General features: G+C 37.6%; 1 long non-coding RNA gene across 1 annotated transcript; it reads right to left on the reverse strand.

Moving 5' to 3' along the window:
- Positions 1 to 15,683: 15,683 nt before the first annotated feature.
- On the reverse strand, positions 15,684 to 51,116 carry LOC131737449 (uncharacterized). The gene is made up of 3 exons (XR_009329055.1): positions 51,016 to 51,116; positions 18,562 to 18,728; positions 15,684 to 17,521 (listed from the first exon to the last, which is right to left on the reverse strand). It is a non-coding gene; the product is annotated as an uncharacterized LOC131737449 (long non-coding RNA).
- Positions 51,117 to 60,948: the final 9,832 nt, after the last annotated feature.

Here is a 60,948-nt window from a genome sequence, read left to right on the forward strand (position 1 = left end):
GGACAGAGGAGAGAGAGGCAGCTCGGGCTAAGTTTAGTGAGTTGGTGACAGACAGGAGGGCAGTTTCAGTGGAGTGAGCAGAGCGGAAGCCAGATTGGAGAGGGTCGAGCAGAGAGCTGGCGGTGTACAGCCCGCTTGAGGGTTTTGGAGAGGAAGGGTAGGAGGAAGACAGGACGGTAGCTCTGGAGGGAGGTGGGGTCGAGGTAGGTTTTTTGAGGAGGGGAGTGATAGAGGCTTGTTTGAAGGCAGAGGGAAAGAGACCAGAAAGGAGAGAGGTGTTGAGAAGGGAGGAGATGAAGGTAAGTAGAGCAGGAGCAGCTGCTTGAAAGAGGTGAGTGGGGAGGGGGTCCAGGGCACACGTGGTGGGTTTATGACCCTGGAGCAGGGAGGAGAGGTCAGAGTCTGAGAGGGGAGAGAAGGTGGAGAAGGAGGGTGAGTTAGTAGGGGATGCAGTGGGTGTAGGGGTAGGAGCAGGAGGGGGTGCGGGGGAGGGACAATATAACGGGTCATTTTTGTAAAAATATATTATTTGGCCTAAGAGTCAGGAATGTAACCCCAATTTATAACATTGTTCCTATGGGAGAATGTGCTTCGACTTACGACGCTTCGACTTACAACAAGACTTTCAGGAACCAATTGTGTTGTAAGTGCGAGGACTGGCTATATATATATATATATATATATATATATATATATATAGTGAGGAAGCTGCTCTAACTCACATCCGTTTGCCCTTTAGAAAACAGACAGAAATGGAGTTGAGCACTTATTGGCACTTTTAAGAATAAAAAAAATGAAAATAAACAAACAAAAACCTAGCTCTTTTCGACCACAAACTAAACAAAACAGGAACAGCCCTGTCTAGCCCGGGACAGCTAAGCTGTTTGCCCGACACAAAACAAAACACACAGTTAATACCATCGTATACACAGTACCTTCTGCTTGACTGCTCGGTAACCCTCTCCCTGCTCTGTTACTATATATATATATATATATATATATATATATATATATATATATATATATATATATATATATGCACCGTATTTACTCAAATTTAAGTTGCACTTTTGTGGCCAAAATAAAAATTAAAATTTGGGGGGAGCGACTTGGATTCTAGATTTTTAGTTAGGGTACCAATTTACATTTGCGCATGTCAATTATTCTAGTGCGCTTGAACAAGACCAACTGTACACAGTACTGCCCACTACAGTAATTACTCTTGGTACAGTACTGGTATATTAAAATGGCTGCAGAGTGAACTTCATGAACATTTGTTAATGCAGCTTTTAAAAGAAAAGTAATTTTGTTTGCTGAAGAAAAGAGAAACTGCGGCATCTGAGATGTGTCAGAAGAAGGAGACGCAATCGAAAGGCTATGTAATACTATAATATTACCAGTATAGTAGAAATGATCAACTTGGCTCCGGCTTCAATATGAACAATCATTTATTTATATATCTTTCTTTCTCTATCTGGAGGAGCACAAGAAACAGGAACACTATATATATATATATATATATATATATATATATATATATATATATATATATACACACACACACACACACACACACACACACACATTAGGCTCAAAATGATTGATTGCTCAAAGTACATGTTGATCACAAATTTAAAAAAAATAGGTTTCACATTAAGCATGAAATACAATTAAAGCACTTGGAACAAACTACCTGTAGTCCGTATACATAGCATTAGTCAGTGTTATATACATAACCAACCTGTTGGTTCATCAATAAAACTCATCAATAATAACCCTGGATGGTGTAAGTGGTGGATACTGTATATGGACCATATGTTTAATATATAGTTCCTTTTAAATAAAAACTCTGGCAATTTCAAATAGCTTGATTAATGTCGGTTTGGTTCTAGGATGTTCCATCTGAAATCCTGTATTCTTTAGTTATTGCCCCTTATCTAACCAAACCCTAAGTGGTTGAACTTGCCTCACCTTCTCTAGCTCTGATATAAAGCATTTCATTTTGATGTGGAAACAGCTGCAGCTTTGCAAGTCTTTGATAACCCATTATCTGTGAGTGGCTTACATATTAAAGTAATTGTTTTAGTTTTTTTTTTCTTTTTTCCTTTTTGTTCTTTTCTAAAATTGAGGTTTTATTTTATCTGGTTTTGTGCTTAAAGTCTGAAAGTCCATTTCTTTCAAAGTAGTAAAAATGTGATTAATTGAACAATTACAGCATACAAAAATATACTGAAACCTTTTAACATTCATTTTGATTAGCTGTTAAAGGTATAGAACTCCTTCAGCCCATTTCAAATGTGAAAAGGCAATCACTTTATCATGGTTTGATGGGTTATGTGTTGATTTGTGTTGTTTTGTGTTATTGTTATTATTTAAATGTATTTTTGTGTTAAAAAACAATGTATTATTATTTATTTTTGTTTTGTTTGGCATGGAAGGAGTTAAAAACCTTCCCTGTCAGAAATACGCTAATTGTTCGCCAATTTGAAGGCAGCCACATCAATGTAAACGGCAGCTGCATGCTGGTATAAGTGAGCGCATTGGCAACCCCACAGTACTTTGCCTGTGTGTCTTCCCGGTCTGACGTCACCCACCATGCCACACGTGATGTGGTAAGTGGGATACAGAAACAACACCTCCACGTACCTGGGCCAGGAGAGGTACTTCATGTATAATTTTTTGTAATTTTTATTTTTCCTGGAGAATTGAGATGAACATGTTAACCATCTTAGAGAAGTTCCTTGAGAACAAAGGGGAACCCGAGCGTTGGAGAGCCTGGGTGAAGTGACATAACCCGGCAACGCTGCAGGATGTGTTCAAGATGGTCCTCTGGTATTTGTATGCCAGCCTGGATGATCCAGTGTCCCCTATGCCAGAGGAGAATCCGAGGACATCCAAGCCAGCAAGAGGGGCTGGAGAAAAAACAGGAAGCTGTCTCCAGCGCTTCAGGGGGAAGCCAAGCTGTCTTCAGCGCCACTGGGACATTAACATTTACTGTGGTTTACAAAAGTCAATTATTTTAGACTGCGTCAAGCCTTTTTCAGGTTAAACAAATCGACCCGTTCCATCAAGGTAAGCCATTTGTTTTTATTCATTACAATGTCTCGAATTCTCCTTCGAGTAACAGTATATGCCTCACTTAGGTGAGAAAACATTTGCGATGTCTTGCTTTCTTATTTTCAGATGCATACATGCCGATTTTTTTCTTTTGCTCTGGTGGTAAATGTAGGGTCGACTCGCCATTTTGTACTTTCTGTTTTGCTTTGGGAGCGGGAGTGTTGATGACATTGGTATGGACGTTCAGTTAACAACGAATTAGGAAAGCGAGTCAAAGGTTAACTGCATAGCTTTGTTGTTTTATTTGGCCATGATTATTTCGCTGGCGCTACAATGAGGGAAACTACAATGCTTATATTTACGTTTGATTGGCGGGTGGTGGACAGCGGGGTGGTGATATAACGGGTACAGATAGTACTGTGTTTATATTGGTGATATTTGTTCAGAGAGAATAGCTGGTGGTATGCGAGGGTGGCATTATAAAGTGGGGGCGGTATAACGTGGGGCAATTGTATATATATATATATATATATATATATATATATATATATATATATATATATATATATATATATATTATCCTGGGCACAAAACAGCATTCCTTTGAGTAGTCTCTTGAGTTGTTTATTTTTCTTTAAATACATTTGTTAACTTTATACTGGATCAACAGTGGATTGATTTTAATTTATTTATTTATTTTGGTGCCTCAAGCTTATTACACCTCTCTTAATAACAAGCTATTACATTGTATTAGTTTTTTTTGGAAGAACAAATACCTGAACTGCATGGTTGAACTGAACAAAAAATGTAAACCGTTTAACACAACACTTGAAGAAAGGGGCAATTGAGGAAAAAGAAAATCAATCTGGGGAAACTTCTACGGGTACTAGAGTTTGGTTTCCATCCCTTCTGATGTAAGTTATGAATCCTTTCTGAATCCTTCTAGTGCTGAGTCATTTAACCAGTGGGTTCATCTTAATACTGTTAGACAGCTACAGTTCACCTGCCACCTCTGTTTTTCAGATTTGATCTTGAATTAGGAAGGTTACCTAGCTGAGTGGGAGGCAAAGCCACATATTTGATGCCTCCCACAGGGATGATGTCATGCGCTTCACCTCACATTCATGCCATATACATATATGTAAACTTTAGCAACTGTTTTGTCCTTTGGCCTTGCCTCTCTGAGTACTTTAGTGCTGCCTCATTTAGCATGCCAGCTTGTGTTAATTATTTGATATGGACAAGAGAACAGGCAAAGCAAAAATTCAACAGACACCCCGAAGGACAAGCCCTTGCATGCCATTGTTTTGTGTAAACAATTTGGGGGTAGATCTACAATGTCTGTTTTTTTGACATGTTTAAGGTAAACATTTAGGGTCTCATTTACTAAGCAGCAGTAATTTGGCCAGAATTGCGGGAAGAAAATTGAGATGACTGCACATGGTATTTCCCAAAGAGTCATGCCCTATTTACGAACTAATTAGAAACAAAAATATCGGTTGAAAAATTCTAATTAGCATATACATTGTGGGTGGCAACAGGTCTGAAATTGTGCATGGTATTTATTCTATTGACAACAGGTAAAGGAGCTTACTTATATGAGAGGCAGATAAAAGAAAATATCATGAAATAATTTAGTTTCAGTTTAAAATAATATTTTATTATCTATGCGTGCTACAACAATGTGAAGCCTACAACGCATCAGCATGGTTTGTTTTGTACTGTATTACATGTAGGATAAACAAAAAAAAAAGAAAAAAAAGCCTGCTAGGTATTCATTTGATTTTACTACTGTACTATTTAAGCCTATTGTACATATCTATATTTTTTATATACCCTCATATATATACATAGATTACTAAACAAACATAAATCGGTTGAAAACATACAAATACATATATTATACTTTAATTAATTAATTAATGTGTATATATATATATTATATACAGTATACAAATATATGAATAACTAACTAACTAACATACAGATAAATGCACTTGGGGTCAGCGAACGTAATGTAGAAACAATTAAAAAGTGTTGAAGCCAGAAAGAACCTACAGAAAAATGTACATTGTAACTATGTTTAGGTACAATTTTAGTAAATATGTTTAATTACAACTGCGATGAATCTTGTAACATTGTGTCAAACAGTTGACATTTGCTTCTAAAATTGTTTGATCTATAAAGGTATTTAAAGGTCGGTTTTTTATGTTTTTTCAATAGTATGTTATACTCACTTAGTTTCATTACGTGTATCATTTTCATCCCAAATGGAACTTCTCCACACTGCACACCTGTATAATGCTTAGCACTCAGGACTACAACGCCAGATACGAGTTCAGCCTTTTTTTTGTTTAGTTTGTTATTCATATATATATATATATGTGTGTGTGTGTGTGTGTATATATACAATATATATATATATATATATATATATATATATATATATATATATATATATATATATATATATATATATATATGGCAACACCATACCTCAATTCCGGCTGCGGTATTATTGGATTGAGTGTCTGTGCAGTTGTTGTTTAAATAGAAACTTAGTCTCTCGCATAATGGAGCATAGCACTAAAAATGAATGGGAGTTTCTTTTTTTTTTTTTTAAATGTTCTGATGGCTCACTGGACAGAAAGACGCTGACTTGTATACTGTCAAAGTGAGTTCCAGGATCACACATGAGTACTACAGTCTGTTGAATGCTGAACACGCCCTCACCTCTCAAAATACATGAGCAGTTCTTCTGCTTCAGACAATAACAATACAACAACAAATTAAACCGAGCAGTTTCAACAGAAATTAAGGATCGCTGCAAGCCCATGAATCAGGTATGTAAGTGAAAGAAAAACTATTTTATACAACTCAAAGGTTTTATTCAAGCACGTCATATCAAACATCTCCACATCTGAACAATTAAATATAAAAGGGTATATTTTATAACTTACCACATGTAAAGCACTACTTCAAAAAATGAAAAACTATAATAAAATAAACATTTCAAAAGAAACTAGTGTGTACATAGGTGTAAACAAGTATACGTACATACAAAACTGTAAAAACTAAATTATTTTTTAATTTAAAATGAAAGTAACATATGTTTTCTCTTGCGTGTGTCACTTAGTGCAGTACTGAATCCAAGTTGAGCTGCAGCAGCCTGCTGCTTTTCAGTTTCTGATCGAAATGTTTCTGCTGAAGCACTGTGGCTAGCTTCAAGATGAATGAAGATAAACAGTTTCTTCATAGATTTACCATTTTTACAATTTATATTTTAGTCATTACAGGTTTTACTTTTTGTCTTTTTTCAATACAAAAAAATGTGTGTCTAATAAAGCTCACATTTATAATGGATTAAACCATGGAACAACAGGCTTTGTAAAAATTACTCACTGTAGGGGTTGATTGACTGTAGCCAGTGCCAGTGGTGTAACTTTGTTTTCAAAAGTGTGGGGGGGGGGTTCTGTAGCTGGGGCATGCATGAAGATTATTCTATCTGAAATAATAAAATATGTTACGAACAAGTATAACAAAACATTGCTTCCCTTCTATGTCTAATTAAAAGACCCAAAGACATTCCTGCGACAGTCATTCAAAACAATAAACTGTTGACACAATGTTGTCATGAGTGATGAGTGTCGCAAATAGCTATATTATTCAGTCGCTTCTGAGTCATGCAATTACGAAGCCATAACTTTAACCTTCGAAAAGCAGTGAAGCTCCACTCAGATCGGAGCCAAGATCCAGGATCAGATTCCTGACAACTGGCCCCTGAGGCAGCGTTTAGCGCTAAAGCAAGTGTGGCATAATGCAGATTTAATGAGAGGGATGAGAATTGCCCTTGAAAAATATTTCTAGAAACATTGAGGTTTCCCCACAATTGAAATACTTAAGATAAATACAGTTTTGCTATTAAAACTATTCCATCCACTTAATATATGCAGATGTAGCTTGAACCTCAAACCTGTATCGTCTTTAATGTAAATAACACCAAGCTCCAGACAGTGAGTTTCAGACATTAATAGTGTTCCTGTTTACAGGTAAGGACTCAACTTTACTATGATGAATATGATAATGTTCATTATGGTAACTGTTTATTTATTAGTTTAAAAATGTTTAGTAAAATATGACCAAGAGTGAGTTTTTAGAACATTGATAGAGGTGCAAGAGTCTGTGCGATGCATTTAAACACGCAAAATAAGGCAGAGCTCTTGTCCTATCCACGTAGCATCTCAATGCCTGCACTGGGCAGAGGAAATTCAAAGACCCATAGTGGAACCTGCCCGGTTCCGGGTGCCAAAGAGTGACTCTCGTCTGGCTGAGGAGATCCATGCGAAGCGGGATCTCCCAGGGGTGGCCTTGTAAATGGAGCGGGGCATCACGCAGGACGGCGTCCATATACCCGCCGTGTTCGCCAGGCGGGTTACCTGTGCCTCCGCTGCGGATGCCCATTTAAGGTGCGTCTCCGTCACCCTGCATTGCGGGTTCGGACATGCAGGGTCTTTGGATAAGCCTCCCATCGGTGGGGCCTTGACCAAGGCCGCGGTGGTGGAGTCTACTGGGGGAAGCCCCGCTAGGCCCAGCTTGTCCACACCATCCAGGAAGGCAAGCTGTGCAGCCTGCTTCAGTATGCTTGGAGCTGAGGCCGGACGATCCCAGGAGAAGCTGACCTCACCCATGAAGTCCGGGAACATAAGAACATAAGAAAATTTACAAATGAGAGGAGGCCATTCAGCCCATACTGCTCATTTGGTTGTTAGTAGCTTATTGATCCCAGAATCTCATCAAGCAGCTTCTTGAGGGATCCCCGGGTGTCGGCTTCAACAACATTACTGGGGAGTTGGTTCCAGACCCTCACAATTCTCTGTGTAAAAAAGTGCCTCCTATTTTCTGTTCTGAATGCCCCTTTATTTAATTTCCATTTGTGACCCCTGGTCCTTGTTTCTTTTTTCAGGTCGAAAAGGTCCCCTGGGTCAACATTGTCAATACCTTTTAGAATTTTGAATCAGATCACTGCGTGAAGGTTGGGAACTTTTGAGCACGAGGGGCCATCGCCTGCATCCAAAAAACGGACCGGCGTTGCTCTGCCGCTGGTGTCCAGGGGACCTACAGAAATGCCGCAGCGCGCCCCATCAGCGCCAATGTCGAGTCCGACAGTGGTGGAGCGCTGGCTTCCGAGGCCACCTGGAAGCTAGGTTCCGCCTCAGCAAGGGGAATGAGCTCCCCTCCTACCTCCATGCTGGAGGAGAAGGAAGCTCTGTCCCAGTAGGGCGCTATTGTATTCTCTTGTGTCGGCTGGGGCACTTCTCCCTGTTCACCCTGATCTCCTCTGGGGGAGGGAGGGTACGGTACTTGGGGTAGGATTGGAGCTGGGGCTGCGGCTCGAGCTGCCGGTGCCTATCGAGACAGGAGCTCCAGGACCTAGGCCATTTGTGCCTTGAGGTCCATAATGTCCCTTGCGTCCCTGCTCTAGCGTTGTAGCACCATGTGCACTGTGTGTACCGAGCACCGTGTGCACCGTGTACCGTGAGGCACCGTGCACCAGTGCACTAGCGCTGTAGCGGTGGGTACCTAGCACCATGTGCACTGTGTGCAACGTATGCACCGTGTGCACAGGGTATCGCAGGCATTATGTGCACCATGTACCATGCGGCACCATGTCCGTGCACTGGTGCTGTAGCGCTGGGCACCATCTCATGATCCAGCTCCAGTGATCATGGATCCGATCCCATTTTTCTTCCCATTGACTTGTATACTGACTAGAGAGTATACCAATAGATTATCGTGAAATAAAAAGTTTTAGTGTTCCAGCAATGTGAGGGGGACATTTCCCCATCAGTAAATTATGCAGCACTTCACAGACAGAATAATAGACTGACAATAAGGTGCATCTTTTGTAAGCTTGACTTTTGTTATTTGCTGATTGACAATTGACAACGAAAGGGGAGTTGTCTGTCTGAACCACCATTTTCTTTATATGATCTGTTTTCCATTGATAATTCATAATAGTATTGTCTAGGAGTCACTTGGGAAAAATAAAAGAAGCTTATGTAGAATTGAAATTTTCCTCTTGTCAACCCACTCAATTGTAATAGAAAATGTGGTGCATTATCTTGTGTATTGCATGAGTGGCACACAATCAATCTATCTGATATTAAGACACATTTGAACTCAGATCTCTTCCACTGAAACTGGGTGATTAATGTATATCTATTTTTAGGTTTATAAAGTTTAGCAGGACATTTGACAGATTTGAAACAACTAGAATGTGGATAGGTTGAGTTGCTTCTGACTGTAAATTCCCCTGCGAGCTAATGCAACTTTTACAATAGCAATAGAGGGCATTACATAGCTAGTGGTGCATTACAGATGCAATTTCAAGAGCATGAAAGACCCATAACTCACATGCTGCACAGACAAGGATGAGTTATGCTTTCTTTCTCATGAGTGAAATAACACCATAATATACTGATATGCTATGCTGGGTATTGTGATATTGTTGTCCTTTCTAAATATACCATAGTTTTATATTTTAGCAGTAAACCAATTTGATATGTTCTATGCATTGTATTCATTTGTATTGTATTTCTGTCTATTTACCATTGTTTGTCCTGTATGCAAAATAGTAAAAAAAGCCATTACTTTATTAGTGTTTTCACATTGAAAACTTAAATAAAAACTTTAAAAAATACTTTTAATTATCCACTGTTGTTCTTTTACATTCTGAATTTATGAAGCATTGCAGTCATGATTTCACAATCACTCAATCATCAATTTAAATAAAAAATCTTACTCATTAGTTCAAGGAAACATTAGTCTTCTCAGTGACATAACTTAATGTAACCTAGAGCCTACCCCCAACATCCATGAAATCTCTTTTACATTGTCCTAACTAAAAAGACGTTGGAATTATGGCTTAATTCTACCTTTGGTTGTACATATTTCCATATTTAAAATGTGCAAAATATATGTCCATAGATAGTTGAGACATTATACTGAGACTGTCTTCCCAGAAAAGAAGCGTTGATCCTAATCAGATCAGACAAGAGTATAGTTTGACACGCCTGATGTTTATTAAACAAAAAATAACACAATAATCTATGCTGGTACTAATTCAAATTTGTTATTTCACACATCTAGCCCCGTTTTGTACTTTTATTTTTTTCTTACACTTTTTGATCCGATATCACTTAATAGAATTTAGTGAAATTTAGTAAATATATTGGAGAACAAACAAATATATTTGCTGTATTTTTTCAATTATTATTGTTGTTTTATCAACCATTTCATTGATATATAAGCGTTCTTTAATCAGAATTGGTAGCCATACACATTTCTAAATTACTAAGACATCTGCTTCTATACAACAGGAAAGAGAGCACATTAAAAGGCAATGTCACGCTATGATTCCTTTCCCAATGGACTTGCTACAACACATTGCTAGAACAATCCTTACAACTTACTGAGTTAATGTTGTGTACAGCTCAATACAACTAATATCTGTAACAAACCAGCACTATAAAACATGTATATATTACGCTGCACAAATGGCAGTACTGCCTCTTTTTAGTATTTTTAAAAACTATTGTTTCTAAATGTTTTAGTTTTCACACAGTTGGGCCATGATGGTGTCAAAAACTATCAAGTTATGCATTCGTTGGCAAATAATACTTGTAAATACTTAAAGCAGACACCCTGCTAAAACTTGCCGGCAAACCGTAAGCCTTTTTAGAGTGTTTGTGTTCCAAGTCTCGCTTAAACTCTTAACTTCTCAGTTCAGTTGCAAACGTAAAGTGTACCAAAGTGTCAATCAGACTCCTGGAAACGGGAGCGGTTGTTGTGCGGTAAATGATAGCAAAACAAAAATTGCAAACATGGCGAACAGGGGGATAGAGTCCTGCATCGGCTCGGGTGCCTGCGGGTGACCCGCAAAAGCGGATCGGGTTTGGGTCGGAATGTGAACTTTTTCACGGTTTGCGGTTCGGGTGAGGGTCAAAAAAATGTAATTTTCAGGTCTGAATTTGAATCACCAAAAATGTTTTCTGTCCTTTTAGCGTACTTGTCTGTAATCTTTCCCAAATAACGTATTAGGCTATAAATGTACCGGTATTTCCTGCGCTATCTAAAGCAGGAAGAGATTAGGGAGGAGTCAGCTATCTAAGCAATGTTCTTGCTTGTTTGATACGTGGCAAGATCCTTTTATCAATGCCTGCTTGGTGATTGTAAAAATGTTTGTGAACGAGGTGAAACGAAAGATAGTGGTGGGTTTATGGCAAGCCAAATGATCATTTAGAAATATCTCTAAATGCATTTCAAGATATCTTAAACTGAATTGCAGATATCTCAAACTAACTCGATTTCAAGATATCTCAAACTCATTTAGAGATATCTCAAATTCAATTCAAGATATCTCTAATTGAATTTGAGATATCTCAAAATTTATTTGAGATATCTCATATAAAGCTCCTTTTTGAGATATCTGTAATTGGAGCTTTAAATAAGATATCTCAAATGCATTTCGAGATATCTCAAATTCAATTGGAGACATTTCAAATTAACCCAATTTCAAGATATCTCAAATTCAAATCCAATTAAGAACAGTAATGAAAACATTGTTAATCATATTTCATTTGCATGAAAATAATGGCCTTAACTGCCGTTGAATCAATAAAGGTCAATACTGATATGACATTTAAGAATCAAAATGCTTTATTTTGCCAAGGTTTTTCAGAGCTTGAAGAAATACTTGAGGACGAAGTTGCAATTGAAGGGAGACCATCTTGAAAGACATGCAGAAGATTTACAGTACAGCAGCCCTCCTTAACAAGCGATTACATGTGAATTTAACTGGGGAAGTGGATGATTTTGGTGGGTTGAAGAAAGATCTGTTCTCTTGCCTTCACCAAGTGGTTTAAGGGTGAAGATGCTCTTGTCCCATGTATACCACTGAATCACTATCATAAAGCTCAAGACATCTTTACAGTTGTGGGTAGAGTATTATCGCACATGTGTCAACTAAATAGATGTGTACCCCCAAGGTTTTGCAGATCAACACTTCTTTCAGTTGTATTTAACACCTCCACAATTGACAGTGAAATACTTCTCGATGACTTCCTGCTTTATGTAACTGCTCCTGAGCGAACATTGCTGCAAAAAGCAATGAAAGATTTTGAGAGACTAGGAGATTCTGAGAATCTGTTAACATTTTTTCAGTGAATGGTATGCACAGCATTCCTTCATCTACAAACCTTAAAGAACAGTTGGTTCTCATGGCACAAAATGAGCTGGTCATTAAACCATTGTTCTTGAGTAATTTCATAAGACAGTCAATTCCAATTTCCCATTGACTGCTTTTTGGTCACAGTTAGATGTGGACTCCATTTCATACCTGTATTGGCAGGAGATGCACACTGCAGAACGAATCTTGAGTTGTTTTACAAATGAATCAGATCTGAGACCTGGGGAAGAATTTGCCTTTTATTATTTACGTGACTTTATTAAGTCAGTAGATCACGATGACATGTCCACATTTTTGCAGTTTGTTGCAGGTTCACCTTTGCTGCCAACTGATGGTATTAAAATTGTGGTAGCCAAAGGAGACCCATTGGACATACTTGCAGCAATACTCTTGAAATACGAGTCAGTTATGTATCAATACAAGATTTTAAAAGACAACTGAAAGCCATTCTCAGTAACGAATATGCATTCACAATGACTATGCTGTAATTTCTGCTACTCTACTGACCACCAGCTAGGGAGTCTGATTTGTGGCTAAAACAAAATCCAAACTGATTTTATTCATAGAAGTTTTTAATTTGCCACTTTTTTCATCTGTCAAAAGCAGATTTCATCATATACTGTATGTGTGCACATTTCCCAGGTTATTTTAATTCATACTGGTGTGTCAAATTGAAAACTTATTGCAAGCTATATTTGATCACAAAAAAGGTTATTGCAAGCTATTATAAGACATTTTAGTGTGATTTTCTTGGACATTTTTGTAATGGCCAAAAGGCTTCTTTGGTTTTTTGATTTTTAATTCTGGGAAATATACATAGCACTCATGGCTTTCTGAAAGAAAAAAATTACTTATGTGATTGATTGTAGTTCATTGATGGTAGTTCATGTTCAAATGACTTGCAACGGTTGCATTTAGCTCTAACTCTCCCATTAATTCAGCTGGTTTTGTTATTATCTGGACTCCCTCAAGCTGATATCTGCACAAGTCAACTAAAATATGAAAGTAAAATTATTCATATACACTAGGATTATAATTAGGAGCCTGCACTTTTCACAACTTGTTTTTTAAACCTGTATTTCAGTCCTCCAGCCCCAAGATGCCGATATAGCCTCCTCGTGAAGCCACCTATTGAGCAATCATTAACAATCATCCGGCACCAGCTTTGCATTCTTTAAATTGTCAGGATATTTTCATTGTATTGGACAGCATGTCTCTCCCCCATCTTTTGAAATAATTCACACACTACGTATGGTTGGCCAAACTTTTTTTGTTTACCACTCTGTAAATTAGAGCACAACTTATCTATTATTACCCGTATCTGTTGCTAGGATAATCATAACAGGTTGTTTTAATTAACAGAAGTGAGTGAAGCTAAGTAAATTGTACGGATAATCAAACAGGTGTTAATAACAATTACTGTACATTTCATAATGTATAGAATAATCTTACCATACACAAGTGCTTACTATACAGTTTCCAAATGATGATAAATAGCTAGTAAAAAAACAAAAGATGTACACCCAAGCCCCATGGCAGAGGTGCTGGCCAACGGAGCAAAGCCTCAGTCAAACAAGAGAAAAGAAAGCCGCACACTCAATTTACACGCCAAAACGTTTTCAATTTTATTCAAAGACCAACGTTTTGGCTAAAAGCCTTCATCAGGGTTTTTGGAGTGTAAATTGAGTGTGTGGCTTTCTTTTGTGTGAAATAACTAGTAAACTATTATATCGTATGCATGTTAAACTTTAATTTGTATTTTATTAAATTTAGAATAAGTGTTGATTATAGCAAATTGGTGTAAACCCTTGATGAATATAGGCCAGATTCTGCACTTTTCAGGCCTTTTCTCTGTTTCCTACTTCAAAAAAACAAACAAAAACAAGTCGTGAAAAACACAGTACCCTAATTATAGTGCCTAATTTAAACATGTTGCAAAATACACTGTTTTTTTTTTAAATATAAGCTTGATATAAATAGATTTATCTAGCATAATAGTACTATGATCAAAATTAAATAATGAGTAATTCCACAGTGTAAGATGTACATTTTGGACACTTTAAATATAGTGATGATGAGATTAGCTGCTTGCCCTTTTCATTAACCTCCTGCTTTAGGAAAAAATATTGGGTCAATTGCAACGAACAAAAAGTAGCGGATGATCCCGTGGTTAGTCCGCCAGAAGCATACTAAATTAGTTCCCTAGTTAGTCCCAACTGCAATGAACACAGGACCCCCAGATGTGTTTTTATGTTTTGATAATAATGTTTTTAGTAAGTATATTGTCCATGCCCGAGTCTCAAACTAATGTCTGCTCTGTGGCATTTTTGTTCACTGAGATTAAAGGAACATTTGCATAGCTGATCGCACCTTGCCAGTTTTACAGTATTTGAAAAACAAATCAATATAAATACTTTGTACAGGTATTTGAAGTACTACTTACACTGCATTTGATTTGTTGATCCAGTGTTTGTTTTTTTTGTACACATTCCAATACCAGCCAACCCTAACTAACCCTTGTGAAACATAATCCTTTGTTTTTGTTTTGCATGGGATGTTGCTTATTTTGTAGATTTGCAGATTTGCATTTATTGTAATCCTCACTGGTTTGGTTGCACAAGAGTGGTGTACTATGGATAAATGTATGTATGTGTTCATATACATATTGTTTAATGTTTAATTGTAAAGCATTATCATTTTGTTTTATGAAATGGCAACTGTGTGAATAAACTTCAATGAAATAATTACACTTCTGTTTTTATGTAATTTTTTTTAATATGTTATTAGATGTCGTTAGCAATGCAGACCAATGTAATTGCATAACTTAAATTAATTGCATAACAATACCAGTAAACTATGGGCCAGATTAAATAAAAACTTTGACCCACCCGCTAATCACAAATTACAAACCTGTACTTAATAGCGCTTTCCTTTTTCTGTAAGAAGCTTCCTTCTTCTACTCAACTGCCATCAAAATCTGAGTTGTAGTTTGTGATCAGCGGGTGGGTCACATTTTGTATTTAATCTGGGCCTCGTTCAATAGCTACTTTTATTTTCTTGATTGCTGGAACCTTTGAAGCTGAGAAATGAAAACGAACAAACGTGGGACCCAAAGCACTAATAAACTCAATTTCTCTAAATCTATGTATTTCATAATTGTGATCCTGCCTTTATTCTTAATATTAAAAACTAAAAAAAAAAGAATTAAAAATGAAGAATGTTTGCAGTCCTGGAGAATTTTGAATACTATAGGTAAACACATAAAATTTTACTTCCATGATTACCATGTAACCATGATCTACTTTGTAGACTTGAGATTTTAAGAAAAACACATTGTAAAACATTGATATCCACACAGTATGAAGACTTAACATGAGCTTTTATTTCACTTTTAGAGAACGGGTAAAAAACATTTAATGAGAAACCAATAATGTGCCATCATAAAATAAAGTAATCCAAATCAATTAATCAAAATAAGACTTTGTTATGGACTTTATTATGGAATATAATGACCTGTATTGCACGTAAGTCAATTATATATTTATACAATAGCAAACATGTTTCAAAGGTCACATTTTAAGTACCCAATAGCAAAACTAAAACTGAACATCTGTAGGGTAACCAGCAATCTTAACTCTAACCTTGTTTTGCAGACCTTAAATATCAATAACTAAATTAAGCAAGCTAGTGCTAATGAAAATGCCTCTTGTAAATGCTGAGGCTGTGACAATTTCCTTTCAATTTCTGTCAGCTATGTGCAGTTTTACATATAGAAATGACACTTACTCTTGGTCCTGGAGGGCTACAGTCTTGCAAGTTTTTAAAGATAATGTAAAATCCTAAATGGCTAAATCATGGATGTCTAATCATAAATTACAACCCTGTACTGAATAGGTTTATTTTTTTGTAAGAAACTTCTTTCTTCTACTCATAAAACCAACCACCATCAAATCCTGAGTTGTCATGTGTGATTAGTGGGTGGGTCAAAGTTTTGATTTAATTCCACCCTCAGTTCCTGGACGGCCACAATGTCTGCTGGTTTCTTTTCCAACTTTTGCTCTCTAATACTTAATTGATATGATTACTTACTCAATTTGACATTTAAAAAATAATTTAAAGGTATGTTGCAGTTGATGAGTTCAAATGTGCCCTTCATTCAAGGTGAATTTGCCTATAAAATATTTTATGGCCTGGAAAACAGTTAAATGTATCCAGCTCCCCCTCCCTCCCTGGGATGTCATGACCACAGTCAGGATGTGAGCAGCAGGCCCCTATGGGAGTTGGTGTTGCAGCAGCAAACTAAAATTCATGCACTCAACATGACATTTATGTTTGGGTACCAGATACCAAGAACTCAGTTGCTTTTTAAACATAGCGTAAGTATTTATCTTTTAAATCAGTACCAGGTTCAACTGATTCTACTAAAATTTGGAGTTGTTCAGTGGATTAAAAAACTCTTTGGTTTCTGTAAGAAGGAGGCTGTGTGGTCCAGTGGTTAAAGAAACAGGCTTGTAACCAGGAGGTTCCTGGTTCAAATCTCACCTCAGCCACTGACTCATTGTGTGACCCTGAGCAAGTCACTTAACCTCCTTGTACTCCGTCTTTCGGGTGAGACGTAATTGTAAGTGACTCTGCAGCTGATGCATTGTTCACACACCCTAGTCTCTGTAAGTCGCCTTGGAAAAAGGCGTCTGCTAAATAAACAAATAATAATAATAATGTAAGTTCATTATCTGTCATTTCAACACCAGTTCTTTGTAAATGTACAACTAAATTATGTGCAGTCTTGTGTGTTCACCTTAATTGTACCTGAATCATTAGATGTAGCTGAGAGACCATCAAACCAAATTTGTTAAGGTGTTCTATTACTTTCAGTTCTAATTTTATGTTTATTCCAACCTTTCCTGAAAAGTTCCAATCTTTCAGTAATTTCAGAATGGTAAACAAATACAGACATCCTTTGTGCAAATTATTCCATTCATCCATTACAACAATGTCCATATGATAAAATTCCCTGTAGAAGGGTCGAGAACCTGTTGGAAAACATCTCTCCACAGTCTTTCAATTATCTGATTGTGAACAGATGTTCCAGTTATGTGGCTGCCATGATGTAACCCCCTCAGTGCATTCATAAGCAGCTACCTGTACATTTTCTCCACCACGATCAGACCGAACCCTAGACGGTAATCCATATTGAACATCTGCTTTGGCGAAAACCTTTAGGATCGTGGATGAAGAATTGTTTGTAGCACAGCGCAAGTATGGTACAAGACGGGAGAACCCATCGATTGCACCATGGAAAAGGAAAGGAAAAAAGAAAGTTAAGAAAACATGGAAAAAACAAAACAACATAACACAATGTTTAGTTGCACTACACATTCTTGTTCAATGCTATTGTAATATAAAACTAATAATATTTAGAAGTGCTTCAACTGTTACAGGCATCAGTCAAATGAATAAATAATAATGGACTCAGTATATTGAAAATATAGACATATAATAATAATAAATATATGTTAGGCTGGAGTTACAAAATATATAGCCACATAAATTATATAAACTATATAGCCACATAAATTGATTCAGTATACTGGAAACATGCTGGAAGGTTGTTTTTATAATTTATTTTATTTATTTTAATTTTTTTAAATGTTTCTAAATTTAGTAGTCACCAATTATTTTTACCCTGTTTTTCTCCCAATTTGAAATGCCCAATTGTATTTAGGCTCAGCCCACCGCTACCACCCCTGCACTGACTTGAGAGTGGCGAAGACGAACACACGCTGTCCTCCAAAGCATGTGCTGTCAGCTGACCGCGTCTTTTCACTCTGCAGGCCCACCATGCAGCCAGCCCAGAGCTACAGCGTCGGAGGACAGCTCTGGTCAGCTTACAGGCAAGCCTGCAGGTGCCTGGTCAGTCTGCAGGGGTCGCTGGTGTGCGGTGAGCCGAGGACACCCTGGCTGACCTAAGCCCCCCCCCCCAGCAACGCTTGGCCAATTGTGCGCTGCCCCCTGGGAGCTCCTGTCCACGGTCGGCAGTGGAATAGCCTGGATTTGAACCGGCGACCTCCAGGCTATAGGGCGCATCCTGCACTCCACGCAGAGCACCTTTACCGGATGCGACCACTCGTGAGCCCCAAATTATTTTATTTTTTAAAGTAAATGTTCTGTCCAACTGCAAAACATTTTTTATGTTTTCTATAAAGAAAATAGATATTTATATATTTTTTACAGGAAGTCATGAACTCTAAAGTTACCTTATAAGCTTCATGTGACTGTCCATATGCCACATGCTGTTTGGTGAAGCAACATGGTATGACCTTCTCTGAATGGCTGTACCAATTGGGTCAACCCTTGTCAATGAGCTGCAAAGTCTGTTTCTTTGAATAAATATACCTCTTTCTCTTAGTAACCCAGATATCATCTGTTGAAAAAGCAGGTTAAAGTATTGTCAGTATAAAACTAATAGTACATCAATATCAATTACATACATATATAAGACTGGAAAATGAAAAATGGGTATTTGTTTTGTACACAAGGTTTAAATTATTGAAAAATAATTTGTTACATAACGTTTCTGACAAAAGTCTTCCTTCAGCTGTGTGAAATACCGCACTTTTTTTCAGACTTTTTTGTACATTTTTCTATGTTTATTTTCCTTTTAACGGTTTGCCTTTAAGTCTTAAGCCGCTACATCCGAATTATGAGAACATTCTGTTAAATTAGCGGGAAAGAACAACACAACATGAAACGGATACATTGGAAGCTACCAAGTTCCCAGGCAAGTGAAATGCAAGTTAAAGTAGCATCTGGGGGAAGTGATTAATGTCATTGCTTGTTCTTGTGTTCAAATAATGAAGAAGGTGAAACAGAATCAGCAAGTCAATCAAGACATCAAGGTAAAAAGAAGCGACTTTGTTTAGTAATTAACAGTTTAATTAAGATATTGAATCGGCTCAAAACATGGTCACGTGAACAAAAATAAAAACCTAAAACTTCAAGCCCTATTTCTTTCTGTTTCAAAATGCTGTATCTGCATCTTTCTAGTGCCGAATTTTAGCAGTTTTTCTGGCACTTACTGTCTTTACAAGTTTAATAACTTTAATTCTGTCATCTATGGAGGACCTTTTGTTTCTCCACATTTTCTCTCTTCCTTTACAAGGGAGTGCTGTTGTTTTATTAATTACGGATAAAGGCTAAAATGTTTACCGTATTCCTAAGAGTAGCCCTGTGTAAGGGTGCTTAATACAGGTTTGAGCCCATTGCTGGGTAAGAGAATTGTGGTCGTTGGTCACGTTAGACAGGTGGTCGCTTAATACAATTAAATAAAAGCACAAATATCATTGGGAGGAATTTAAAGTGGTCACTTAGACCAGGGGGTCGCTAAATAAAGGTGGTCGCATGAGCAGGGTTGACTATATAGTGTAACATGCATGGCCTTGGATTGGGTCCAAGGTATGCAGTTTGCTCCTTGGAGACCCTCAATCTTTAGATGTTTGTAGATATAAGATACTGAGCATCCTGTATGTTCTGCCATTCTCTTTCCTGTGTATCCTTGGGAAAGGAATACCTGCAGCTGATGTCAGGAGATTTCAATTTTTAGCAAACCAAACTGCCCTAATGGAAAAAAAATGAAATGGTAACAGAACAATATATCAAAGACAAGTATTTCACCTCCCACTTGAGCTATTCAAAATAAGGAACATGCACTATGGTTTTGAAGATCCTGATTTGCACTGCTCTTCGACATAAAATTAGGTAGTCAGATTACTGTCAATCAGGTTCTGTGAAACCAGCAGCCCATGGTGTAGTAAAGGTCAAAAGTCTTATATTGCATTTTAAATAGTTTCATATCAGTACTGTAAGAAAACAATGTAGCCTATTATTAAAAAATACTACTACGACTACTACTGGTCCGGTCCCGGGTTAATTTAGAGCACGCCCACACAGAGTCCGCTGGCGACATGACAGCTTTTGTCAACCAGTGGGCTCTAGGGGGCGTGCTCTGTACTACCACCCCTTTTACTCTTAACATTTAATTTACAGTCTTTTTGTCTGTTTTTTTCAGTTAAATTTAGTTAAGGTATGTCTTTTTTAGCACCCTCAAGGGTGCTAACTAGAATTTTTTTCCAGCTGTCTTTTTCCAGCTGGTGCAGTCCTCATACGTGCCTTAAATAGGACTACTACGACTACAATGAATTATTATTATTATTATTATTTGACAAAATTATTCACAGTTATCTCTACAAACAGTGACGTACATAGCAGGTCACTGACAAAAAGCACAAGCTATGCCATTAACTATTATACTAATAGTGAAACATATTTTTTAAATCAGAAAACAATAAGAAAGAACCAGCAAGAATAATAAGCAACAAGGCTAACAATTGCCGAAAAGACTATAAAATAAAAAAATTGAAGTCTAAAGGAACAAGAAAAGGAATATGTCTGTAGTAGTAAGTGAACAGGGCTACCCAGGATAACTTCCAGACCAATTTAATTTAAATCGGATGGAGACTCCAAGTGATTCAGAATTGTTTTAATTACCAGAAGTATTTGTGACCAAAATATTTGGTGAATCACACTCATCAGATCAATTTTGTTACAGAAATGTTGGCCACCTGTAGCACTGACAGTTCGATATTACTATTAGTAACTACTATTAATTACTATGTTATTACTATTTTATATTTGTGGGAAAAATGTTTGCATTTTTTTTTTTTAATCTGCAACAAACACATAATAAAAGGCTCGCAAATATTTCTGGAATTACAGTATTTAAGGTGTCTTTACTGTAGGGTTTCATAACCTTTTGTTCACACCACTAAATACATTAAATTACAATTAACTGTAAACCTGTGAATGTGCTTATCCAAAGAGGAGCATTTTATACAAACTCTTCAAGACTTACATCAACATCATTATTATATTATTATTATTTAGGGCTGTCACGAGTCCAGCTATTCTGATTAAATTTCCCTTAAGACTTTCTCTGAACCGTCACATTTCAATTGACCGCGGTGACACTCCTAAATTCTTCAATCGGGTTCTGCTGTGTATAATCTATAGATTGCTACCCATTCAAAAATAATTGTCGGGTTTTTACAAGCCAATTATCATCAGGTGTGATTAGCCATTTAATTGAAAAAGTTTCAACCCCAGCATCATTGTTTGAGAATGTGAAAAAGATCATTAAAAAAATCTAGTTATTTATTTAAAGTGAAGTGAAGACAATACACACTATTGTTTTGCTTATGTGTTTACAACGTGTAAGCTATCTGCATTGGACAGCTCAAGAAAAAGACGCAAAACGCATTGTAGGGTTTTTTTTCTTATTCATATTCTCAACCGAGCAATTGATGCTGGGTTTGAAAAGTTTTAAGTGGCGAATCACACCTGACAATAATTGGCTAGTATTTGAATAGGAAGCAGTCTGCAGAAGCACCTTATTGCACAATTTAATAGCGTCACCACGGTCAATTGAAATGCGTCGGTTCAGAGAAAGTCTTAAAGGAAATTTAATCAGAACAGCTGGACTGCTGACAGCCCTATTATTAGTACTATTAGTACAACTGAACTCAAAACTTAATCTTACAGCTTTATAGAAATACAGCTCAGTATCTCTTCATACACTATGTCTCTTTTTGTTTCCTAGCAGTAATTGAAAATAAAGACAGTAGGCTACGCCTACGTTAGTATATCCAGCATTGGAAGCCGCATTCTATTTATTTTTTACCGTGTTGTGTTGAACTTGAAATCCTACTGGACAGCTATTTAAAGTTTCAATCCTCTTTTAAATCAGCACTTTACAATTCACCCTTATACAATACATTGCTACTTAACCATAGAAATAAACATTTTGAGTGTTATTAAACCGTTTAAAATATTTTCCTAGGCAACCAAAACACAAACGCATTCAAAATCCTGTTACATGCCTTCTTTAATGCAAGGAGCAACACAATTGTTGACAATTGATTGAGAATGGGTTGAATCACCATATTAGAGGAATTAAATCATGGAAACATTAGTTTAATTCGTCTCGGGTTGTTTCTGGTAATTCTAAAGCAATTCTGTTATAGTTGATTTTTGCATTGCACAGCAGGCTGTTAGTCTTAGAATCCAGAACAGATTGAACTTAAATCTTGTATTTTTTCCCAGATTTAACTTAAATAGGTATTTTTTCCCCAGATTTATAAATTATGTGAATGCAATTTGATGGCAATGCTAATTGGGGAATATGCAAATTTCGGCATTACAAAAGCCAATCAAATCATGTGAAAGCACAAAGCGGGCAGAGCTAATTTGCATACAAACTCCATATTTAGCTGTCCATTTAAATATTTAGCTAAATGTTAAATCTTGTTAAGAGATTTAAGATTTAGTTAAATATTTAGCTAAATGTTAAATCTTTTAACTAGATTTATAAATGATATCTGAATGTACACATTTATAAATCTGGGGGAAAAAATACAAGACACTTACAAGTGTACCCAGTATGATTCTATGAAAAGTGCCTTATAAAACAAGGTAATGCAGACTTCATAGTATAATATAAAGTGACTAATGTCTAGCAACGTAGTCAAACTTTCAATTTCTAACTGCAAAGATTGAAAGAAAAGTGATAAACCACAAATATAAGATTGAATTCGTCCCAGTAGATGTGACTAATATCTGTGGTAATTTTTTTCCAAATCTGCAACTTTATTGTATTAGGATGGATTGAGAGTTAGATTACATATCCCAAACTAATATGATAGTAGAAGGATTTAATAATCACAGCGAAAAAATATGATTTGGGTAGATAAAAGGATGGTCAATATTAGAGGCACTTGCAACAAAGGCTGATTAAAAAGACTTAGCTTTCATTGTATTCTTAGCAATTTTTAAGTTTGAAATATACCTCCATCACTAGGGAGAAGTAATAGAGAGATTTCTTTTTTGGTTTATTATGTGATCGGTTTTAGTTTAGTGTCCTGGATTTAACAGGGTATCTTATTTAATTATTTCCTCAGCCATGACACAGATATTGACTTGACTTGCGTACTTGCAAGGGTCTAGTTTTGCCTGAATGTACTGGTAGTTAAATAGCCTCATGTGAAAAAAAGTTTGACTTGTGATCAACTGCACATATGAGGTGTCTATAAAAAGTAAATAAATAAATAATAATATTTGTAAAAAGGCTAGACCAGAGTTGAGTTTACTAATCTAAATCTACAAGTTCTAGCTTCTCAGTGGCTGAGTATGTGGATAGTTTGGGATAAAGGGGGTGTGTTAAAGATGGAAGGCAGGGTTAAGGGATGAACTGCCCTGCGTAGTTCATGCAGTCAACTACCTGGAACACTGTTTAAGTCGGTAACATACTGTTAAGCCTCAGATCTGGTCCATACTTGGATATATGTTTTCTCAGAGAACAGGGCATGTAAGCTTTGAACTGACTGGAGGTGGTAAACGTTTGTTAGCAATGATACTGTCAAAACACAGAGCCAAGACACACTGGTTGGAGCCACTGCTGTGCAACTAACCAGTGAATACATTGCTGTGAAAGCATCCTACAAGCTTCAAACCAACATCCAATATGGGTATTGTAAAAGCAAGACAGATGCAGGCTGGTACTGTGAGCTAATATGCTGACAATACATGCATGTTTGGGTGCCTCGGAAATGCTGTGCATATTCCAAGCCCAATATCAAGCCTTTTGTGTATATATAACTGATACTAAGGACAGCCCTGAGTGATTAGAAGCAGATGAGTGGCATTGTTGTTGAATAGTGAAGAGTCGTCGGAATAAGTAATGTATTCCATAGCCGGTTATCCTGGGCCCCACATGTGGAAAAAACTGTCTTTAAATGAAGTCTGAGGTCAAGTTTTGTAGCAACGGTTAATGGCTCTTTACCAGTGGCTTATTTCAAATTTAAATGAGGTAAGTAATACCTTACAATTGTTTTGTGATATAAGTAATACAGTAAAAGGCATTGAATTCCAGTGTTCTTTAAATATACTGATAAAAGCTTGCTTTTTATTGAACAGCAGGAGGCTTCGTGTCTGGTAATGGGCATTTTGAACATGCTGAGTTCAAAGTAAATGTGAATGACAAGCCAAAACGATTTATCAAAAAAAAAAAAGTAGAAAGAAGTTACTTGCATGATTAATCACAAATGTGCTGCAATCACACAGAATGAATAACAGACTATGTTAGTGCTAAACAGAGCACTTAATCAGATACACAATTTACAGGTCATTTACTTTTTCAAACATCTATGGCTGTATAAACAAGAGATTAATGGTGAAAAAAGGCAAGGGAGCAAAACATATATGTGTTAAAACTGTAACTGTGTTTATGCTGCGCAAATAAATAATTTGTATGATCTCTATTATTAATTTACTTATTATATATATCACCAAGATGAGCGTGAGCATGGCCCAGATTAAAAATTAAACCTGTGTACTCAGAATGATGTGTTGCCTAGCAATAGTATAAATAAAAATAAAAACAATTATTTGGGTGTTTTTGGTTTCCTAACATGTGCACTGATGCTGTATGACACTGAAGATGGATACTGCAGAATGATAGCTGTCTAGACGATAGATTTTTAAAAATGTATTTATGTAAATCTCTCATTATACAGTATCACGCAAAGAGCAACCCTGCATTGTTAACACAGCATAACAAAAATCATTCACCTACCATGCAATAACGGCACTCTGGCTCCACTGCCCGAATTCCGTTTTTCAAAACAAAATAATATGCTGCTTTGCGAAATAAGACAACAAAAGGGTGAACCATATGGTCCACAGCATCACTAACAGGTGAAAACAACCCTAACCTAATGTACAGGTTAGGGCTTGTGACAGGGTACTCCCTGCCTCTGTGCATGTTTTATATTATCTTGTATTTGTTGTGTTATTTTGTATTATTATGTATTATGTTGCGCAGGACGAACGAGGTGCTGTCCGCCATGATTTGCTATTGTTTTGTATTTTAAAATACTTCATGAGTATGTGTGACTGTCGGCGAGTAATTGTTGAATTAGCTAACAGTCGCACATCTTTAGTAAACCCATGCAAAATGTGACTGAGGGGTTAACAAGATAATTGATAGCAGTTAATCCCTTGGTCACCACTATAAAAGACTTGCAGCTTTGGCTGCACGGGGTTGAGTACTCATGACAGGGAAAACGGGAGTAGAGAGAGGAGGTAAACAGAATTATCTATAAAGTAAACAATTGCTACGTATGCTAGTTTAAACTAGCACGATACTTGTTTGTTCCGTTTTGTTTGTTTGTTTGTGCCCTTGTGCCTTTTCTTTTATAAAGTCTTTGTTTTGTTAAATCTTTTTGTTTTATAAAAGCTGAGCGCCATTGCGTCCCTGTTTTGCCCCGCAATTGCCAATGTGTAATGCATTAATTTCTTGGACTGACGTCACCAGCAAAGCCATCTTGTTCATGGGCTGTACATGTTTCACCTCATAAAATGGTGGACTCAGCATTTATGTTTATCACCTGGGCTGGGCTTTGCTTCGCAACAAGTAGGTGAACTCCCCAGACAGTCTGATATGCGATTAGAACACACGGAAAGCAGCCCTTTCACCCAAAACACTAAACACATTCACACTGGGGATCCACTATTTGTACAGTGGCTTTAAAATAACACTGGATTGCAATTTACTATTAACATAACAAAGTATAACTTTCATTTATAACTTTTAGTTTAATGTCCATTTCTCTTTGCAAGAAAGTCATAATAAACATGTGTGTTTTGAAAAAGCAGAAGAGAAAAGGTATTCTAGCGTCCCGGCCAAATGAAGGGGACCTGTTGAGCTGTTGAGAGCTCGTTACAGTATTTAGTTTAACGTGACATCAGTTGCCATGGTACTAGCTACAAACACAGCACTGTAACCCCACTCTTCTCAGCATTCCTTTAACAAACCTCAGCTAGAAGCAGTAGAGGTCTGCTGTAAGAATGAAAGATAAACACTCATAGGGCCTACATTTTATAACCAGGGTTAGGCCATTTTCATATAGGATATGGCTCAAGCTGACATTTTCAAAGCAGATACATGTGAATCATCATGTCTGATCGATTGTTTTCACCCGTTCTTATTTGGTTTGTCCCCTTGTTCTACAGTACTGCAATGATAATCACTGGTGTATTAGTATGCAGATTGATGGCTCAGGTAATTAAAATGTGTACATAGGTAGTCTATACAATAATTCATTCAAATACAGTCATAAATTTGATTACCACATTAAAGCAAAGCACCGTGACCTGAACTAATTTAATACTAACGGATAATATCACGTGACTTCTACCATGGGAAATGAATGACCTTTCACAGCCATTGTTCTTGCTTTAGCATGACATTCAACGTTGTACATTCACTTATGTAAGTTACAGGGTGACTCAGATCCATCCAATCCATTCTCTGGCTGCTTTGATCAATTACAACCCACTCTAGTAGAGGTAATGGCAAGAACAATTACCTTTCCCCACACGAATTTATTTCTTTTTTTTGGATGGTAAAGCACATACAATGCAAAGATGTGACTTGTTGTGCACTCAAAGGAAAACTATATTTCCATTTAAATGAAGGAATGAATGTATTCTTTTTTTTTTTTTGTTCTTGGTTGTACTGGCAGTGTTCCTGGATCTTAACAGTGTATACAGTATAACTGCTGCTGGTTGCAACAAAGCCTTCCTCCTTCCATTAACTTTGTCATGCAAGTTTGACCTCCAAAAAAACAAACAGCTTACAACTTGTCCTTTAAACATCCCTCAGCTATTTTAGTTAAGTGGTTGTCCAAAATAATTGTCAGATACAGCAAGCTTACGCGGTGTTCTTTTTCAATAATTTTTTTTTACATATTTTTTACAGGACTTTATTCACAGAGTCATGCAGCTTAAGACATTTTAAAGTAGATTATATTGCATTACTTCCATGGAAGGTAAGTCCCGCAACACCTATGTGTGTATTCTATTTTTATTGACAAATACCGTACTGTATTCACGTCAAACAGGGTTGTATTCTTGTAGGCTTAGTAAGTGGTTAGAGGTTATATTTGAGAATTAGGTTTTTTTTTCTACTTTTTGGAGAGGTTATGCTGCTATTTGTATAATATCTCAAACAGATTTTTAGACATTATTATTGTATTTATGTGAATTGTGCACATATGTACCATTCAAATGATCACACATGATATACACCATTATGTTTTATTGATAAGCACACTTCATCAGAAAGTAAACTGAAAGCTTAAGAAAAGTTTTAAACATACACTGAGAAAAATAACTGGGGCATGTTGATGTTCATTGCCTTTCTTTGGACTCCTGGGTGCTGTGTGAAAGAATAGTGTGCTAACAGGATCCTTTTTCTCAATAAAATGTTAAATATCTGACTTTCTGGTGGCTGCAGTACTATTCCAGGAAGGCTGTGGCAAAGCGTTTTTTTAGTGCACAGGTGTAGAGGTGATGCAATGCGTAAATAAATGACAAACAACAAAGTTCACAGTCCAAACAATTCTTTATTTGTTTTTATAATCCTGGTCATTTGGCAACCATAAGTAGTAATCCCTGCACAGTTTAAATCACGAGGTTCAGTTCCGAAATAATAAACACAGTATAAACACACACAGAACACAAACATGATCACAAGTCCAGAGTGAGTGCTTTGTTGCAAGTGGTGAAATACAAGTTATTAGTGAACAGTAATGCAGTGCTGTCCGGCTTAATGCTGGCCTTTAGCGACAGCTCCTGGCTAGTGTTAGCCATCTAACAATGACAAACAATGACAGAACAACAAACACAACACGAAACACTCATGGTTATTTTATCTCTGTACTCATTTTACCTGTCTGTCCGTAATCATAACAAAGGAACAGATTGCTCAGCCACATCCCCTGATATACCCTCAGTCACACCCCCTTCGGTAGCGAGTGCAATCACGTGTCCTCCAATCCATGTCTGACACATCGCCTAAGGTGATGACTTCTGGTATTGTGTCCGACTTCCAACTGACCCTGGAATGAACTGTCAAACCATCCAGTCCGGGGCACACTGTTTCTGTTATACCATGCCCTCACAGGTCGGGAGGGAGATTGTTGACTCGGATTAATTCACTCTCTGTCACAAAGGCATATGAATATTTCAAATGCTGTAAAAGTGTCAGCACATTTTGGTCAAAAAGTGTATGCTGTTCATGACCACAAGAATATGCTTTCAGGAAGTTATAATTTTGGACTGCTATTTTTCTTCTTTTTTGAGCAGCTCCTTGTCTTATTGATCTCTCTTTTTTAAAATGTATTTTATTCCCGATTTTTCCACAGTTTGGAATGGCCAATTATGTTCCCTCACTGCAGCAATTCCCCACACAGCTCAGGAGAACTGAAGGTTCAGAAAGTTCAGTGGATGTCCTCTAATCCTATGATCAAGCCAGTTTCCTCTTTTACACCCAGGAACTCGGGAGCGGATGTCAGCGAGCTATTGGCCTCTGGAGGACAAGGAACAGCCCTACAGGTGTCCGCCTGACCTCACTAGGTGCCTGGCTGGTAGGGTCGGCTGTAGTGCAATGAGGAGTGACAGTCCCTGCCGGTTTTGCCTCCCTAACCCGCGGGAGTGCCAGATCCAATTTGACACTCCCACCCGGAATCCCCAGCGAAGATCGACGACATTGCACAGCCAAGACGTGACCCAGCACTCACCTTACTGTATGACTCACCTGTTAATGTCTCTTCTTATCCTTCTGATGACTGATATCTGAACTGTTTATTTCCAGACTGTCGACTATATTCTCTCCACTGTTAGAATACCAATTAGAAATTGAGAATCCAGAGAACTCAAGAGTCTTATATATAAAAAAAAGTGTTCTCAAGGGTGGCATTATTGTGACAAGGCATTATCATGAATGCATACATGTTTTACAGAATATGCTGAATGTATTTAATGTGCTGAGTTTTGCACAACTGAAAGAAATGTGTTTGAATCCCTTAAAGGGGCGTTCACACCAAACACGACGCGCGGCAAAAAAAGTAAAAGCTATGGGGCAGCGTGCAAGAGATAAAAATAATTCAACTTTTGCCGCGCTGCTTCATGACGTATATTAACAGCAGCCAATCAGAAGAAGACAGCTGGCTCGCAGAGAATGAACAATTAAGATGGAGGGAGAAAAGTTGATATTGTACATGTCCGAGCACTCAGAGTTGTACAACACAACTCTAAATATCTACCAAGATGCAGACCAAAAAGTGAATGCTTGGAGGGTCATCAGTTTGACGATGGGACGATCAGGTAAGTTAATATTTAATTATATATAATGTTGTATAGTTTCATTTCAGGTATTCAGTGTGCTTTCTATGTATATCGTTACAGCTTTTATTTTCTAAACAACATCCTTTACTTTTTGTATTTAAAAGGAAAGCCAGACAAATATGTAAATAATTAGCTCTGTTATGTATAAAACAACTAATTTTGGGTCGCATGAAATACAGGAGGCAGGTAATAGGTTAGCTAATTCCTGACTACACTTTGTATTTGAATGTTTTTTTTTACATACTCTGCATCGAAATTAATTTAATCTTTAAATCTGCTATTCAAATCAGCCATCTGTTGTAAAATAAATAAAAATAAAAGTTTTTTTTAAGTTTTTTTTTTAAAATAACACATATAATAATAATAATAATAATAATAATAATAATAATAATAATAATAGAAAATGAACTGTTTAGGCTAAAGATAATTAAATTAGGTCATTTTAATTTAATTAAATACACTTCAACATACATTTATAGAAAATCTTTGTGCTCATATAGGATATATGTAGACTATATAAAAGAAGATCATATTGCTCCTTGTGGCAAGATGGCGAGTGGTGTGACGTCAGGCAGGCCAGAAAGTAAACAAAGGCAAGGCAGCAAAGGTAGGTACGGGGAACGAAGCGCGTTTGCACATAAATGAACTAATAAACAAAACACTTTACAATACACAAAACAAAAAGGACACGGTGGCCAAAATAAACCAACAAACAGATACCGTGTGGTACAGCGGTAGCAGTTGCTTCTCTTGTATTCTCCAGCTCAACACAGTACTCCCGTCTCTGGCTCAAAAAATGTCTTGATCAGCCTGGAGCGGGTTCTTTTAAGCTGTGGCTGGAGCCTTAATTAATTATCAATAAAACAATCACCTTGTTGAGGCTCCAGCCACATTCTCACAGGTTTTAATTAAAAACAAACAATAAAACACGGCTTTTTCGTCGTCATAAATACAAATATATAAAAATACAAATAATAATACAGGGGCGGGGTGTAACCCATCACATTCCTATTGAGCCTATGGGACAAGGCTATGCTGCCATAGAACTTTTCCTGCTGCAGAACTGAAATAAGTGTTATAAGTCTCGCTGATTTTAAGCACTTCCCTTGTAGCATTATTGCTGCTAACTCGGGAGATGCCCTGCATACCTCTTGCTTCATAACTCACAACTGATGTGTGCTGAGGTATGGACTCATTAGTTGCTGTTTTGGGATAAAGTTGTGCAGGACACATGTTGTCTTCACTACTTTCTCTGCATTCTCTGGGCTTACACCAAGAATGCACCCGTACACACGCCATTATGTTCCGAAAATGCCAAAGGCATTTTCCGCAATTCGAGAGAGAGAGAGAGAGAGAGAGAGAGAGAGAGAGAGAGAGAGAGAGAGAGAGAGAGAGAGAGAGGCGGTAGTTGAAAGCGTGCTTGTCCCTCCACAGGTTTCTTCCAGGGTATGGCCTCATTAAATTTCTGCGTAGGGGGAATGCCTCATCTCCCACAATGACATGTGACAGAAGTCCAGGTTGATTCGTGCCAGGAAGAAATGTGTCATGTGAGATATCCAGGGTTCCTCTTTGTAAAGCTTTCCCTAAAGCTGAACAGGACAGTGTACTGCCATTACTGTTCCTTCCAAATGCTCCAACATCAATAACTGTGAAACAGTAATTGCTGTCCACAAGTTCCAACAGGACAATTGAAAAACTGCCCTTATAATTAAAAAAACTGTGGCCCAGAAGAAGCAGGTGCTTGGGTGACCACATGTTTTTCCATCAATTGCCCCTAGACAGTTTGGGAAGTTCCATCTATTGTGGAATACCTGGGCAATTGCTATCCAATCCTCTTCTGTGGGGACCTTCATGTAGTCCACCATATTACCTGACATTACTATGTTACTATGCCTGATACGGTTGAAACCCCAACTCTGTAACTAAAAGCAGTTGAATGGTAAGAATCCCCTGTTGCCAAAAACCTGCAATGAAAAAAATATATTACTAGCTTATTTGTTACTACAAATAAGTTACTATTACTACATTTTTTTTTTTTTTTTTTTTAAGAAGAAGAATGCCGTAAGAGATGGAAAAATCTCAGGAACAGATTTATTAAAGAGAAGAAAAGAGAGGGAGAAAAAGATCTGCAGGAACCAGTGCCCGATGCTAGAAATTCAGTCCAGTAATGTCGTTCCTGATCCTCAGAATGTGTTTCATTTATTCTGTCTATCGCAGTACATGCTTGTATCAAACCAGTTAGCCCCTATATATATTATTGTTTACACGTTTCCACAGTGAACTGCACAAGTTAAGGTTATTAGAAATACAACTGTACCTAAGACTGTACAACAGGTACTGGTTAAGCAATTGACATTCGATTTCTTTCACACACTGCACTAGCTGGAACTAAATTGTCATTGTTCTGCCTCTAGCCTTAACCTGGGGCATTGCAAATGTAGTTGCAAGATCTTTATGCACAGAAAGTTGTTTTGCTAAAGTGTGATTCATTAGTCTGTGTCTAACACTCTGTAGGGTGTCACTCCTTGCTGTTTTTTCTCTTCAAATCAAGGAGCTTGGTAGAATGTTAATCTACAGAACTGTGTGGTCTATTAGATAAATGTTCACAGTCTGGCCATCAAGTAAATGTTTTTTTTTTTAATGTTTAATTTCAGTGATTGTAATTTTAATTATTTTGAGAAACATGCTGTCTAAACATTGGTAATCCTGTATAATCACTTTCTTAATGAACAACAAGATATTCTATAGAACTGGCAGTCATACAGATATTACAGTTCTATAAAAATGAGTAACATCTGGTAATAGGGTGTAGGACCATGAAGGGCAGCCAGAATGTATGAGGTATTTCAATTGTTCTGGAAGAAAACATAACCGTATTTGCCAACTTAGGGAAATTGGAATTAAGTATGATTGATTTACAATATTTCAATAAGCACATTTAGAAGAATAGGCACAATGGCCACGGCTCTCTCATTATTTCAACCATTACGATTGATTATTTTGGGGTGAGGAATAGCAGGAAATAAAATATTGTTTTTTTATATAAAATGCAGGCGCAAATTGAGGAGCTAGGATTGCAGTCTTAAAATTGGAAATCTGCTGTAAAGTCACCACCATAGTGGTCTGAGTCATCACATCGTTAGTGCAGTCCTGGAAATGAAAGCACCTGGCAACTCAGCTTCAGCTATCAGCCCTCAGTCAACGCCTGACCAATCTACTTTCTTGACCACCCTGTCTAAAACTGGCTTGCAACAGGGAGGGGCAGAAAACAAGCTTACAGAATACAAATGAAACAGCCATGTAACTGAGGGACAGCCCATATTCACAAGTGTCTGTGCTACAGATGGCAGTATCAAAACACTGTATGAATACTGTGTGAATATTATACATCATGCATGAGAAATTAATCAAATAAAGATTTGTCAAAATCCCAGTACGGCTTATCCTGTGTATATTTGTCATCCTGTGCATAGAATACACAACATACTTATAAAGTTAAAAAATAACTCAAATGTTTTATGTTTAATGGTAGTTCATCAGTACGATCTTTGTTTTTGGGATTCATAATAAGTTATGCGTGATGTGCCTCTTATTACAACAGACATCATTTCACACAGTTTGAACAGCTAACTTCGCCCAAACTGCACAAGAGGACATCTCTTATAGTGGTGAGACACCCACACAGCCAATTTACTTATATTATGAATCACATATGGCAAACCAGTCAGTCACTGTTAAGGATTTGTCATAATTCTAGTGCTGTGTACATCTTATCCTGTGTACACACGTCATAATTCTTGAGTTAAAAAACCAACAAACAAAAAAAAAACCAACACTTTTTAAATAGCAGTTCCTGAGTACAAGAGGTGTTTTTTTTCATTTATAATAAGTTAACACGTTGTTAAAACAAGACATAATTTTGCACAGTTTGAGCAACTGCATTAGATGGCATCTCCTATACAATAAGATATACCCTACACACACAACACAGTACATTCTAAAAGAGCAGACAAAAAAATGGACCAAATTCACAAATAATTTATTTCCTTGTTTGTTCATTCAAATAACAATTCTGAAAGATTAAAAACCTTTTCTTGGCAAAATATTTCAGCAAATAAATTCAGTACTAAAGGGACTACACCCTCAATCCGTTAACTAATGCTTCAGGCTGGAGCCACTCTGACAGACAGCAACAATGAACTGAGAACACAAATGATTTCAAGTACATCTTTGCAATCTTTCTTTTTTTCCATTACAAAATGAGCTGCAGTAACTGGTCACTATTCAGTAAATGGCAGGGTGCCTGAAACAGCAAAGCACTTAGGATTTTCTTGTATTTAGCTCCCTGCTGTGCCATAAAAAAATATAAAAAACACCACATTTTAAAAACATTTCTGTCTTTACATAGGATTAAGGAAAATCAATGTCTGAAGATTTACTGTATAGAATGAAATCTTAAAAAATATCAATGCTCAGGGTGGGTTAATACGTAATCATCCTTATGCTCATAAAATCATGCTAGATACATTCAATTATTTATGTTCTATTCATATTTAACTATTGGGGATTTAACACTTCTAAGAATGAACTGATCAATTTATAATTTGATATCCCCATTGAAATTTAAAATTCAGCCAGGAAACTTTTTGAAACGTACTGCTTCAACATCTTACGGAATATACCAGGCAAACACATTTTGGTCATTGAGAAATCTGTGTTTGATCTGATTCTATTTCTTTCCTTTTTTTAAATGCTGAAGAATATAACACTATTAATTAGCTTGATGGGTTGCAATAGACATTTCAGTCTATTGCAGTCATAATACTGGTATCAGTTGATGAATCGATGAATTAATGAATTGTAGCTGTAATTGAAAGGTTATTGGAAATGCAGAAGTTAGTTTTGATTAAATATGTTTTTGTATGCATGAAAATAAGGTTTGGGTGTCAATCCCAGAACAGTCTGTTCCTGTAGATTCTTGGACTCCACACTTTGACTCTGCAGTATGTACTTCACCACAAGGATTTGACTCTACCAACAGGACTGATAGCAATAAATAAAACACAGCTTACTAATATAAAGACATTGAAGCTGTTCTAGCTATTTCAATGGCAGGCAACTAGAACTGAAGAGCAGGTCCTGAACAAATCCAAAATGAAAACCGTTGTTAATGAAGCAATTGGAAGTAACATGTTTCTCACACAGCATCCACACAGCTTTAGAAATTGTTCACAGTAAATTCAGTACCATTGAAATGTAACAATTTTGCTGCCAGATACATCTGAGTACAGTCAGGAATTAAATGATAGGAAACAAAATTCCTTACCTGCTTTTACGTTTATTATTAGAGCCCTGACATTGTAGAATGTTGTTTTTACCCTTCACATATTTTTTTCTTTATAAATACTGAATGCTGTTAACAAGCCTGGCTTTTAAAAGGTTCAATACTCAGCTACTAGGAGGCTGTGTGGTCCAGTGGTTAAAGAAAAGGGTTTGTAACCAGGAGGTCCCCGGTTCAAATCCCACCTCAGCCACCGACTCATTGTGTGACCCTGAGCAAGTCACTTAATCTCCTTGTGCTCCATCTTTCGGGTGAGATGTAATTGTAAATGACTCTGCAGCTGATGCATAGTTCACACACCCTAGTCTCTGTAAGTCGCCTTGGATAAAGGCGTCTGCTAAATAAACAAATAATAATAATAATAATAATAATAATAATACTCAAGATCAACACAACATTCTCACCTAAACACAAAATGAATGCACACTTAATGAGACAATTAATAGGTGAGCCACTGTATAGGATTCTAGAGCTACTGTTTTTAAGGTACACTCTGCCCAGATGTCAGCTGCCTTTTCTATGAAGTGATTAATAGCTGTGAGCAGTGAAGACACCACATAACAAGGGAGATTTCAGCTGCTAAAGCTACCTCAGCTATTTATGAGCAGTTGCTGTGAAGCAGAGGGAGGGCATGAGTGCTGGTCGTCCATGCTTCAGAAATGATAAATAACAAAAGCAAAATAATGATTCCTTGTATAAAATACTTGACAATATAGGTGCTGCCATCAGCTACTGTAGCTTTTACTCATCTGTGTAGCTCGTCAGTAGCATAATTAATGTTCATGGCTGCCTGTCATTCAAAATATAATGGAACATGGATATTATGGAACCTATCAATTAATGTTCTTGGCTACCTGTCATTCAAAATATAATGGAACATGGATGTTATGGAACCTATCTTAGGGACAAATAAAAACTTTTTAGATGTCTGTCTGTTCTACAAATTTAAAATACATGTGGGGAGTGTCAGGTTTATGGTAATACTGGGAAGAAAATTGCAGAAGGAAAAGCTAAGAAAATAATAGAAACCAGACTGGCAAATGAACCTGGAAGCAATATATGAAATGCTCTGAAACATAATTTAATTCCTTTCTTCTTCGATCAAGATCTTTCATGTCAGATGAATATGTGATCTGTGGTCCAGTGGTTAAAGAAAAGGGCTTATAACCAGGAGGTCCCCAGTTCAAATCCCACCTCAGGCACTGACTCATTGTGTGATCCTGAGCAAGTCACTTAACCTCCTTGTGCTCCATCTTTCGGGTGAGACGTAGTTGTAAGTAACTCTGCAGCTGCTGCATAGTTCACACACCCTAGTCTCTGTAAGTCGCCTTGGATAAAGGCGTCTGCTAAATAAACAAATAATAAGTAGTCGCTCCGTGGAGCCCACTTCCTCTTTTGCCTCTCACCTACGGTAAGGTATGCTTCTGTGTCACTAACCCGAGTGTGTTTTTTGAAAGAGCTCCTCTAAGTCGACTGTAATTCCCTTGAATTCGTGCTGCTCTCGTGGAATCAGTGGCTCCATTTTGAGTGTGTTTTTTCCTTCTTCACGGTCTGCTTCACTTGTCTCATCTTTTCTCGGCTGCCCGTCATATGAGTGTGACTGCTTGTGCAGTATTGGTGTGTGCATGTGTTGTCTTTCAACCTACACCTTCAGGGAAAACACCATTCCTCTGCTGGGGCTCAGCTTGCCGCCCCGTCGTTGAGTGACTCTGCCAGTTGTTGTCGTGCAGCTTAGGCAAAATAAACAACTGTCAGTCAGCCGAGTGTTCCTCCAACTGGGCTGTGCTCTAGCCTGTCTTGCTGTCAAGTAGACCTCACCGGCTGCCTCGGCCTGCCCACCTCGGTGCGTTGGGCCTTCAAAAAAAAAAAAGTGTGCCCTCCCTTCTGTTCTATGCTTTATCAACTAACTGAGCTCTCGCCCGCCACAGCTTCGGCCTGTGTGTCTCCCCTGATGCATGCTGTGTGCTGACCCGTGGTTAACTACACGCGATTAGGATAAGCACCACTGCATTAGCTGCCCACGGTGCTTCGGTACCTTGGTGCACTCTCAGTCATTGGTACTTCGGTGCCTCGGTGCTTCGTTGGTTGGTGCACTTGGTGCACACGGTGCTCGGTGCCTCGGCGCGAATAACACCTCAGTGCACTCTGTGTGCACGGTGCTTGGTGCGCACAGCGATTCGCTGCATTGGTGCGCATAGTGCTCAGTGCACTTGGTGTTCATCATACTTGGTGCACACATGCTCGGTGTGCATGCCGTGCGGTGCCTCGTGCGCATAGCATGTCAGTGCTCGGTGCACTTGGTGCGCATGGCACTCGGTGCACATTGTGCACAAGGCATTTGGCGTGCTTGGTGCGCACGATGCTCAGTGCACTCAGCACACATGGTGCTTTGGATCCTCGGTACATGTGGTGCTTAGGCTCTCCTTTGCTTTACACTCAGTGCAAGATGGTGTGCAGTGCCCAGGGTTATACCCCAGCTAGCATGTCTTGGTTCCATTGGCATTACATTGTGTGCACGGTGCTTGGGTGTCCAGCACGCCACTTCAGCACTAGGAGACAAGACGTTCTGCGACATCTGTGAGCTTTCCAGCCCCGGGTGCTTCGCAAAAGGCTTGACAGGGCTGTGGGGACGGAATGTTCATCCCCTGTGACCGAGCCATCAGAGGCCCGAGGAGCCCCATGTCCCCCCCTCCACCAACTGTCCCAGAGCCCCTGCACTCTCTATCGAGGCAGAGCCCAGCTCCGAGGTTGCCTCTGAAGATAGTGCGTCCCCGTCTCTGGCCTTCTGGCAAGCCCCAAGCCTAGGCCTGGTAGGCCTGGTGGTGGCTCGCAGACAGCTATGGATGTCACAGGCAAGGGTCCCCGACACGGATAAAATGGTGCAGTAGATGCGCCAATATCCGCGGGGCATACCTTTGGGCCAGTAGTAGAGGAGATCCTGCAGCGCTTCTACTGAAAACGCGAGGCATCTCAGCAAGTGGTTGCGCTACTCCATCCCCGTGCTCCGACGTGGGGTAGATCAAGCTGCTGACAATCTCCCCAGGCACGCATGATAACCCGGACGGTCCCAATTCCCATGGCTCTGCTGGGTGACCTGAGCACCGCCTGCAGGCCACCATGGCAGCACCTGCGCAAAGGTGTAGTGATGGGGGTGAAACACAGCTGTAAGTGGTGATGACAGACGCATCCAATCTGGGTTGGCCACGGGGGTGGCCACGTCATGGGCACTCTTTCGAGGTGCATCATTGACATACATTCACCAGGTTCTACCAAATCATTGTGGTAGATCTCTCTATGCCTTTATTAGGCACAATGCACAAGTTGGTGGTAGCGAGGTGTCCCTTGTATGCTGTCTGCTCACGTTTGGGATAAATCCCTTAACGTAATCCCTTCAATTAATTATGATGTTATGTTTCATTTATTTTGTTATTTTGTTTCATTTTTATTGTTTTGTTTCATTTATTTTGATCTGAAAGACCGATGCTGTTGCAGTTTGTGCCTATGCACTGTTGATTAAATGACTTTTGCAATCCATGTAAATCGTAATGTTACAGCATGTCAGGGTGGGGGTGACTCCCTATGGTGTTTAAAATATCACTGACTGATGTAGCTGTATTGAGGAGGGACCTTCAGACTCTATCTCTGTGTTCTGTTATTGGGTTGGGGGTGCACCATGTGGAAGTGGCAGTTTTGTCATGATCAGTAGATTGAGTCGGTGGCCTGATGTCACTCGAGGCAGTTAAACAGTAATGGGGTGGCAGCAGATTGAAACCTAGTGTGTGTGGCTGTGGGTAAAGGAGGATCCTGTTGGACTGAACTGATTTCATCTGCGTCACAGCCATAGGGCAACAGATACAGCCTTAGGCACTGGTCTCCGTGAGCGTGGCAAATATATCAGGCTAATAAATTTCTTCACTGCTCCTGGGCTTTCTCTAGCCGTGTATTGGCCTCCGGTGTTGTTTCAGGTGAAACTGCCTAAAGTGTTATAATAATCCGATTCCTCTAACAGTATTACACATGTTTATTGTTAATTGATTAATCAATTTTCTAAAGTGAAAAAAGTCATTCATCCATACATTCTGAGGTAAAACTGTAAGAAACTCAGTCACGTACACAAATGTTTGACTAATGCATTTTTTTAAATATACTATAATAATAATTAGAAATGTTGGTTTAGTATTAAGTAAGAGGAATGGCAGTGAGAAAGTGAAGGCTTAAGAAGTGCTATTTCCCATTGCTCTTTTAATGTTTGTTTTTGCAATCGATTTGGTGGATAACAGTACTGACACTGCTTCTTAGCTGGTTTGATGTGTATAAATCATCTTTGTTTGCAAAAAGCTTTTTATATGTTGACAGTAGCTGAATTTGTCATGGAAAAGGTGGACTCACCTCCAAAAAAGCTGAGAATAAGCTTAGATGGGAATATTTACCAGCACAGTAAAGTGATAGATTTAGTTGTGTGGCCTCTTCATACCTGAAGTAATAATAAAAAATATGGGAAGAAAATAATCTAAAAGCAAAAGGCTTAGGTTAAAAAGCTATATGAACTGCATTCATAAGAAATAAACTATAAATTACAAGTTTCATCAAGAAGATCTCCCAGATGCTTTCAGTAGTCTGGTAATAAGGATTTTAATCAGTGCAGGCACATACAAAGAGTCATCATAATGAGTTATATAGTTAATTCAAATACATAATTTATATTTTAATAATACTCAACATTAGTTGTACTAGATACTACTTTATAGAACACTGATGCTATCCATGTAACACATTAAGGGTCTAATTTAGGAAAGGGCACTAAATTTGGAGTTAGCGCGTACGTAGTGAGCTTAACGTGTGCGATAAATCTAAATGTACTGCCCCATTTACTAACAGAGAACGCATTAATTTACATGCACAGTAATTGGCCTATTTACATAACATGCCGAGAGCAATAATTTAATGTGCATGATAATGTCAGAGACTTACCCGTGACCACCGTGATATCAAAAGCCTCGCAGTCCAGGCATATCTTTTGGTCAGTAGCTTATTGTGAAGGTGGAGGTAGCTTATCTCGACTGAAAATGAGCGATCAGCAGACACAGCTCTCAGCAGGGGACAGGCAGAGGCAACTTAAAGTAAAACTGCACTGCTTACCTTTTAATTGTAACATGTATTCCTTGTCTGAAAGAAAACCCTTTTCCTTTCTCCTTTAATGTGCATATACAATAAAAGTAAGGCTTTTTGTTCTGCTTACTCAAAAAATATTGATTGTAATTTTCTTCCTTGTCGGCATTGCCACCCTGCAGAGCAAACCTGTCCTCTGTGTGGAAAATGTTACATAATTCCACGTGAGCTTTAGTATGGCTTTTTTGTGTAAATTGCAGATTATTAAATATTTCATGAATGCAGGTAAAGCTAAATGACATAGTTTAAAATAAATAGTTAATACTCTAAAGCAAGGTTGTAAAACATACGGCCGACGGGGCAATGTTTGGTGGCCCGCCCATTAGTTTATAAAATTGCATTGATGTACACTGACTACTGTATCGTTTTGGAATTCTTTAAAACAACACGCCTCTTTAATATAACATGCGTATTCAACATGTGCAGTCTGCATTGTATGAGTGACATTCTGTGACAGAGATCGAATGATTCTTGGTGTTAGATGTGAGGGCATTGTATAAAAGGAACAGAGTAGCCTTAACTAAATGGCGCGACAATTTATTCCTTAGGGTAGGTGGAAGTCGGTCATTTAGGAAGCTACGGTACCCAAACTCAATGATTCGGACGGGAAACTGTGTGGCATCCGAGGGATTGGAGAAGCGGATGCGCTCGTTAACCTAGGGGTCATGAGCAAGGGTATAAATAGGGGGGCGTAGTGTAAGTGATCTGTTCCTTGGTAAATGGTTAGTGTTTTAAACCTACAAGGAGTCTGTGTTGCAGTATTGTGAGCCGTGAGTTTTGTCTTGTGTTTGTTAACTGTCGTCTGTTTTTTAATAGACTACCAGTGGCATGATCCAGAGCTGTAGCAAAAGCCAGCACAAACCCTGACATCACTTTCACCCCTGCATTTCACGGAGAACTGTAATACACCACTTGCACTTATTCACTATCACTAGGAACTGTGTTTGTGTTTTGTGTTGGTGTGTAAAACTGGACTTTTGGTTACGGGTCAAACCCGGGGATTTACAAATACTGAGTGATACACACCACTGTATCACTCCATTATTATTTGCAGGTGTTCGACATAAGGCTCTGGACATTGTTAATTAAATCAATAAACACCCTTGCACCTGGAAATCATTGTCTGTCTGTTTTGTATCCACTCTGCACTGCACGCACCTGTATTCACTCACCACTTTGCCACACATTCCCATTAAGCCAATCACAGCTCACAGAGGTAGTAAAATAGCCAATCAAATAGCACAGAGCATCTTTTTCCTCATGCCCACATAATTTAGATTAGGATAGCGAAGCGAAGGCTTGTTTAACACTAGAAGACCCGGAGATATACTCATACCTAGAAGCCCCCGCAGCAGTCTTTCTGACGGCTGTATTCAAAACACAGTAAATAGTATAACAAAAGGAGAAACAGTCAGATGTAATTCTTTTTTTTTTTTTATTGAGTATGTCACAAACATCTGAACAACCAAAGCACATATACATATATATATACATATATATATATTATATATATATATATATATGCACATATACATATATATATACATATACATATATATATATATATATATATATATATATATATATATATATATATATATATATATATATATATATATATGAACGTTTATTTTACAAATCAAAATAAATAAACATCTGAACAGACATCTATTTACAAAATACATAAAACTGAAACTTTAGCAATACATTTTTAACTTTTCAACAGAAATCAGTTTATCATCAGATGTGCAAAAGCAATATTTATTTTTCTGCTTTTTTTGGACCAAAGAGTATTCCTTTACCTTGAGTCTAAGGCTGTCCACAATCAACACAGATAATACGCACGTGCAGTGCACTTTCCACCCGCCGCCTTTCTGCACAGGGCACAGCTGCCCGAAGTTTTATTTTTACTGCACTTGCCAACCTGGCATTGGCGTCTCTTGCAGCTCTCAGTGGGGTTGCCAGCTTCAGCTGTGGATACACGCTTGGCAGTCTCCCTCTGTTCCAAATGCTTCTTGCGAAGTTCCTGTGCTAACTATAAAATATATTCTCTCCTTGGTAAATTCTTCTCTGTGCATTCTTAGTAAAGTAACCTAGAGTTGATGGCTGCTAGGTCCAATACATTGTAATGCATCTGAACAGGCGACCTGCGGGAGACAGCTTTATTCACACCTGTACACGGGTATATTTACATACCCGTTTCTTTTGAAATGTATATTTTATTATATTTTTTCACTGTTTGTAGTCGTGCTGTAGATGCGCTCATTTTAAAAATAAAGCCTTTATGTTTAATTTTCCATTTAAATACGGTGTTTCTGTGATGCAGATGTTTGATATGATGCTCATGAATAAAACTTTTCAGTTGTATTCGATAGTATGTCTTTCATTTTCATAACGAAGCAGTTTAAAAATGTATGGGTCACAGTGACCCACATGGCGGTTCTAGGTAGTTTGAAAATCTGGCGGTTCTAGTGTTAATGGTTAATTGGGCTCCAGCCACATGATATGTTTGGGAGAAAGGAGTTTGTGAGTGTTTACACTGAGTGTTTACTGTTATTATTTTGAAACTTTGTAGTGAAGGTTAATGCCCAGCCTACAACTATTTAGTCTTTTGTTTGAACCTTTATTTTGGCCCTTGAGCCATTTATTTTGTTTCTGTGTTTGTTCATGGTGTCCACTGGACTGGATCCACTGGACTATGTCCGTCCCATGTCCTCCTTGCATGAAAGTTTGCAAGCTCAATTCCGGGGGATCGTGGTGCTCGTGTACGTGGTACTGTGCAGGGAAGTGCTCAGGTGATTGCTGGCTCTGTAGCCTCCTCTGCAACACAAAACACACACGTAACAAACAATAACAAACAGTACCGGCTCCAGCCGTCTGTTTACATACGTCAGTGCAAGGTGGCGTACTGACGTAGCTGCTTCCCCTTTGTACCCACAAACTCCTCCCTGCAATCAACTCGTCGCCATGGTTTCTCCAATAGAGGGCCGTCCTGCAGCTCATTGCAATGGAGTCTTTCCGGGTACGTGCAACTATGTGCTCCCCCCAATATGGACAACCTTGCGGTTTCTGCCTACCGTCAAGGCGGTCCATCTAAGAGGCAGCATACCATCATCCTTACACAGTGCCCTTTCTGGTCGGGGGGAGATTTACAACATTGATCCTTTCTCTCTTTATCACACATGCCCTTTCATAAATGAGGCCCATAATGTAGGGTCCTGATACAGTACACCCTCGCTATAACGGCCTTCATTATAACAAACCTTCAGCTATAACGAACCTGGCCCCTGGACCCCAAATAAATTGAAAAAGATAATAAAAACACAACATCCCAGTTTGTACGCACAGGATACCACTTCCACAGTGAAGTCAACTATTTTGTCTTAATAAAAAGCGTGCACTGTGTAACTGGGGCAGCAGTGTGGAGTAGTGGTTAGGGCTCTGGACTCTTGACCGTAGGGTCGTGGGTTCAATCCCTGGTTGGGGACACTGTTGCTGTACCCTTGAGCAAGGTACTTTACCTAGATTGCTCCAGTAAAAACCCAACTGTATAAATGGGCAATTGTATGTAAAAAATAGTGTAAAAAAATAATGTAATTTTATGTAAAAATAATGTGATATCTTGTAACAATTGTAAGTCGCCCTGGATAAGGGCGTCTGCTAAGAAATAAATAATAATAATAATAATAATAATAATAATAATAACTATGCCTCCAAAATGAAAATCATTTGATGTTGCAACAAACCTGGAAACTATGTTGATCACTTGAAAAAAAGTAGTAATGCAGGCATATCTCTGTCATGAATATAGGTTGTCAAAAAGCACTGTTTTTTTACTTGTTGAGCAACCTTGCGGCAAAGCAAAATTGATTAAAGAAAAAAACAACAAAAAAAATAAAAACTTGAGGATCTGATGAACTTTTCATGTCAAACTTTTCATGTCGGGTTGATTTGGAATAAAAGCTAATTTGAGGATTCTTGCATGTTGGATTAAGATTTGGTGCACTTCGAAACAATTCATGTCAGATTGACTTTGAATAAAAGTTCAGCTTCAATTCTGGATTTTTGCTATTAATACTGTGTTTTAATTATTTAACGAATAGAATAAAGCAAAGGCAGAATACTGCGTACATGAGATGAACCGGTACATGTAATTCTACTTTTATTCACAATCTCATTTCATTAACTTACTCCAACAGTTTATCGTTCATTTTGATTGTCCTTTCACTAAAACAACCTAATGATACAACTAACAAAAGGCTTGGACCCCAACAGGTTTTTTGTAGCGAGAGTGTACTGTATTAATACGCAAGAACTACATGGACATTTTAATATAAACTAATGAAGAGCAACAATGGATTTGGCTAAAAACGTAATAATCAATATAATATGTTGTTTAATGTGTATGCACACCAAGAGTACACAGGACAAATAAAAAACACTCACCACACCAGTATTGCATGCTTGATAGGCAGAGCATTCCATAATTTAAGAGGTTTACAGAAAAGGCCCTTCCTCTCGTATTATTTTTATTCGCCCTACAATAACCAGCAGTCCCGCATTCTGTGATCCAAGAGTCCGGTTAGGAGTATACAGGGTCAACAATTCCTGTAAGTAACTGGGTGCTAATCCATTCAGGGTCTTATAAGTTAAAAGCAAAATCTTAAAATCAGTTCTAAACTCCACAGGGAGCCAGTGCAGAGGCCAAAACAGGAGTTCTATGTTCACTTTTTCAGGTTTTAGTCACAATTCTAGTGGCAGTGTTTTGAAAGAGCTATAAGCGCGATACCACAAGTTTTTGGATACCAGAGAAAAGTGCATTATAATAATCAATTCTAGATTAAATAAAAGCATGCATTAGTCTTTCAGCATCAGATACAGAAATAATAGGTATAAGTTCAGCAATTTTTCTCAAATGATAAAAGGAGACTTTAATAATATGAGTCACGAATAATAGATCAAGGTCAAAGATAACCCCATAATTTCTCATTTCTAGTTTTAGTTCTGACAAGAGGCTGCTAAAGTCTAACAAGTAAACCTGCATTTTTATTTGGTTCTGAGAGCCCACTATCATAACGACTGTTTTTATTAGATTTCAACATTAAAATGTTCTAAGACATCCAAAACTTGATGTCAGCAAGGCAAGTAGCTAATAACACCCCAGCAGACGTATTTCCTGGCTTTAAATACAAATATAGTTTCATAACATGAAATACTGTATGTATTGCTCTTTTTAGAAGAAAATGGCAAATGTTGGACTTATGTAGGACACTAAGCTGATGAGTCAATTTAGTAAATGTTACTTTGAATATATTGCCAGCGATTAGGTTTGTCTCAGACACATGGTGCAGTCGAGGTGTGAGAGAGCACAGTCATTTTACTCTATGGTATTCATATCATCATATTTAAAAAGAACACATTTTCTAGTTTATAACACTATTGTACAGAGTCCTAAGATGACTGTTGGCCTAAGCAACATCTTGAGTTTACAACACATGACAGGTAACCCCTAACGGCGGCCCTGACCACACAAGCCATCTTGTCACAGTATCCCATTACATGGGCTACTTAAATCCTTTTGTAATGGTTTATTTTATTTGTATTTATTTATTTATTTACTTATTTATTTGTTTGTGTGTGTGTGTGTGCAGCAATTCAGAGGTCTGCCAGGGGGCTACTGAGTTCCCTTCAAGGCCTTGTACACTATTTGTAGGTTAGGTTTTGCATAATGGCAGTGCTTTAATCATCATAGATCATGTATGTAGGAATATCATTTGATTATTTTGTGCTCAATGTTAAAGATGTTTCTTGACTTTGAAATGACAGGATAGAGCATCCAGTCTACCAATAACACTACATAAAAAAATGTGTGCTACGTCAATTTATAGGAAATTCTTTTTCAAGACTCCTGCCCCAATAAAAAAATGAACATCTGCAAAAGGAAGCTTTGTGGAATACTCCAAGATTCCTTATCAAAGCATTAGTGCCTTAGGGTCCCGTAGTCCAAAGCCACACAGTGCTTAACAACAGTGCAGGGAGTTCCAAGGTTATTATCACCCTGTTTGAGGTTCATCCCACTTGGGGTTGGGAGGGATGCTGCTCACTGTTCCGATACTGCTTTTCACAGCAGGGTGCTGCTTCTAAGCTGCAGTGTTAAAATCCCCTGACAGAAATATGGATGTGTGATAAAACTGCACAGGAATACAAATTGTATTACATGGAACTACATACAATTTATCCTTTAAATACAACTTAATTTGCATATTGTTTTTGTTTCTTACTGTTACTGTTTCTGCACGGTGTATCACATGCACCATATCTATACGACACAAGCAAAACACCTATATTAATACCAGTGCATACTGCACACATCAATTCAAAGGGGTCCAAGTTAATGCATGTGTACTTAAGTGTATATGTAACTTATTAGAGAACAAACAGATCACTGCCTTCTGCCAGTTCACATCATACCAAACCATATAAATGAGTGAAAATGAGATGTTGTAACTTCCTTTATTCCTTACATTCAGTACATCACATATAATAAATACAAAAAATGCAAATGTTCCCGAACAAGCTTCTTAAAAATGTTCAGTGGAGTGCAGCGGAATATAGCACTACATTCTGGCAGAGCCATTTTACAAGAACCCTTGACTAGCAAATGCAGTCTTTAACACACACGCACACACAAATCGTTAAACGCTGTCATCAAAAATATCCAACAAGCAAACTACCCATTAATGTGAAATAGAGGTCTAATTTATGCACGCTTTCCTTGAAACTAAGGTGATGACCCTATGCATTTGAATTTATTTAAATGCAGAAACGGCAATGCTTTTTTGTACATTCAGGGCAAGCCATTTCCATGTTTAATCTGTCACAGAATGTATTTCTTCGGGGTGACTTTGTCTCCTGATTTGACTTGAGGATTCATTTTGAGAAAAAAACAGTGCAACTCATCCTTTTCTGTATTCTAAGGAATCACATTTTTGTGTTGGTCACAGAGCTGACATTTAAAAATATATTGTTTAGCAGCATAACCAACTGCAGCAGATTTAAGAATGCCTATACCATCCACCCAGCACAATAATTAATATAGTCTTCGATCAAATCTAACAACAGTCGTTACTTGTTTATTTAAATACTGTTTATTGTTTATTCTTTTTAAGAAATGTTATTATTTGATATATTGCAAAGTTGTTGTCACAAGTATTATGTCGGTGTATGACATATTGTTGGTTTGTTATCTTGCTCCCCCCCCCACTCCACTGAATATTACACAGCAACATACTATGAATATTCATTATGGTTATGCATATCCAATGTGTTTTTAGCTCCTATATACTTGGCTCAAGATCAAAAATCACTGCCGTTATGCAAAACCTAACCTACAAATAGTGTACAAGGCCCTGAAGGGAACTCAGTAGCCCCCTGGCAGACCTCCGAATTGCTACAAACAAACAAACAAACAAATAAATAAATACAAATAAAATAAACCATTACAAAAGGATTTAAGTAGCCCATGTCATGTGTTGTAAACTCATCTCTTAACTGAACCACATCTCAACCGCGTTTGCTCAATTTGTTAGGTCTGCGCTATGAAGCAGCAACAAATCACCAGTAATTGGTTGGTTCTGGACTGGAGAGAGAGCCAAGTAAAAAGTGACTGTGGTGCAGGATTTAGTATTTAATTATTTTTGTTAAAAGCATAGGTAAAATTAAGTGAAACCACAGACGTATTACAATATATTGAGGGGGAAAAACTAGAAATCCGGAGATGAAACACTTCTATCCCAGCTGTGCTCAAAAAATTAGGAAAAGGCCAAATGCTTGGGAGCATATCCTAAATTGACAACTGTTCCCCGACACTTTACAAAGGAGAGCTATTATATAAAAATGGCGACAAAGTTCTCAGATCGTGACTTGTGTATTCCGAGTCGGCAGATAAAATATTTTGCTTTTGTTGTGCTCTTTTTAGAAAACGGGATAATGCTATTCCAAAGGATGGCTTCAATGCATGGAAGCGCCTTCATTCAAGCCTCAAAGAACATGAACACTCACCTGCACATTTGCACTGCATGGAGGTGTGGCGCAGTCTGGAAGCAGGAATTAGTGATGATAAAACCAAGGACAGTATCAACATGGAGTTAATCGATATGGAAAGGAATTATTGGAGATCTGTTCTAAGGAGAATCGTTAGCATAGTTTGTCATTTGGCAGAGTGGAATCTGGCCTTTTGTGTAACTACAGAAAAACTACATGATCCTACCAATGGAAATTTCCTTGTGGTAACATTTGACCCCATAATGAACAAACACCTGAGGTGAATTGAGAAAAGAGAAATCGCAGATCATTACCTCAGCAAAGATATCCAAAACAAATTGATTGCTAGAATGGGAAAGCACATCCTTCATTCCATTGCCAAAAGGGTTCATCGTGCGAAATATTTTGGTGTGATAATGGACAGCACACCTGACACTAGCCACACTGAGCAACTGTCAGTTACACTGCGCAGTGTCAACTGTCAGCTATCTGTTGGTGCTTCAGTTACAGAACATTTTACTTGCTGCTGGTGAGGCGCTATGTGATACTTTTTTAGGACTCCTTGAGAACCTGGGAATTAATGTTAATGACTGCAGAGGACAGCTACGACAATGGAAGCAATATGAAAGGCAAAAAGCAGGGTGTACAAAAAAGAGTGCAAGACATTAACAAAAAGGCTCCTGCCTTGTAGCAGCCACCGCCAGAATCTGGTCATATTGGATGCTGCAAAATCATTGATGCTGTCTGTGACATTTTTTGGGTGTTGGAGCGTATTTTTGTTATCTTCAGTTCTTCTACACAATGCTGGTCCATACTTAAACATCATGTTACCAAGCTTACAGTCAAACCATTGTCAGACACTCGCTGGGAGTCCCGCATTGACAGCGTTAAGGTTTTTCAATATTATTTACACAAACTGCATAATGCCCTGGAAGCACTTGTAGATCATGTAGCTCAGAAAAGAGATAGCGTGACAGCCGCTGAGGCACGAAGCCTTGCACCAGAGATATCTTGAGGACACTTCATAGTTTGCACTATGGCATATCAATTGCACAAGCAAACTCTCTTAGCTGCGTTTTGCTGTATATTAGTAATAGTAGTTGTTGAGAATGATGAAGTTTTTATTGGTAGTAATAGCAATGTGTATGTGGGGGGGGGGGGGGCATTCTTTAGCTTTTGCCCTGGGCCCCCGTTAGTCTAACACTGGCTCTGCGTGTGGTGATGTCAGACACGGAAGATACACAGACACCACTGGGGTATGAATGCACTGGCGCACACGTTTTAATTATAAATAAGATAGTTGTACAAAACAGAAACACTTATACAAAACAAAACACTGAAAACAAAAGGCACAATGGCCAAAACAGACTAACAAACAGACATGGAACAAACACAAGTATCGTGCTAGTCTAAACTAGCACGCATTGCAATTGTTATTCTCTGGTTTCGTTTTTAACCTCACTCCTGACTCTCGTTCCGCCTCTGAACACACTAACCAAGTTCAGCCAAAGCTGCAGGTTTTTATATTGTGGCCAAGGGATTAACTGGCTATCAATTACCTAGTTTATCCCTTGATCACATTTGGCATGGGTTTTATCATACGCGTGGTCAAAAGCCAGTTTATCAATGAGCACTTGCTGTTGACCACGCATTCGCACGATTTTATTTGGATGGGGCATTTTAACCCCATCCAGGCTGTCAAACAATAATAACAATAAAACAGTTTTTAAAACACTAAACCATACATTTTAAATAATAATAAAACAAATACAATAGTGACAGGAGCGGGTGTACCCTGTCACAGATACTTATTACATGCCAAAGACAGTTCGAATCATATCCAACCAGAATTTTCTAATGCAATAACACCTCATAAAATTAGCATATGTCTCAAACACTGATGTGTATAAATAATGAAGTGAACTGCCTAGCAAATACACCAAACCTGGATTTAGCATGGGTGTCATGATTCAACAAAATAAAAATAACAAATGTAATAAGGGCTGCAATATATTAAAAAGTAAGTCTTATATATTTAATGTACTTTCTGTATACTAAACATATTTAGCAGGCCAAATGATAAATCACAAGTTATCTAAAAAGTAGTAAATAGGCTACATAACAAAATACTCTACACAGCAGTGAAATAAAGTACAGTAATAATGACACCTACAGCAAGTACTAAAATGCTCAGCGGTATAGAATCTGGTGCAGAAAATCAACACCAGCAAGTAAGCCTACTGATTTTGTGGGGTTAAATCTGTTTCAATTTGATGCCAAATGCAGGGCTGCATTATAACATAATCCCATTATATCAAGGTTCAAAATACAAAGGGATCAGTGAAGTACTGCACTGAAGGTACACATTACTACAATTATTTGGTAGCTTTTAGTCCCCAAACTGTTCACTATAACTTTAATTAACACAAACTGCACATCAAAGGTTGCTGGAATCTTGCAATTAGTCTCAATTTGTCTGATGACTTCAAAGCAGCCTAGATGATCTAAAAAGCTCTTAAGCTCTACAAAACAAGCAACCTACAATGAACACAACATCAAATACTGCTGTTACTGTGAAGAGGTAAGAAGCTGACAGTGTGAAAATTAATAATAGCCAATGTGACAGGGTGGCTTTTTAATTTATTTTTGTACCAAGGTATTTTTGTTGACTCCAAGAACCTTTCCTACTTCCCTTCATGTCTGAATGTGTGTGTGCTTGTGATATGCATGATTAATGAATTCTGACTTACCATTTCCCCGATTTTCCCCAAATCACTGCAGTGTATCCCCATTCTTGGAGAACAACACAAGCAAAGTGAAAATATAATTAAAAAACCAAAGTTTGTATCATTCATACCTGTGTATAAAAATCCTTGTTGCTGGTAGTAGCTGATCAGCAGTGTATAAAAGATGGACACCAGTGATACCTCAGCATATAAAGATGGCTGATAGTGCCACATCAGCAGAAACAAAATGGTTGCTGAGGTTAAAGGTCATAGCTAATATTTAAAAGTGCACTTTTCTTTATGTTGTTGTCTTATATATGTGTATGGTTAACCTTATGTGTGTGGATCTGGACAAAATATTTTTTTGATGATGCTAATGAAGCATTTTTGCATCTGTATTTATTTTTATTTTTTTTTTAAAAATGAGAGCTGTATCTTTAAATGAGAGTTGCCTTATGGGAAATTCATTCTATATATAAAGGCCTTGGAATGCTCAGGGGGGGGGAGCTCTAACCTTGAAGGTGGATGCTGGAGAGACTCATGGCGTATTACTGTCTCTTGTTTTTCTTTTGTTTCATATAAATTCATATAATATTTTTGCAATTTAATTCTGGTGTTTTTATCATCCTTTTTGGCAAGCCAAACCCAGTCACTTGGCCCGGTGACAGCCAATAACAGTGAAGCTGCAGAATTTACCCTCAAAACAGAACTTCTCCAAGGTGGAAAAGGCAACAATCAGATCGCTATTATGACCCATGAATTATAACAGAGAACAATAAAATAAATTAAATATCAATAATTTGTTATCTTCCTGTACTGAAATAAATTATCTAAGCATACTGTATTTTTGTAATTTATATTTTTGACTTGTAACATGGAAGTTCTGGATTACTTTAGATGTTAAAATCTTACTGTCCTTACCTTGGAACAGTAATTATAAATAAATAATAGAAAATGTTTTTGAAGTTCATATTGCATAGTTATCAAAGTTTTTTGGTGTACAGCTCTCCGTCTGGTTTGCTGACTGCTGAATAATCCATTTTATACCCCAGCTGTCATATTTGTTTACATCATTGAGCTGAATTTGTTTGAATTTCAGAAAGTCAGAAAACAGTGACAGTGACATTTTAATCACCATTTCAGTGTTTCAAGCATCTTTTTTTTGTAGTATGTGTTGTAATTCATTTTCCATTAAGTTACAGAATCACTATTCAACAGTTGTTTCACATTCAGTCATTTTCTGTTGTTGTGGGGAGTGAAGGGGAAAAGGGCGATCCTTTGAAAACTATTGAGACTATTGCCCTTTGGTGTAAGGATGTTAGGACAATAGTTCAATCTATTTTTGCTCCTATGATGAGGTTTTAACCAATCACAGGCCAGAATTCCCAACCACTGATTCATATATATATATTAATTTTTAAGATAACTGGTATCCTGGTTAAGGTCAAAATTTATTACCTCACTTCGCTAAGACGATTACAGACTCTTGCTTTGGACTTGAATAGACTTAGTTGTGTACTGTATTGAAATTGCTACTAAAAATACATGTCAGTAAATTGCAGTACTTGTGATCTTGACATTACTACTTTATTATATAAGTAAACATTAAAAACGCTTTCCCGATTAAGTTCCATACGATTACAGTGCTGATCCCACTTTGTATCAAATTCCAGTTTAGATCAAGTTGTATCAACATGGGAAATTAGCTCTTTATAGGGCCTGACAGTAGTTTTTTTTATAAAACATTTTTAATCATAGCTTTTGGTTAAATGTACTAACCTTGTATTTTTGATTAAGCCGGATTATATTTTTATTTTGCAATTGTGAGCAAGGTAAGTGCTAAAAGGTCATAATGACAGAGAATCCCATTCAGAATGAAGGCTCCAGCTGTGTAATACCCATGGTATGCTAAAAGGATTGATCGCTCCATGAGAAAAAAAATTACCTAAAAAGGACAAAACTTGACTTCTTAATAATTTTCTAACCCATTGATCACAGTTAAAAACATAAAAGGCAAGGCAAAGCTTAGGGTATTGTACTATTACAGATTCTAACAAGTAGTTACTTTGGAAGCAAGCAACATTAATGCATTTAATTAACATTTAATTAAAGTCTTACTCTGTACAATACAACATGGCATTGAAAGTAAATGCAGTTGTATAGATGTAAATATTTAGTTATTTAGTTTGATTTTTAAACTCCTCTCACTCTCGCTCTGTTATCTCCTCCAAACAACCCACCCCGAGTGCAGAGAGCTGCAGGCTTTTATGCAGGTGACCATCTCCACATTAGCAACAAATTAATCACTTAATTAATTCGGGAGATGGCCACCTTCTACATACAGAACAATTTATTTCTACATCGTACCTGCACAGAAATAATTCTAAAAAAAACCTAAATCAGCTTGTGTTTTACATATAGTACCCAGCAACAACAACAACAACAAAAACCCCATACACTGTACAATTTTACAGAATTTCTACATCTGGAATGTTTTTTAGTTTGTTTGTTTGTGTGTGTCTCTGATTTGTATCCTTTTTCAATTGGAGCCTGACTATTTATAAGGGCATAGACAAAGCTAAAGCACTACATGGATGCATCTGAAACAAATCGACCCCTCAGCATAAGAGCATTATATAGTTAGATCATCTTTTGTGTTTCCTGAACTCTCAAGATCATTTAAATACTTTCTAAATTCAATATCCATATCAACACAGCACTGCTTTTGCCTGACACCATTTGTGTTGCTTTGTCTAAGGTTTTTGATACTGTTAACCATTCATTAACAAATTGAGGGATTTAGGTTTGGCACAGGTCATGTGAAATGGATCATTACCTAACAGAGCATAGCTGGTAACCATGAGTTACTTTACATCGGAGGCAAATTTGATTCCCTACTGTAAACTTTAGACTAAGCAATGTTTTAATCCATACAGAAGAATAAACAGAGTGGAGACTCAAAGTAGCTTCTTCAGTACCAAACAGAACAATACACAGCACACCAGCTCATCATGTAGTAATCAATCAAAAGTCATTATAGAATTTAAATCAGCAGACTTGTCAGAATACAGGTAAGTGCAGTACTGTAAAGGTACATATTATTTTTTTTAATAATATGTACCTTTACAGTATTGCACTTACCTGTATTATTTAAGTTGTAGGAACAATTGCCTGGAATGAATAACTATTTTTGATATAAGTACATATCTGAATTAATCTTTTGGATTCATTATTGAGCTCACAGCATGCAGGGAAGCATGTGAACTATTGACTGGATCAACTTCCGAGCACCCAACACAAAGGAGGGGGTAGTGAGCTCTCTGACCAGTGGACTTTAACTGAACTGAACTGAATTGATACAAGCTTCTGTTTCCATTCGTAACCACAGTATAACAAGACTGTGTCTGCCTTTGAGGCGAAGCATTCAAGGAAAGAAGAAAACACACAGGACGTGTGTGAAACCCCCACTTGGGTTTTGAAGATAAAGGTACACACGGGACGTTTGTAAAACTCCCACTTGGGTTTTGAAGATAAAGGAGTCCAACTTGGGTTTGAAGATTTGTGGGAACAAAGCGAAAATTGAACTACAACAGAAGATTTATTCTGCAGACTTTTGGGGTCTTCAAGGAACCGTTGAGTATAATTTCCTTAACTTTCCCTTGTGGAACCAGAGTAATTGTAGATTATTACAACACATAGAAGTTGATTGAACGGTTATCTTAAATTGCGCTTTTAATGCGCGTATGAAAAACCTCAGAGTTTGAACCTTGTTAAAAAGTTACTAAGCTGCTTAACTCATATTATCATATGAAGTGCTCATTTGAAAGTATACTTGTGTAATTGTTAGTAAGCCATTGTAGTCAAGCCTTAGCAGTGATATATTATTAGAAGAATTTTAATTGAACAAGTTTTGTTTTTCATTTAAATAATAAATGTTTGTGTTTAACTAGAGTTATATTGCCTGTGAGTGGTAGACGCAGGGCCACTGTCTGTGTAGTTGAGCTGAGGGAACTGTCATCAGAGTGACGTCATCACCTGCTAGCAAATCCGCGCAGCTTGTACTGAGATTGAGAAAGAGGAGTTAATGGTCATATAGTATTCATTCAAATTGATTAACGCACATTAATTTGAACTATTGTAATTATTCAAATTAATTAGTTTAAATTAATTATTAAACAAACTAGCGTAATTAGCCCCACAAAGTATATACAATGCTCTACTTACTGTGCTGAATCAAACATGAAACATAGTACATGTTAAAATGAAAGCATATTAGTTTGTTCTACATAGAAAGACAGACAGGGACATAAAAACTTGTAGTGGTTAAAGAAACGGGCTTGTAACCAGGAGGTCCCCTGTTCAAATCCCAGCTCAGCCACTGACGCATTGTGTGAACCTGAGCAAGTCACGTAACCTTGTGCTCTGTCTTTCGGGTGAGACGTTGTTGTAAGTGACTCTGCAGCTGATGCATAGTTCACACACCCTAGTCTCGTATCTTGTAAAGCACTTTGTGATGGTGGTCCACTATGAAAAGCACTATATAAAAATGAAGATTATTATTATTATTATTATTATTATTATTATTATTATTATTATTATTATTATTATTATTATTATTATCTGCCAGTGCCAGTTTGTTTATTAGAGTGTTCAAATATGCAAATGTTGTTTTAATCATTTCTAAGCTAAGAGCACTGTATGTATTGTGTATGCTATGACTTCTTTATATGCACACAATACTAAATAATTCAGATGTTTCAAAATATGAATTATAGAAAAACACAGGAGAATAGGGAATTCAACCTGCTTTTATATTTTCAACTTTTTTTTTATTTATACAATTATTTTTGCATAAATGAATCATGCATTCAGGGCACTGTATCCTTTCGTTCCATTTGGCCTTCAGGCTATCATTCATTTCAGTGACACCACCTTTGTCATCTGAGATGATTTGCTAGAGAAATTAATAGTCAACACTTCTTTCATTGAGTTCATTTGTAATCATTCTCAGTATGCCCATTAACCTTCCATTTCTCAGTGTTGCACAATAGTGTTTGGGACACCTAGAACCGGAGACTGTTTGCCCTTCAGAATGATTGTATTTGCATGTATTGCAAGGTATCCCAAATGCCTATCCATATACCCTTATACAATTGAACTGAACTCGAATCCATCTCAAGGTAGATTCTCCTTCAGAGGAGTTCACTTCAAATACCATGATATTTCAACTTTTTGCAGTCTCAGAATTGAAATGTTTTGGGGATGAGTTTTGGGGATGAGTATATATAAGGAATATTATTATTTGTTTATTTAGCAGACGCCTTTATCCAAGGCGACTTACAGAGACTAGGGTGTGTGAACTATGCATCAGCTGCAGAGTCACTTACAATTACGTCTCACCCGAAAGACGGAGCAGTGTCCCAGGATGGGGGACACTGCTGCTGTACCCTTGAGCAAGGTACTTTACCTAGATTGCTCCAGTAAAAACCCAACTGTATAAATGGGTAATTGATATCTTCTAACAGTTGTAAGTTGCCCTGGATAAGGGTGTCTGCTAATAAATAAATAATAATAATAATCAGTGCAAGGTGCTTTCAGGTCAGTCATTTGACAGGCTCTACACCCACGAGATAAAACAGCATCTGTCAAAACCGGCAGATCACTGCAAAATAGCTTGGCACACAACAGCCATGTCTGTGCTGTTCATGTGTTGTACCACTCGATGCCAGCACTTATTGTATAGTGGGGCTCTACATTTATATGAGAGGCATATATTCAATTTATATTGAAGTTCTGATTGCTTAGGCAGTCTTACTGAGATGACCATTTTAGACTCAACATGGATATTTCTTGTACGGCATCAAAAATATTTAAAATGCCATACACAAAGAGCATGCAGTGGCACTAGCTTTTTTAATAATAGGCAAGAAATGGGCTTTCAAGAATATACAAGCTAAAAATCTATAAGCTACATTCTACTTAATGGTGATAACACTTCCTTGCTGGTAGCAAAAGGGCACAACACCTCCCATGCTGAACAATTCTGAATCAAGCTTTTTAGTAGTTTTTCTGTAATGATTTGCATTTTTAAACAGTGAAGCCTGAATCACCAAAGAGTCTGTAAAAAAACTAGAAAGGAAGGGGGGAGAAAACAAAAAAACAGAAGGGAGACCACATCAAAACAAGGGCAACAACTCAGGTAAGACCACTATTAAATGTATTTATCTTAATGCTAGAAGTCTCAGAAACAAAATGTTAGAACTTGAAGCTACTGCACTAACAAGTAACTACGATGTGATTGGTGTTACAGAAACTTGGTTGTCTGAGAGTGATGGAGACGAATATAATGTTAGTGGGTACACACTATATAGGAAAGACAGGCAGGACAGAAGAGGCGGAGGGGTAGCACTATACATAAGAAATAATCTTGAAGCCCAGATGTTAAATCAGGACAAAGAAAACAATGCAGAATCAATATGGGTCAGAATAATGGATGCAAATTCAAAGAGCATAATAATAGGAGCATGCTATAGACCGCCAAATTCAGACGCTGAACAAAATAGTCTGTTGTACAATGACATTCGAAATGCGTGTAGAAAAGGAGAAGCCATACTAATGGGGGATTTCAACTTCCCCTGTATAAAATGGGAAAACCCGATGGGGGGCACGACGGACGAAATTGAAATGGTGGAAATGACAAATGACTGCTTCCTAACGCAATTTGTCAAGGCACCGACTAGAGTGGAGGCATGCCTTGACTTAGTCTTTTCAAATAATGAATAACTAAAACAGGTCAGAGAGCCATTGGCAAACTCAGACCACAACATGGTCTCATTTGAAATATTTTTTAAAACCCCAAAAGTAATGAATAAACCTAAGGTTTACAATTTTAGAAAAGCAAACTACGAAGGTATGAAACGGAGACTAATAGAAGTAGATTGGAGTAAAATAGAGAAAACATCCACAGAAAAAGGATGGCTGTTTTTTAAAAATGTAGTACTAGAGGCACGAAACAATTACATCCCAAAAGTAGACAAATCTAAATCTAAAACAAAATGGCCAAAATGGTTTAATAGATCAATTAAAAAAAATATTCAGCGAAAAAAGGCTCTTTACAGAGCGTTTAAAAGGGACCAAAAACAAAGCACACAGAAAGAGTACTTGGAACTGCAAACACAAGTCAAAAAGGAAGTTAGAAAGGCCAAGAGAGAGAGATAGAAATCAATATTGCTAAGGGGGCTAAAACCAATTCCAAAATGTTTTTCCAATATTACAACAGCAAGAGAACATTCAAAGAGGAGGTTAAATGTCTAAGAGACACAAATGGCAAAATCATAGATGAAGAAAAAAAAATAGCAAATATATTAAATGATTACTTTTCACAGGTTTTTACAAAGGAGGACACAGACAACATGCCCCACATGTCTACCTGTTCCTATCCAATTTTAAATAACTTTAGCATAACAGAGGCAGAAGTGTTAAAGGGCCTAGGAGCTCTTAAAATAAACAAATCCCCTGGGCCAGATGAGATCCTCCCAATAGTACTCAAAGAAATGAAAGAAGTTATTTACAAACCGCTAACCAAGATCATGCAACAGTCTCTTGACACAGGCGTTGTACCGACAGACTGGAAAATAGCAAACGTAATACCGATCCACAAAAAGGGAGACAAAACCGAACCAGGTAACTACAGACCAGTAAGCCTGACTTCTATTATATGTAAACTTATGGAAACTATAATAAGATCCAAAATGGAAAATTACCTATATGGTAACAATATCCTGGGAGACAGCCAGCATGGTTTTAGGAAAGGGAGATCGTGTCTAACTAACCTACTTGACTTTTTTGAGGATGCAACATTGAAAATGGATAACTGCAAAGCATACGACATGGTCTATTTAGATTTCCAGAAAGCTTTTGACAAAGTCCCGCATAAAAGATTAATTCTCAAACTGAACGCAGTAGGGATTCAAGGAAATGCATGCACATGGATTAGGGAGTGGTTAACAGGTAGAAAACAGAAAGTACTGATTAGAGGAGAAACCTCAAAATGGAGTGAGGTAACCAGTGGAGTACCACAGGGATCAGTATTAGGTCCTCTGCTATTCCTAATCTACATTAATGATTTAGATTCTGGTATAGTAAGCAAACTCGTTAAATTTGCAGACGACACAAAAATAGGAGGAGTGGCAAACACTGTTGAAGCAGCAAAGGTCATTCAAAATGATCTAGACAGCATTCAGAATTGGGCAGACACATGGCAAATGAAATGTAATAGAGAAAAGTGTAAAGTATTGCATGCGGGCAATAAAAATGTGCATTATAAATATCATATGGGAGATAGTGAAATTGAAGAAGGGAACTATGAAAAAGACCTAGGAGTTTATGTTGACTCAGAAATGTCTTCATCTAGACAATGTGGGGAAGCTATAAAAAAGGCTAACAAGATGCTTGGATATATTGTGAGAAGTGTTGAATTTAAATCAAGGGAAGTAATGTTAAAACTCTACAATGCATTAGTAAGACCTCACCTAGAATATTGTGTTCAGTTCTGGTCACCTCGTTACAAAAAGGATATTGCTGCTCTAGAAAGAGTGCAAAGAAGAGCAACCAGAATTATCCCGGGTTTAAAAGGCATGTCGTATGCAGACTTGCTAAAAGAATTGAATCTATTCAGTCTTGAACAATGAAGACTACGCGGCAATCTGATTCAAACATTCAAAATCCTAAAAGGTATAGACAATGTCAACCCGGGGGACTTCTTTGACTTGACATAAATGGAGATTAGATAAAGGGGCATTCAGAACAGAAAATAGGAGGCACTTTTTTACACAGAGAATTGTGAGGGTCTGGAACCAACTCCCCAGTAATGTTGTTGAAGCTGACACCCTGGGATCCTTCAAGAAGCTGCTTGATGAGATTCTGGGATCAATAAGCTACTAACAACCAAACGAGCAAGATGGGCTGAATGGCCTCCTCTCGTTTGTAAACTTTCTTATGTTCTTATGTTCTAAAGCTGTTGTTGCTGAATTACAGGGGGTTGCTTGATTAAGGTGTCATCTATTTGTATTTAAAAACAATTTGGGGGGGTTTACATCTGGTACAGGTAACAATAAAGACATGTTTAGTTTGTTCATTTTTACCTTTTATGTGTTTTCTTTTTTTTTTTTGGAGTAACCTGCTAGGGTTCACTCTAGTTAGTTATTTGTCACTTACCTGTACTCCACATCAGTACCAGAACTTCTGCTGCAGCTGTTGCTAACCCCGCTTTTCCAGTCATGCTGAATGAACACTTCACCCACAGTGTCTGTCTTTCATTGGAGTGGCATGTTCTACACCAGTGAGGGCTTGCTCTCTGTTGCCAACCTTTGCTGTGTTTGTGCCCTTGCTGTCTGCTGTGCTGCTTCAGTTCTCCCTGCTCTGTCTGTCCACTCTTCCCTCTCTCTCTCTCTCTCTCTCTCTCTCTCTCTCTCTCTCTCTCTCTCTCTCTCTCTCTCTCTCTCTCTCTCTCTCTCAGGATTCTTGTGCAGCTAGTGGGGTTTGCTCCATCCTTGGCAGTCGGTCACACAGTTTCCTCCATGGCAGAGGTTTGTGCCTGAAAAAAAAAAAGCACAAATTCAGCTACTGCAGGTAACACAGCAACTCCACAAGCATCATTGTTTTGCTGAAAACCTATTTATTAATCTTTGGAAAAGATTATGAAACATTTATTATGCTATAATTAATCACTGATTAAATGTAACAACATGCTGCCAATTGCAATTGAAATGCATATTTTGCCCCAAATAAAAATGTATTATATTGTATTTTGATCATATAAACAAGTATTACAAGTATATTAGTAATATACTGTATATCCCCCGCCACAGTTATAACAGTATGTACAGAATGGTATAGAATAAGAATTAGCAATGACATGTGTAAACATAATATGATAAGCAGTTGTTTCATTTTGGCTTTTTATGTTGTACATTATATTTATTGAAATACAGCAAAAGGCTAATTGTTTCTCAAAGGAATAAAACAATTGTAACTGTAAAAAAAAACTAGAGTAATAAAAACAA

This window comes from Acipenser ruthenus, chromosome 7 (assembly GCF_902713425.1).
Source record: "Acipenser ruthenus chromosome 7, fAciRut3.2 maternal haplotype, whole genome shotgun sequence".
In the NCBI taxonomy this organism is placed as follows: domain Eukaryota; kingdom Metazoa; phylum Chordata; class Actinopteri; order Acipenseriformes; family Acipenseridae; genus Acipenser; species Acipenser ruthenus.